General features: G+C 37.6%; 1 pseudogene; it reads right to left on the minus strand.

The window, feature by feature from the left end:
- Positions 1–40,918: 40,918 nt before the first annotated feature.
- LOC122096569 lies at positions 40,919–42,561 on the minus strand (annotated as a pseudogene).
- Positions 42,562–72,089: the final 29,528 nt, after the last annotated feature.

Genomic DNA, 72,089 nt, shown 5'->3' on the forward strand with positions numbered 1-72,089 from the left:
AGGAAAGTTATAATTTTGTTTTTGTTTTTGATTTTATGAAAGTTGATCTAATATTAAATTGTAATCAAGAATCATGGAAACAGGAGGTAGGAAGATTTTATTTTGAGGAAGCTTCACCTTGAATCCTACTGGGAACTTGTAGGAGAAACAAGTTGAGTTTTCAACTCGACTCTTGCATTATTTGGATTTATAATAAGGAACAATGGTATCTTTGCTCTTAAATGTTACTTGTCACCAAAATATACTTTGACTATTTTTACTAATTTATTTTTTTTTCAATAGTGGGGATTGCATTCAAGGCTTTGTGTTCTTCTTCAGCGCTTGCTTTCAAGGCTGGCACATTATTACTTGAGCGACAACTCCACTTCCTTCAGCTTTATTATTTTTTTTTTCAGGTTAAATAAAAAACCTGTTTTCTGGGTCCGTCTGATCCATATGGTTTGAATGGTGATCATCAGATCTTAGCTTCCTGAGTAACAAGTATTAAAGATATGACCTACTTGTGTCAAGTTCTGTAGGTGCTTTTAAATGAAAGAAAAAAAATCTTATATAGAATACAATTCCTCATTACTTGAGTAGGTCCAATATGTAAGCATTTAAGAGAAAAAACAAGGATTTTCACATCTGCAGTTTTTCTCAACTAGAAGCAGGTAAACCAAACTTACTGCCTGTGTTCTATCATTAGCAAACCATTTTATCATTGCATTTGTGGTAAACACAGTTTCACTAAGCAATATTGTAAATTCAATATATTTTTATTGTAAAGATAATGTACACAGAGGTTGCAGTTATATGAGTACATTTCCTATCAAGCATGGTTACATTCTCCTTTGTTTTTTTCCTACCATCGATTACCTCCCCATCTCCTCAACTCCCCACCAATGAATTTGTGAAGTTCATTTTAAACATAGTGTCTTGTACATCTCATTGTAACAATGGGTCATCCTGTATCCTTACTACAGCATTTTGTTATTTTCCTTCCCCTCCCCAAATTAGAAAATTGTAGATATAAGATGTGAGGCACCTGAATCAATTAGAGTGAAAACAGGGATTAAATAATGAATGAAGAAAATACAAAGAAGCAAAAAAAATCACATAGTACATTATGAGTAAATTAAAAACAACATCAAGAAAGATAAAACCTCTAATGGTTCTAACTGGGGTTCCTTTCTCTTAGCATCATCCTATATAATCATATGTACATAGCTTTTGACCATTTCAGCTTCTCCCTGACATATATTAGTTATTGTAAATAAGGAAAACCATGGGACCTACGGGACCTTTGAGCGTGACTTACTTCACTTAATATAATTTTTTTCCAAGTATTTCCATTTCCTAACAAATGGGGTGATGCCATTCTTTCTGATGGAGGCTTAGAATTACATTATATATGTATAGTGTAATTATATATAATTATATATATGAATATATGTGCATACGTATGTATTTATATATATACATACATATAAATGATATATATGAATACATATAGTATATATACAGTATACATCATATAGTGTCATATATGTTATATAGATCACATATATGATACATTCATCTACCGAGGGGCATCTCGATGAGTTCTATACCTTATCTCTGCTGAATAATGCTGTGATAAACATAGTTGTGCTAATAGCTTTAGTATGGCATTGTTTGTCATTCTTTAGGTAAAAAACCAAACCTGGGGTTGCTGGGTCATAGGAGATGTCTATGTGTAGTCTTTTGAGGAACCTCCATACAGCTGTCCATAGTTGAACAAGTGTACACTCCCACAAACAATTCAGTATAATTCCCTTTTGGCCACATCTCCTCCCACATTTGTCATTATTAGATATCTTGTTTATCTCCATTCTAATGGGGGTGATGTGGAATCTCAATTCTGTTTTGATTTGCATTTTTATTGTGAAAATAATGCGTACATTTCTTCTCAAGCATTGTTGCCTCCTCCTTTGTTTTGCTTTCCATCCCTTCCCATCTAACTCCTCACCCTGCTTCCTCCCTCCCCACGTCCCCCGACCAAAGTTGTAAAGTATATTTTTCGACATAACTTCTTGTACATCTCATTGTTGCATTTCTTTTATGGCTAGAGAAGTTGTGCATTTCATTATGTGTCTATTGGCCATTCTTACATCCTCTTCAGAGAATTCACTCCTTTGCCTACTTATTCTTTCTGTGGTTGTTTCTTTGAGGATTTGTTGTGGGAATTTACATTTTTTTAGTTCTTTGTATATCTTAGATATGAGTCCTTGTCTGTTATACAGTTAGTGGAGATCTTCTCACATTCCAAGGGCTTTCTATTGAAATTGCTACATCCTTTGTGATGTAGAAACTCTAAAGTCTCATGCATTCCCATTTGTCCAACCCTTCTTTGATTTTTTTGTGCTATTGGGTTTTTTAAAAAAATTTAGCCTCTACCAAAGAGTTCTAGAGTTTCTCCTATTCCTTCCTGTAATATTTTCAGGGTGTCTGCTTTGACTTCAGGTCTTTGATCCATTTGGAATTGATTCTGGTGCAGCATAATTCATAAGGATCTACATTTAATTTTGTACAGATGTTTAACTAATTTTGCTAGCACCATCGAATGAAGAGGCTGTCTTTCTTCTATTCTATTTTTTTTTTTAAGCTTGCTAATTGAAGATTAGATGACTATAGGTCTGTAGATACATTTCTGGGTATTCCATTGGCCCTCAAGTATGTTTTTGATGTTCCAAGTATATTCCAATACTAAGCTTTTTTGTTTACTATGGCTTTGTAGAGTTTGAAATTTAATGTTGATAGTCCTCCATCACTGTTCTTTCTGCTAAGGACTGTTTTTGCTATTCTGAGTCTTTTATCATTCCATATGAATTTTTGCATTGCTTGGACGATTTCATTGAAAATGAGGTTGGGATATTGACACATATTACATTGAATTTGTAGATAGCCTTTGGGAGTGTTTCCATTTTCATGATCTTAATCCTCCCAACCCAGGAGCATGGGAGATTTTCCCACATATTTTGTTCTGCTTTAATTTCTTTTTCAGGTTTTTAAACTTTCCATTATAGAGGTTTTTCACTTCTTTCGTTCACTGAACGCCTGGGTATTTTTTTTTTTTTGGTGTGATTATTACAAAAGTAATTGGTATCCTGCTTTCAGCCGTGCTCTTCTCAGTGTGGGCATACAGAAAAGGGACTGATATTTGAGTGTTAATTTTATATCTTGCTCCTTTGCCAAAGTTTCAGATGAGCTTAAGTAACTTGGGGGTGGAATCTATGGCATTGTTTAAATACAAGATATTGTCATCTGCAAAGAAAGAGTGTTTTACTTCATCTTTCCTTATTTGGATCCCTTTTATAATTCTACCTTGTCTTATTGCTCTTGCTAGGCATTCTAATACTAAATTGAAGAGAAGTGAAGTGACTGAACATGCTTGTCTCATTCCTGAGTTTAGAAGAAATGGCTTTATCTTTTCACAATTAAGTATAATGCTGGTTGTAGGTTTGTTATAGGCAGCCTTTATTATATTAAGAAATGTTCCATGGATTCCTAATTTTTCCAGAGCTTTCATCATAAAGGTATGTTGGATCTCGTAGAATGCTTCTTCAACATCTATTGAGATAATCATGTGGTTCTTATCCTTACTCTTGTTGATGTGATTAATTATTTTAATAGATTTGTGCAGATTGGACTATCTTTGCATCCCTGAAATGAATCTTGTTTGATCGTGTTGTATGATTTTCTTGATAAGTTGTTGAATTTGATTGGCCAAAATTTTGTAGAGAAGTTTTGCATTGATGTTTATCAAAGAAAGTTGTATAGTTCTTTTTCTTTGATGAGTCCCTGCCTTGTTTGGGGATGAGGGTTATGATGTTTCATAGAAAGTTTGGTAGCTATCTTTCATTTTTACTTTCCTTTAAAGGTTGGGGAGAGTATTGTTTTGAAGTCCTTGTAGAATTCAGCTGTAAATCCATCTCATCCTGGGCTTTGCTTAGGTGGAAAGTCTATTATTGCTGTGTCTAATTCGGTGCTTGATATGGGTCTGTTAAGTCGATTTAAAACATCTACACCAAGCATATTTATGTCATATAATGTAAACTTCTATACTAACAATAACAATATTCAGGTCATATAATTTATATCTCTACCTGAAAAACTCATTTCTAAATGTGAAACACAGTAGGTTAAATTTTCAGGTTGAATTTGGGCAAACCTCAAATTTTTCATTTTTTTATTTCCATTGCCTTGATAATCAATTGTTCTCTTCTCAGTGTTATTCAATCATTATTAATTTCGCTATTACAAATTAAGAATACAAGAAACCTAATAATGTTAATCTGGTACAAATCCTTTAATTTCTTTGTGTATATTGACATGCACATTGTTCAAAGGCAGTTGTGATACTGAATTTTTCTTACTCAGAATATGTTTGAATACTCCTGTGAATTCCTAAGTACAGAAAATTCATCTATATTTTTGTGTTCTATATTGTACTCAAATGTGTGAAGGTACATATTGTTTTATCAGTCTTGGCTTTATTATTCTCATGGGAAAAGCTTTGCTTCACAGTTATTATATTTGTATCAATTCAATATTTTTTTACTTTAAAATTCCTGATTTAGTTCCAGAAATGCGTATTTAAAAGTTCAGTAAATTTTGTTTCCCACCACCACCAAAAACATTGTATCATCTTATAAATTCTACCATGACCATGTATAAATGCTCTCCTCACCAACCTTCATTAACAGTATATAGGGAAGGAACATCATGATTTTAGATCTGTATAAAAACCATTGTCTCATATGCCCCTTTTCCACCCCTGACTCTGTTCAAATATTCACATCCATCTTCATGGATGGTCTTAGAAACCACGTATTTTTCCATCTGCTGATCTTATGTTTTCTTACTTCTGCCTTCCACAGTCATGTGGTTTCTGACATTTACATATTTTTTTCTTTTTGCCGGTCATGGGGACTGAACTCTGTGTTGGGCACTGTCCTTCAGCAATTCAGCTCAAGGCAAGTGCTCTACCACTTCAGTCACAGTGACACTTCCAGCTATTTCTGCTTATGTGGTCCTGAGGAATCAAACCCAGGACCTCATGCCTTCCTAGCCCCTAACAATTTCTTATTAATAGTTTTCATATTCATAGTTTTAATGTGAATATTGCTTTTCTTGTGGCAAAAGTGACTTGAGAATTTACTTAAATATTTTCTTGCCAGATAATTTTTGTTTTTGTTAAGACTCACACGATGCTGAAAGAATTCAATATAGGTAAGATAAAATTTGAATAAGATATCTTGCTTTTCACTGGGTAGAAACTTATTTTGGTAGATAGTTCATGGAAATGCCATTACCTTTATATAAGAATCATTATTATTGCTAACCCCACCATATTTTCCTTGCACATTGAGGATTACAGAAAGACCTCACTACATGGTACTTACTTATTTAGTAGGTTCTTGGCCAGGTGGCAAAATTAGGAATAATGATTGAGTTAATTGAAGGATGTTAAACTTTGTCTTCAAAGGTAAGTTCTAAAATGGATAAAAATAGATATCATTTTTATCTTAACATAAAGGTGTTTTATAAACTATGATTGAACTGAAAAAGATTTGATATCATGGTACTTTCCCCTCATCACTTGATTAGATTGACTATTTTTATCTTCAGTATAAATATAGAAGAACAATTATAGTATAATGGCAGCTGTTTAAACAACGTTTTTTCATAGTTTTCATTAACTTTTATGACCTATATGCAAGCTGGATGGTAGGATTATATAACTAGACTGGAATCCTTAAGGTTTGTAATATTAATATACTTCTTATAGCATGAAGAGTTATTTGTTACTTGAAACCGGTGGAAAGAGCAATGGTTCCTAATATTTTATTTGGAACTGCTATATAAAATACATACATGTGATATGAATATGAGTACATGAGATCTGTGTGCATGTATATAGTGTCTACATTTGTTTGATAATATTTGTACTCATATAAACAGAAACATAGGAATGAGAATATTTGTTGGAAACTGGGGGCTCATGCATATAATCCCCTACTCAAAAGATCTAAGAATCATGATTCAAAGCCGAGTTCAGCAAGAAATTCCATGAAACACTTATCTCCAATTAACAACTTCAAAACTGGAAGTAGTGCTGTGGTCCATGTGGTAAAGCAATCTCCTTGAGTTGAAGAATTAAGGGATAGGATCCAGAGTTCAAGCCCCATGAATTACCAATAAATAAATAAATAGGAGAAAAAGAAAGAAAAATATTTGAACATGTATTCAACAGTAATGAATGATTAGGATATTGATAAAGTCTAATCAAGCAACTGATTTTTGAAAGCTCTCCTATCTGAAGAGCAAATATTCTTCACAGACCACGTAAATTTATTTATTAAGAGCCTCCATCTTTCACAGTCATCAAACTAAATGACACACTGGCAGTTTTTTCCAGTCTTAGATGAATTCATTGATTGTACTCTGTATTTTATCTATAATAAGATGATTTTTACATAGGAATCCTTTATCTCTATATTGTCGTCTCTACCTATAAGGAAAATTGAAAAGTTGCTACGTTACATTTTAAAATCTGATTAGAGAATTAATTTTAGAAAATTTCATTTCATTCAGTCCTTGATTGCTTGTCCATTGTTCCTTTCATATGTTTGGTGGTCAATTAAGGTGATTATCATGAAGGTCACGTTTACTGTGGAGAATGAAATTTTTCAAAAACAATTCAGAGAACATTTCCATATGCTTTCATTACTTGGTAGCTTGTAGTTCTGATAGTGCCCCTCTCTACTATGACCATCTCTTTACTAAATTTTGTCGTGCAAAAAATATACATCAACACATTGTGATTCTTTGATAAAGATCAGAAAGTTTAAAGTCTGTCACTGCAAATATAGTGCCAGCTTCCTAGCTGAATAGAATGTCCACACAATAGAAGAAGGTTCTTTTACCAGCTACACATCAGACAAAGGCCCAACACCCAAAATATAGTTACAGCTTAAAAACATAACCTGCCAAAAGGAAATCTGCAAAGAAACAATAACCTGACTCATAAATGGGCTAAACTATTAAAAAGAGATTTTTCAGAGGTAAGTACAACTAATGAACAATTGAAATCTTTCAATAACTTAGGCCTTAAAGGAATTGTAAATTAAAACAACATTGAGAATCTAACTCACCCCATTTAGAATGGACAATATCATGGAAAATAATAATAACAAATGCTGACATGAATGTGGCCAAAAGAGAAATCTAGTACTCTATTGTTAGGAGTATAAGCTCATTCAGTTACTCTGCAAATCAATGCAGAGGCTCCTGTAAAATGGAATATAGAGCTTCACTCTGAATCAGAAATTCCACTTATGGTTATTTATCCAATATTAGCACAAATAAGCCTACAGTAAAGCTACCAACACAACCATATTCATTGCAGTATTACTTACCATAGCCAATACATAGAGTTAGACTAAATTCCCCCAAATGAACAAATTGATCAAGAAAATATAGTATATACTTATCCATCAGAAAATTATATTGTACCATGACCAGTCAAATACTTGAAAAATGTTATTTTAAATGAAGTAAACCAGATCCAGATAAATATAGTTTGCATGGTTTCCTTCATTTGTGGTACCCTGAATGTGCCCATAAAAATAAGGTAAAAACAACTTCCTGGTAAGCAAGGGGTTATGAAGAGTAACAGATACATGGAGAGCACAAATATTAAAGTTCTTCAAAAAGACAAAGACAAAGCCTAACGAAATACATATTATAAAATATGTTTTTGCAAGAAGGGAGAGTGGGGCTAAGGAGAGAGAGCCAGTAGAATGAAGGCTGATGAGGTGAGAATGTAGGCAAGAATTGATTGTATACACCAGAGAATTGAGAAATAAAAAGTAAAGGATGAATTGAAGGAGCGTGAAGATGTTAATGTAATGATATAGATCAAGATGCATTGTACACATAAACTGTATTGTTAAACGGTATAATAATCAATATATAATCTAAAATTAAGGTAAGTATGGCAAAGGGTATGTTAGTTGAGCAAGGTGAGAATGTTGAAAGGGGTGACATAAATCACAGTGCACTGTCTTCCTAAACTCCTTTAATGAACAGTAATTCTATGTACAATTACATAATGATGATAAAATATTCATAAAAAAGAGAAAGTTAAATAACACACAGAAGAAAATACTATATTGTTTTATCTATGTATGTATTTATCTATGTACCTATTTATGTATCTATGTATCTCTCTCTCTCTCTCTCTCTCTCTCTCTCTCTCTCTCTCTTTGTTCATGTGTAAGTGTGTATCTATGCATTGGTGCCTATACACCTATACTCCTAACTAGAGGAAACAGCCATCTCCCTCTTTTGAGTTACTCAAAACAGATCTCCATCCCATTGAACTAGCCTGGGAGGAGGATCAAAGAGTCCTGGGTAAGGCAGAGTTTTCTTCCTGCTCAAACACACTTACTTTAAAAACCTATCAAGCTACAGGAAAACCAAACACTACAAGCAAACCAGAGATTCCAAGAGACTGATCATAGACCCAAGGAAGATACAATATCCTCCCCTGCTAAAATAAAATTTAAAAGCCCCAAGTTTTGTACATAATTGTTTTTAAATTCTTTAAATGTTTTCTTTTTCTTTCAAAATTTTTACTTACGAGACTGGGGGATTTTGTTTTTGTCTTTGTTTTTCTTTAATATCTTTTAACCTTTTGGTTCTTTTTTCTTTTCTTTTTCTTTTGCAAATATTGATTGCAGCTCTGCTTATATATAGATATATACCCTTATCCCTCATTGTATGCATACTTAATTCAGAAGTAGATTATTCAATTCAAAACCTTTTATGTTTAACTCCTTTAATAATAGTTTTAGTTCTTTATACATACATAATTTTAAGTATTCCATTTTATGAATTTTTAGTCTTTATTTTTTTTCCTTTTTCCTTTTTATGTCTCTCCTCTCATTCTATCCTTTTCTCCTATCAGTATTATTTCTTTATACTAACATAATCTTTGTGTTTCAGTTTTTTAATTTTAATTTTTGTTTTTCATTTTTACTGTTTCTTTCTCTCTCTTCTGCTTTCACTCTGCTACATCCATTTCTTCTCTGAAATTAGGGCTTGGTAAAACTCATTCTGTCCTTTTACCCCTCCACATTCTTCTAATCCTATTTTTCCCCAACAGTTCTCCCTAAACCTATTAAATTCTGGTCTGCTGAATTCCACTTTGAAGTTCTTAGCCCAATAATCATAGTTGTTTGATGTTGAATTAGATTGTATATGTTGAAATAGATTTTATCTACAACCATTTGCAATGGGTCAATTAATCTGCAGTACTACAGGGCTCTGGTTGAGGCTTGCCTTAAAATGGTGTGCTAGCATGAAATTGGTGTTTTTTCCATAACAAATTGGCAGAACAACCTGGAGAAAAAATAGAAATGGCAAGTCCAGGTGTCTCAACTCCTACTCATGATAATCAAGTAACAAAACAGTTAATGAATGAATAATCCAGAGAATTGATCCCAAAAAGCTCTCAAAATACTACTGGTAAACATGGTGAATAAAAAGATTGAAAGCCTGCAAAAGACTCAGTGTGAGTGTGATAGGGACCAAGATGAGGTTAACAAAAGATTAAAACTCAGGAACTTCTCAAGAATAACAAGGCTGAAAAAATTTTCTATAGGATTCTCATGAGCCTGAGGAAGCTAATTAAAAATGAATACAGGAATTGCATGAGTCAGCTGAGAATAAACAAAGTTCAATGGAGGCATTCGTGGAATCCATAAACAGACAGTTGAAGGAATCCAGGGAGTCACAATGAGAATGCTTAATAGAGCCTGAAAGAAGGAAAGGGAATCCAATGAAACCATAACCAATAAACTAAGGGATTGTGAATAAACACTTAAAGCCAAATTAGTGATGAGAATAAACACTTAAAGCCAAATTAGCCAAATAAAGAATTCCATTCAAGATCTAAAACAATGCTCCAACAAAGAATTTGAAGCCATCAAAGGGGTCCAATAAAAGTAAAGTAAATGAACAACAAAAGAGAAGTCCTGACAGTAGATTAGACCGTGCACAGGATTTACTCTAGGATTGAAGACAGTGTAGTTAACATAGAGAAAGAACAAACAACTATCCAAGAGAAAAAGAAGATATATTATAGATCTATTCAACATTTAGAAAACACTATCAGAAGGCCTAATCTGAGGATAATGGGTGTAGAAGAGCACTTAGAGACAGAAGTTAATGGTCTAGGGAATTTATTTGATAGGCTCCTGGCAGAGAACTTCCCAAATATGCAAAAAGATAGGCCTATTCAGATACAAGACGCTTTTAGAACTCCAAATAGATCAGACCACAACAGAACCTCCCATTGTCACTTTATAATACAAAGGGGATCAATTAACACCAAGGAAAGGATCCTTAAAGCTGTCAAGGAGAAAAGGGATCACCTAAAAAGGGAAAACCGTTAATATGACCTAAGATTCCTTAGCAGAGGCAATCAAAGAAGGAGAGCCTGGAATGACATATGCCATGCCCTAAAGACAAACAACTATCAACCAAAATTACTGTACCCACCTAAATTTTCCTACATAACAATGCCAAATAAAAATCTTCCATACCAATGAAAAATTGACCCAATGTATCTCCAACACAGCAGACCTACAAAAGCTAAAGAGGTCGTACACATAGAAAACCAACAGGAACATAATAAAGGCCAAGAAACCACAACCAAACTGAGAATCCAAGATCCAGAGGAAGAAACCATTTGTCACAGCTCCCAAGAAAGTGGATAACATGGCAGGAACATCCAAATATGACTCAGTCCTAACTCTCAATTAGTGGACTTAACTCCAATTAAAGACATACACAGTGTACTTGGATTAAAAAGCAAGAATCTTCTAACTGCTGACTTCAAGAGTCACACTTTGCCCATAAAAAAAAGAAAGTATTCTGAAATTGAAAGACTGGAATAAAATGAACACGCAAATGGCACCATTAAAAGATAGGAGTTGAAATCTAATATCAGATGAAATAGACTTCAAGCTAAAATTAGTAAGAAGAGGTAAAGAAAGTCGCTACATACTACTTAAGGGAACTCTCAGGATAATATTGCAATCCTAATTAACTATTCATAGAACAACGAAGCACCCAAATTCATCTAAGAAACCCTACTTTCCCTCAAATACACATAGATCCAAAAACATTAATTGTTGGGGAATTTAACATCACCATTCCCAGGAGATAGATCAGTCCCACAAAAACAACAAAGAAAATGTAGATCTAAACAACTGCATAGATCAACAAGATTTAACAGACATCTACTGAATATTTCACTCAGCAGCATCAGAATACATGTTCTTCTAATTAGCACATGGACCGTTTTTGTGAATTAGACCACATTTTAGATCACAAAGCAAACTTGTCCAAATTCAGAATCATTGAACTTATGTGGTGCATTCTCTCAGAGTCCAGGAATGAAATTAGAACTCAACACCAAAAGCACCAAAGAAAATCTTGTACCACATGGATGCTGAACAACACAGTGTTGAGCCAACAGTGGGTCATGGAAGAGATTAGAAAGGAAATTCAAGTGTTCATGGTATTCAACAAAAATGAACACACAAATTACCAGCTCCTCTCGGACACAGAAAAAGCAGTACTCAGAGGCAAGTTTATAGCTCTGAGGTACTACATCAACAAATTGGAGAGAGCTGAAACCAACAATTTCACAAGATATCTGAAGCTCTTGATTTGGTTGTTCGATAAAATTAAGTAAATTGACAGAACTTAGTAAATCTTATCAGAAAAAAAGAGAACACAGCCAAATAAACAAATTCAGAGATGAGAATGGAAACATCACCACAGAAACAACCAAGATTCAGAACATTATGAGGGAATACTTCTCAAAACTTTATGCTAATAAGTTTGAGAATCTGGAAGAAATGGACGATTTCCTAGGAAAAATATACATGCTGAAATTAACCAAGATAATTTAAACCAACTTAACAGACCCATATTAAGCATCAAAATAAAAACAGCAACCAATATTATCTTCCATCTAAGAAAAGTCCAGAGGTAGATGGATTTACAGTGGAATGCTACAAGGCCTTCAAGCAGAACACACACCAACACTAGTCCAACGCTTCAATGAAATTGAAAGAGAAAATTCTCTACCTTACTCTTTCTATGAAGCCGTCATAACCCTAATTACAAAACCAGGCATGCACTCATCAAAGAAAGAGAATTATAGACCCATATCTTTGGTGAACATTGATGCAAAACATCTCAATGAAATCTTGGCCAATCACCTTCATACACGATGAACAAATAGGTTTTATTTCATCATATCAATAAGCACAAGGATAAGAACCACTTGATTATCTCAATAGATGCAGAAAAAGCATTTGACAAGATCCAACACCACTTTGTGATGTAGGGTCTGGAAAAAGTAGGAATTCATGGACCATTCCTTAATATAATAAAGGCTGTTTCTGACAAATTGACAGCCAGGATTTTACTTAATGTTGAAAAATTAAAGCCATTTCCCCTCAACTCAGGAATAGGAAAAGGATGTCAACTTCCTCCACTTCTCCTCAATTTACTAGGAGAATGCTTAGCTAGAGCAAAAAGGCAAGATGTAAATATAAAGTCATCCAAAGAGGGAAGATGAAGTAACACTCTCCCTCTTTTCAGATGACATGACCTTGTATCTTAAGAATCCCAATGACACCACTCCCAAGTTACGTAAACTGATCTGAAATTTTGGTAAAGGAACAAGCTATAAAATTAACCCTCAAAAATCAATGTGTTTCTTTTTATACAAACAATGAGAAAGAGTATGGTTGAAATTACCAAAAAACTACTTTTGATATAGCCCAACCAAAAAAAAAAATACCTTGGAGTTAAATGAAGAAGTGAAGGAGCTCTTCGATGAAAACTTAAATTACCTGAAAAAGGAAATCAATGCAGAATTTAGGAAGTTGGAAAACATCCCATACTCCTGGATTGGAAAGCTTTTAGCAAATGGAAAAACCTCCCATGCTCCTAGATTGGAAGCATTATCATCGTTAAAATGACAATACTTCCAAAAGATATCAACAAATTCAATGTTATACTTATAATATTCCAAACTTATTCTTCATTGAAAACGAAGATATCCAAAAATTCATATGGAACAATAAAAGATCCTGAATAGCAAAAGCAATCCTTAACAGAAAGAATAGTGCTGGAAGAATATCAATACCAAATATTAAACTCTACTGCAAACCTATAGTAATGAAAACACCTTGGTACTTGCATAAGAACTGACCTTAGGACCAATGGATTAGAATTGAAAGCCCAGAAATGAACCCACAGTTCTATAGCCACCAAATCTTAGATAAGGGAGTTAAAAACAGAATGGAAGAACGACAGCCTCTTCATTAAATGATGCTGGTAAAATTGTTAATCACTTGTAGAAAACTATAGCTAGATCCTTATATAAACTTGCTAAGTGAAGATTGAAAGCCTTCAAAGGACTCGGGATAAGCATGATAGGTATATGCATGAACATGATGAGACTAAACAAAGATTAATTCAAGAATTTCATGAGCACTAGAAAGCCAATCAAAGATTAATAGAGGTCTTGCCTGAGTGAGATGATAAAAAAACAAAGATTAATAGAGACAAACATGTAACACACAAACAGAAATCTGCAGGAATGTTTGGCATGGACAGATGGAATGCTGATTGAATCCGAACTGAAGGAAAGGGAGTCCAAAGAAACTATAACCAATCAGATAAGGGATTTGAGAATTAACTCTAAAAAGAAATTGAGTTAATGAACTCTAAGATACCTAAAACAAAGCTCCAACAAGGAATTTGAAGTCATCAAATTTGACCAATTAGAATGGAAGAAAAGAAAAATAATTAGAAAGACTTGCCTGTAGGTTAGACCATGAAGAAGATAAATCTCTGTGGTTAAACACACCCTAGACATTAGAGAAAGAACAGACAAGTATTCAAGACAAATCGAAGAAACAGGATCTATTCAACATTTAGAAGACACCATCAGAAAACCTAATTTAAAGCTAAGGGATATAGAAGAGGGACTAGAGACAGAAGTTAAAGGTCTGGAAAATTTAACAGGATCCTAGCCAACAACTTCCCAAACATATAAAAAGATAGGCCGATTGAGATACAAGAAGCCATTATCACTCCAAAGAGATCAGAGCAGACCATGACATCCCATCATCACATTTTAATCCCCAAAAGATCAATTGAGACCAAAGAAAGGATCCTTAAAGCTGTCGGGAGAAAAGATCAATAACTTATAAGGTCAATCACTTATAAACTTATCAGAAAAACTTCAGAATTCTCAGCAGAGACAATGAAAGCTAAAGAGTCTGGAAGGATGTATGTCATGACCTAAAGACAAGTATCAACCAGGAACACTGTACCCAGCTAACATAACAGATCAAATAAAAACCTACAGCAAAGAAAAATTGAAACAATATATCTCTACCAAAACAGCCCTACAAAAGTTTGTGAAATATGTCCACATTAAAAACTAACAAGAGCAAAATTAAGGTCTAGCAATGGCCCCCACACAGAGAACACAATAATTAAAGGAAGAACCTAGTTGGCAAAGCCCCCAAGAACATGAATAACATGACAGAATCTGCCGAGAACTTCTGTCTTTACTCTCAATATTAATGGATTTTACTCTTCAATTAAGGAGCATAGATTTTCTAGTTGGCTCAAAAAGTAAGATCCTTCTATCTGCTGCCTTCAAGAGACAGAGTTTGCCCCCTGCCCCAAACCAAGTACAGCCTGAAAGTTTGGAATAATTTCTATCAAGCAAACATTCCCTATAAACCAGTGAGAGTTGCAATTGTAATATCAGATAAAGTAGATGTCAAATTAAAATTAATGAGAAAAGATAAAGAACATCATTCATACTAATTAAGAGATCTAACATTCAGGAGGATATTACAAATTTAAATATCTATTCACTAAAAACGGAGCACACATATTTATACTAGAAACATTACTTCCCCTAAAATATAACATAGACCCAAACATAATGTGTTGGGGACTTTAATACACCATTACCCTTGCTAGGTCGATCAACCTAGGAATAGTTTGAGAAACCTCACACCTAAACAACTAAATAGATCAAGTAGGCTTGACATCTACTGAATATTTCACCCAGCAACGTCAGAATACACATTCTTCTCAGCAGCACACGGAATATTCTCCAAAATAGACCACGTGATGTTGGGTCTTCGTCCGTCCCACGAAAGACGGACGGGGTCCGAGGAAAGGTAAGTGCGGCGCTCGCCCGTTCCCCAGCCTCCCTCAGCCCAGGAGACAATCAGACACAGCGGGGAGCCAAATCCAGCAGGTAGAAAAACTCTTTTATTAACAGAGAGCAGCCCCTTTTAAAGACAACAAGGGTGGGTGGTATGGTAAGGGAGGAAGAGGAACCAATCACTGTCAAGGTCACACCCTATCATTCACCTGAGCCCTCACGGGCTGGTTAGGCACTGATCAGAAGATCAATTGGGGTCTGCCCACTCAACCCCTCCCAGAGCCATCTTGGCTGGCCATGTGCTCTCCAGTAAATTAGGCTCTGCCCACTCAACCCCCTCCCAGCGCCATCTTTGCTGCCCATGTGCTCCACAGATTCCCCCTTTTATTTTTGTTTTAATGGCAGACCCACCTAGCACAGTAATAAACATCAGTCCCACCACAGTTAGAAATGTCCGAAGCAGTTCAACTAATTCCTGGGCACCTGGTGTCTTTTAAGTACGCCAGTTCCTTGTATGTGCCTTTAAGCTAGCACAGGAGTCAAGATGACCTTTGAGCTTTACTGTCAGCTCCCAATTGCTCCCAACATCATCTCCCCCTGTCTTTGCTTAAAGAAGTGAACCCGCCTGTCTTAGGTTGGGTGGATCGCCTGGTCTGCCTTACCCGTCATCGGGAACTTCTTCAGAGCGAAGCTGAAGGCCCTGTCTTAGGTTGGTCAGACTGACACCCCCTCTTACCCGTCTCTGGCTGCGATTCCTCTCGTGGGGGAAATTCATTCATTTGGAGCTTGATAACTGGCTGGCTAAGCTCATAAGAGTTTTGCAGTGCACGTATAATGCAAGGAAGGCATAGAAAAACCATCAGCAAAAGCATTCCCAGGCCAGGAAATGTCACTACTACTCCTTTAACCTTAGTGAAGGATGGGATAGCAGTCTTTGCCACTTCAGAGTCCAGAGGTGGGGATTGTTCTAATCCAGCTATTTGCCTGTGGGGTTGGACAAAATCTAAACTGGAAGCATAACAAAAGGTGGTTGTTTAACAATAAGTATGGATTCAATGCTGCTATACAAGCAATTAGTAGAAGAACAATTAAAGCAGGTAACATTAAAATAATTAACTCCTACAAAAATATTAAACAGTCCATAGGGTGGTGATCAAAATGAAGGTCAGGCCACCAGCTCGAAGGGACAGCTTCTCTTGTGGTGCTCCTGACGATTTCTGCATTGCCAGCATTGATCACTGCCCAGGTCACCCGTTGAGGTTGATGCAGGTTCCGTAGGGATTCGGAGAGTCAGGACAGCCAACAGCTGAAGTATCACCATCTGCAATTGTTAGAGAACACAAGAGCTTCTCAAGGGCTGGTTGCCCTTGGGGATGGTTAATAATTGTCTTTCTGGCTTTTGTCTTTAAAACACAAGCCTCGGCCATGCTTTTTGTTGTTGTTGTTGTTGGTTAGCTTATTAACTAGGGGGTCAGGTAAAGGGTTTTTGAATGTCCTGAAGAGCCATAATTACGGCCAGCATTTCCTTATATTGTAATTGTAGGGACAGAAACCCATGGCAACAGCCAATTGATTTCCCCTAAAAGACTCTGAAGTTGGGTTAAGGTTAGAGAGGCTGGAATATCCAGCAAAGGCTTAAGGGGGCTGGCCTGAGTCAAGGTAAGGTGGGTCCCGAGCACCTTAAAAGGAGCTACCTTTTGAATTTTATTAAGGGCTATGGTAAAACCCCCCTTTTTTAGTATGTCGAGGACCTGGGCCAGAAGGCCCTCCAGGCAGCTTGGGTCTCGGTGCCCCAGAATTATATCATCCATGTAGGCATAGGCAAGGGAGGTATCTGAACCCAGCACAGGCCCTAAAAGTGTGGCCAAGTATTGTTGGCAGAAGGCAGGGCTATTGGCCATACCCTGTGGCAGTACCGTCCATTCAAACCTCCGGTCAGGCTGGGAGAAATTAAGAGAAGGTATAGAGAAAGCAAACTTCTCGCAGTCATCTGGATGCAGAGGGATAGAAAAAAAACAATCTTTAATGTCAATCACAACCAAAGTGTATTCTGAAGGTATAGCAGGAGTCCAGGGCATGCCTCTTAGGGGCGTTCCTACTAGCTTTCATTTACCTTCCATAGATCTTGGAGCATCTGCCAAGCCCCAGAGGCTTTTTGAATAACAAATACGGGTGTGTTCCAAGGACTTATACAAGGGCGGATATGCCCGAGGCTTATCTGTTCCTCCACCAGAAGGTGGAGGGCTTCAAGTTTAGGTTTGGTCAATGGCCACTGCTCCACCCAGATTGGGCTTAGGGCGGAGTCCGTCCACCAGGGGGACGGTCCAATGGGCCTGGGTCACCCTGCCACGAGGCTGCCTGGGCCTCACAGCAGGGGGGGGTTCCTCCTAGCGTTAAAGGGGCTAGAGGATGCCCCTCCCCAAGTTTAAAGACTTCCCATCTAAATCAAATTTGTATCCCTCCCTGCCCCTGGGGTAGGGTATAGGGGGGGGCGGTTTGCCCACGGGCCAGTTGGCAGGGGATTGTTGTAAACAATCCCTCTTAAAGTGCCCTTCCTGCCCCCATTTAAAACAAGTCCCTCTCCCCGATGACCTTGGGGTTCCTTGGCCCTGGGCTGCCAGCGCCTGAGTAATGGCCTCAGTCATTGTAGATGCCTGAGCCTGTAAAGCTAAAGCTAGTGATTGGGACTGGTGCTGTTGCGTTCCCACATCCTGTGAGGCCACCACCCATCTGCTAAGGGAACTCTCTCTCAATCCCGTGCAGGCCATGCGGCGGTCTGCATTCCCTTCCCAGACCAGCAGCTTTACAAACTGATCTCGGAGGTTCCCTGTCGGCAGCTTGAGGTGAACACTCTGTTGGACTCGGTCTTTGAAATCAGGTCGAGGCTCACCCAGTTTTTGTCTCACTTCTGCCATGGGGGACTCAGTAGGCCCATCATCTAGTTTGTACCACACGGCAAGTCCTGCCTGCCTCACCTGGTCATGGTACGGGCCAGGTATTGCGGCCTGTTGGATGCCGGTGGAGTACCCTTCCCCCTTCCCTGCTAGCATGGCATAAGTAATAGGTTTTGCTGGTTGAGCCTGCCGGTTACTCTCCGCTTGCACTCTGCATTCCTCCTTAAAGAAAGCACACCATTTAATAAACTGAGAACTAGTGGTCTGGGCCCAGGGAGAGTTTGGGCTATCCTCCGCCACCGCCTTGCGGAGCTCTTTAAGATCCTTAGCTTCCCATGGATACCATTCCAAGGGCCTGTTAGCCCCTGATGCCACATTGACCGGATACGCTTGGGGAAGCGAATCCTGTGGCCGAGAGTCTGGGCTCTTGGGTGGCCCTTCCTTTCCAGAGGAGGTCTCCGAGTAGGTTACTTCCTCAGCCCTTGGTCCCTCCATGTGGTAGGGGTCTGGGCTTTGCAAGTCCCTCTCGCAGGTCTCGTAGGGCGCCGTACCTCCCGTCCAATCAGGGGAATAGGGAGGGGGCCTAGGACCGTCCGGGGCACCTGAGTAGCTGCCTCCGCCCCTGCATGCACAGATAGTGCGTTCCCGGTTGAATTTGACCTTTTCCTTTTCCTTTTTACTTCCCAAGTTCTCCTGTACTCCTTCTAGGCCTAATGTTGCCTCCTCCTCCTTCTTCTGTGATATAGCATTACCCATATTTAGGGTTTCACTTACCCCGAGAGACCGCTTAGCCTCGGCCGGTATCTTTTCCTTTCGTGCCCCACGTTGGGCGCCAGATGTTGGGTCTTCGTCCGTCCCACGAAAGACGGACGGGGTCCGAGGAAAGGTAAGTGCGGCGCTCGCCCGTTCCCTAGCCTCCCTCAGCCCAGGAGACAATCAGACACAGCGGGGAGCCAAATCCAGCAGGTAGAAAAACTCTTTTATTAACAGAGAGCAGCCCCTTTTAAAGACAACAAGGGTGGGTGGTATGGTAAGGGAGGAAGAGGAACCAATCACTGTCAAGGTCACACCCTATCATTCACCTGAGCCCTCACGGGCTGGTTAGGCACTGATCAGAAGATCAATTGGGGTCTGCCCACTCAACCCCTCCCAGAGCCATCTTGGCTGGCCATGTGCTCTCCAGTAAATTAGGCTCTGCCCACTCAACCCCCTCCCAGCGCCATCTTTGCTGCCCATGTGCTCCACAACGTTTTAGGTCACAAACAAATTCGTGCAAATTCAAAAACATTGAAATTATCCCCTGCATAATGAAAGTCGAATTCAGCACCAAAAGCCACCAAAGAAATCCTGTGTCACACAGAACAGCACACAATTAAACCACTAGTGGGTTTTGGAATTCATTAGGAAGGAACTTCTGATGTTCATGATATTTAATAAAAATGAACACACAAATTACCAGCTCCTCTGGTGCCGCTGACAGGATCTGTCGGGACAACAGAGGACACCTAGTGGAGGAACTGGAATAGGTGGGGAGATGGCAAACAGACAACTCACACACAAGAGGAGTGGATGCTGAGTGAGATTTAATGCAGAGGATAACAAGCTTTTATAGCAAGAGTCTCCATGAGAAAGGGCAAAAGGTTACACAATCTTGCTCCAAGGCTTCGTTCTTGGGTGGTCACCAGCTGGTCGCCTGATCTTGTTTATTGGATGACGAGCTATGACGATAGGCACTTGTTTTTGGCTTTACCTCTATTTTTAAGAAATACAATGGGTTTCTATGTTTATCACCAATTAACCATTAACCAGAGCATATGGGCAAGATGCTGAACAGAAAGGCATGGACTCTAATACTTCATATTTACTTTTGTTTAGTTTTGTACTTTATATGTTTTAAATCTTTTCTAAGCAATTGTGCTTAGAGGGTTCTCAATTTGTGGCCAAAAATAATGATATTCAGTATACTTAGTTAAATCTGGCCATATATCAAATTTAAGCTCATAGTGTCTTTTTTGTAACCCTTTCACATAATCGTTTACTCTTTTCTATAGAGGCCTTAACTGTCTCATAAGATCTTTCTTGTTCCTTCTTTAATAGTAAGCACCAAGGAGGCCTAGATCTAGCAAATGAAAGAGAATAACAGGAAGTTCTTTCTCCTAAGTAGTTTTCCCAACGATTGCCATCCTTATCATACACACCTGTAAAAGGCTATGGATCTGGGGGAAGTCTTTGGGGTCCTCTAGCTAATAGAGGATCCCACCATTTTCCTCTGATAAGCCATTGCCACCTTTTATCTACCAACTTTTTTAGGAATCTTATTTAGCTTTTGGTCTAAATATCCCTCTACATCTTTCTTATCTACAGGATATCTCTATGAGTCTATTGTATATGTTATAGGATTAAAGGAAAGTCCCCAGTAGCCATACACTCTTTATGCTCTAACCGTGCCTACAGCTTGTTGTAAATTTCTTACAAACAATTCCTTCTGTTGAAGTGACATCATGAAACCCCCAATACTTTTATATTTACTTATGACTTGCCTACTAGCCTCCATAAGAGGGGCTTTCAGGGTAGCACTTAACTCTGGTGAGTTAGTCATATTCTCAGGGCACTCATTACATGTTGGAGTCATCAACAATTTTAAGAAAGAGCCTTGAATAAGGAAAAGTTGAGCATGAGTAAGTACAATGAGCAGCAGAAACAGTAAAAGATTAATAGGCACTCCTATACAGTGAAGAAAAGAAAAACAGGAACAGAAACACATCTTTCCCAGGAGCTTGCCAGCCTTTCCAGGAGGTAGGCCTCTTTGAAGCCCCATTCTCTGAGGTAGACTTGGTGAAGTCCCATTCTCAGAGATAGGCTTCTATGAAGCCCAATTCTCAGGTCTGAAAGCAGGTTTCCCATGCTAAGCAGACTCCACCGGAGTAGGCGTAGCACTCTGGGACACAGCAAAGGCAGTTTATAGCTGTGAGTTCCAACTACAACAAATTAGAGATATCTGAAACCAAAAATTTAATGAGGTACCTCACCTTCTTAAAAAAGGGCAATAACCTAAGCCCCAATCCAGTATACAGCAAAAAAATAATCAAAATTAAATCAGGATTATTGAATTAGGTTCGAAAATAAACGTAGAAAGAATCAACAAAACAAATAGTTGGTTCTAGGAAAAAATTAACAAAATTCACACTCTTAGCAAATCTTATAACATAAAGAGCACACACCCAAATAAACAAACTCAGATGGCAATGGAAACAACACGACAGGGGAAAAATACAAGATTCAGAACATTAAAAGGAAATACTTCTCAAATCTTTATGCTTATAAGTTCAAGAATCAGAAAGAAATGGACAAATTTCTAGCAAATTTTTCATGTCCAAACTAAACCAAGATGAGTTAAAGCAACTTAACAGACTCATATCAAGCACCAAAATAGAAAGAGCAAGAAGAGACCTCCAACCAAAGAAAAGTCCGGGAGCAGATGGACTTACATCTGGATTCTACAAGGCCTTCAAAGTGGAATTCACACCAATACTTCTCCAAATCTTCAATGAATTTGATAGTGAAAGTTAACTACCAAAGACAATTTGATAGTGAAAGTTAACTACCAAAGACTTTCTTTGAAGCTGTAATAACCCTCATTTCAAAACCATGGAGGACCTCATGAAAGAAAGAGACATATTTCTTTGATAAGAATCAATGCAAATTTTCTCAAAAAAGTTTGGACCAATTCACTTCAAAAACAGCAAAAAAGACATACACCATGATCAAACAGGATTCATATCAGGGATGCAAAGCTGGTTCAATATTTGCAAGTCAATCCATACAATTAATCAAATCAACAAATGCAAGGGTTAGAACCACATGATTATCTCAATAGATATAGAAAGCATTTACCCAGATCCAACATCCTTTTATTATGGAAGCTCTTGAAAATCTAGGAATACATGAAACATTCCTCAATATAATAAAGGCTGTGTATGAAAAACCTTCAGCTAGCATTATACTTAATGGTGAAAAGCTAAAGCCCTTTCATCTAAATTGAGGAATGAGAAATGGATGTCCACTCCCTCCACTTCTCTTCCATTTAAAATTAGAGTGCCTCACTAGAGCAATAAGACAAGATGCAAACAAAAGGAGATCCCAAAGGAAAGATGAAGTAAACCTCCTTTCTCTTTGCAGATGACATGATCTTGTATAGAGAGAAATCCATGGACTCCAATATCAAGTTACTGGAGCTGATCCGTAACTTTTGCAAAGTAGGAGGATATAAAATTAAACCTCAAAAAAGGAATTGCTTTTCTGTATGCCAATAACAAGAAAGAAAGGCTGAAATCAGGAAAGCAACTGCTTTTGTAATAGCCCAACAAAATTAAAATACATAGGAGTTAAAGAAGTGAAAGACGTCTGTGATAAAAAAAAAAAAACCTGAAAAAGGAAAGTAAATCAGAAATAAGGAAGTGGAAATATTTCCCATGTTCCTGGATTAGTAGGATTAACATAGTGAAAATGGCAAAAATGCCAGTCTATTTACAAATTCAATGCAATACCAATCAATACCCCAACCTCGTTCTAAAATGAAATAGAAGCAACCCAAAACCTTATATGAAACAAAAGACCCCAAATAACAAAAAGTAATCCTTAGCAGAAAGAAAAATGCTGGAATAATATCAAAACAAAACTTCACACTCTACTACAAAACCATAGTAATCAATACAGCTTGGTACTGGCCCAAGAATAGGCCTGAGGACCAATGTACTCAAACTGAAGTTCCATAAACGAACCCACAGTCCTAGACCTAATTCTCAATAACAGAGCAAAAAAAATATAGGATGGAAGAAAGGCAGCCTCTTCAGTAAATAGTGCTTGAAAAATTGGTAAATTACGTAGAAAAATAAAAATTGATCCATATATATAACCCTGCACCATAATCAACTGCAAATGGATCAAAGACCTCAATGTCATAGCAGTCAGACACCTAGGAAACATAACAGGAAGGAATCAGAGAAAATTTGGGCTCATAGGCACAGGCCGAAATTTTCTTCATAAAGACCCAGAAATGCAACAAATCAAAGATAGCTTGGGCTGGGAATGTGGCTCAGTGGTAGAGTGCTTGCCTTGCATGCATGAGGCCCTGGGTTTGATTCCTCAGCACCACATAAGCAAAAAGAAAAAAAGCCGGAAGTGGCATGGTGGCTCAAGTGGTAGAGCACTAGCCTTGAGTTAAAGAACTGAGGGACAGCGCCCAGGCCTAGAGTTCAAGCCCCACAACTGGACCGTCCCAAAAAAGATAGCTTGGACAAGTTGGATTGCATGACATTACAGGAAGGAATAACAGAAATTTTAGGGCTCCTTGGCATAGGCTGAAATTTTCTTAATGAACTCCCAGAAACACAACAAATCTAAGAATGGACAAATGGGATTGCATGAAATTGCAGTTTCTGCAGGGAAAAGGATATAGCTAGCAAAAAGGTGTGAAAGGACAATGTGATGTCACACTGGTAATGATGTCAAAAATATTTTGTGATGTTACAATGGCATGTCTGATCTCAATTGTAATTATTTCACAATGAGGATATCAGTTCAAAGAGTAACTGTGATGCTACAAAGGTCACATGGTTTTATAAAGATAATAATAGGCCATCATAGGATTGGGATGTCATAATGTAGTCCTGATGTCTCAATGGCAATATGATGTCACAATGGTTTGAGATGTCAACGTGGTAGTGAGGTCACAATGGGTTTGTGACTTCACAATGAGTTTGTAATATCACAATATCATGTCCATTTTCAATTGCTACTAGTTCATAATGATGATATGAATTCACAGAAAGAGTTTGAAGTCCCAAAGACAGTGAATGCTGCCAATGTGATATATGTCTCTTTGTGAGCTCATAGTCTGTTTTCCACCTCATAATATGTCAGGAATAATATCTGATTTCAGAAATCTACTGTTACATAATGATCACTGTGACATACTCTTAAAGACACCTGACCATTGTGTGACATTTTGACATCACAAATCTGTTAAAACTGCATCATATTTATGACAAAACATGCCTTTTGAGACATCAACGTCCCATTGTGAACTCTTATATTCATTGTGAGTTAATGGCAATTGAGATCCACCATGCGATTGTGACACCAGCAATCCATTGTGACATCATATACCTATTGTGTTTTCATCACCAGTATGGGATCACCAACTCATTGTGAAATCAAAATATTATTATGACATGATGTAACATCACATTTCCACCATGATTTCACTATACCATTGTGTTTTCACAAACATATTTTGACCTGATAACATTTTACAAAATTCATGGTCTTTTGGACTTTATACTCCACTGATCTTGTATCCTCATAGTGAACTAGTAGAAATTCCAATGTGATTGCCATATTACAAACTCACTGTAACATCACACACCCATTGCCACCTCATGACCACCATAATGACAAACTAATTGTGATATTAAATTGCTGTTCTGACATCAAGATCACATTTTGACATTCCAAAACTAATGAACTTTTAGCACCTTTGTAAAAACACATTGATTTTCTGGCATCACAGACCCTGTGTGTACCCATATCCTTATTGTGAGCTAATATCAAACGAGATCAGACATACCATTGTGACATCACTAATCCTTTGCCACATCATCTCTAATATGTCATCACAGTATTTTTATGACACCATCTGCTAATTGTGACCTTACCAAATTACAATAACATCATAGCATTATGACTTCATATTGTCATTGAGACGTCTTTGCCAAAGGGCCATAGTGATTCTCAGGCCCCATCAATTATTGGGTCCCCACAGGTTATTACAATCTCCACTGGTTTTCATGTCCAAACAAATCCTTGAATCATACTGGACCAAAACCTAAGCGACCCTTGTCTCCGACATTGAACAGGCTTGAAATGCAAATTTAACAGATAAAATGGAGGAAACCATAGAAAAACACTAACAATAATTAACACTTGATAAGTGTTATCCATAACAGATTCTCTGAGTGTCTCTGAAGTTCCATCTTGCAGTCTTCTCTGGATATTGGTCCACTCCCCATTTCACTTGAGAGTGATGGATCCACTGCTGTTTTCATGCAAATTTAAGGTTTTAGTTACCACAATCCAGTAAGGTCCTTGCCACGTGGGTTCCAGTTCAATAGCTTAATATCTTTTTACCCACACCAGCTGTCCAGGCAAAAAGTGTTGGTGGAGTTTTACTAATGATGCCGGTGTGCCTTAGCTACCAAAGTAAAAGAATTTGTTGCAAAACCTGCAGGGACTATACAAGATTGTGGTTAGGCATTTATGTTACTATAGCTTCCCCAAATTTAGGAGCCAAAGGCCATTAACTACCATAAACTATTTCAAAGGGAGCAAATTCTTTAAAAATGGGATGATTCTTGCTCAAAGCAGAGCCAATGGTAGCAGGCTTACCCAGTATAACCAGTCTCTGTAATTAATTTAAAGTTTCCTTTAAGTTTCTACCTGTCATGAACTCTGAGGACTATAAATACAATGTAATTTCCAATTTATTCCTAGGGCCTTAGCTAATTGAACAACTTGGGCTCTGAAGTCCTGCCCATTGTAGGACCCCACTTCTGTTGGTAAGCCAAATTGGGGAAATATTTCATGGAATAAATTTTTGGCTGTTACCTGAGCGATTTCAATTTTTGTCAGCAATGCCTCAGCCCAGCTTGGAAAAGTTGTCCACTACTACTAACAGATACTTAGAACCATACATTCCAGACTTTCTCTCTGTGAAGTCCACTTCCCAAAATTCATCAGGTGAGGTTCCTCACATGAACACCCTCACTGTATCTTAAGCTCTCCAGCATTTACCAGTTGACAACTTACTATATGCATCCTGAGGGCCCACTGGTTTTCAAGACAATTTTAGTCAGTGACACAGGACAATTTACCAGGGTGCCAAATAATGAGCTATAAACAGATAGAAGGCTTGTAAACATTTTTTCACAAGTTCAGTCACCACATTTGGCTTCTTCCTTTAATCTTAATTACTAGTATCTCTAGAGACCTCACTGGTTTTCGAGTGGTCTCCTGAGCTACCTGATCAGCTCAGTTGTTGCCATGAGCCTCAGGGTCTCTAGTTTCTTTAACTTCTATGTAGTACTCTGAACCTCAGTCTGTAGGTGGAGACATCTTTTGTTTTATTTTTCTCCCTGCCTTCATGATTCCAACCTCCTCAAAGTCTTCCTTAAACTGAAAGTGTTCTGCCAGGGTCACAGCAGACTTCCCCTACTGTCCAACAACTGTTCCTTCTCACTGCAACTTTGTTTGCTCTGCAGCTGCTCCTTAAAGTTCTCAGTGGTGTTATGAGAGGATTTGTTTCCCACCTCCACCTGTTCCATTGTTGCACAATGCTTCTGCTTACATTTATGGTGAGGATCTTGTTGTTCTCTTTGTCCTTTTCCTCTAGTAGCTTCTCTTTCTTGTTTTTCACTTCAGTGTGTTTTTGTGACAGATCTTTGAACTGTTTAGCTCTACTGTTTTTCTGCCTAATTCTCTTTCCCTTTCACACTCATTTCCCATCATAGTACGAGTGTTCTTTAACTCTTTCTGAAGAGTAGCAATCTCTTTTCTGATCCTGATATTTTTCTATTCACTTTTTTGGCCTCCTATTCTATGATGGCACTTCTTTTTTTTTAATTTAATTTAATTTTATTTGTGAACATACTGTACAGAGAGGTTACAATTACATGGACAGGAAATGCGTACATTTCTTACCAAGCATTGCAGCCTCCTCCTTTGTTTACCCTTCACCTCTCCCCTTCCCTCCCCCCCCCCCCTGTCGCACTGACATTGTAAAGCTCATTTTGGACATGACAACTTGTACTTCCCATTGTTGCAACAGGTCGACCTGTATTCTTAAACGACTTGTTTTTCCCCATCTCCTCCACAAGTTATACTGACATCAAATATAATGAAAGCAAGGGTTATACTGTGGGGGATGGACATAAAAAGCAACAAAGAAATAATCTTATAAATGCGTTAGAAACACATGCATGAAAGAAAAAAACATTAAAATACATATCTAAGGGTTCATTTTCCTAACATCACATTATCTGTCCTTTTCCGCTTGACTCATATATATACTAGATATTGCAAATAAGGGAAACCATGGGGCCTATGGTTTTTGGGCCAGGCTTACTTCACTTAATATAAGTTTTTCCATTTCCTAACAAATAGGGCAATGTCATTCTTTCTGATGGAGGCATAGAATTCCATTGTGTATATATACCACATTTTCTTGATCCATTCATCTACTGAGGGGCATCTGGGTTAGTTCCATATATTAGCTATGGTAAATAATGCTGCAATAAATATAGTTGTGCTGGTAGCTTTAGTGTGGTCTTGTTTGTAAACATTTGGGTAAATGCCCAAAAGTGGGATTGCTGGGTCATAGGGGAGCTCTATGTGAAGTCTTCTGAGGAACCTCCATACTGCTTTCCAAAGTGGTTGAACAAGCTTATATTCCCACCAACAATGAAGTAACGTTCCCTTCTGTCCACATCCCCTCCAGAATCTATTGTTGTTAGATTGTTCTTGATTTTGCCATTCTACCTGGAGTGAGGTGGTATCTCAATGTTGTTTTGATTTGCATATCTTTTATGGCTAGGGAGTTTGAGCATTTCTTCATGTGTCTATTGGCCATCCTTCTTTCTTCTTCAGAGAAGTTTCTCTTTAAGTCTTTTGCCCACTTATTTATTGGGCAGTTGTTTCTTTGAGGATTTGTTGTTGGGGGATTTAATTTTTTGAGTTCCAAGTATATTTTAGATATGAGACCCTTGTCCATTGTATGGCTAGTAAAGATCTTCTCCCAATCCGTGGGCTTTCTATTGAACTTGTCAGCTATGTCCTTTGCCATGCAGAAGCTCTGAAACTTTATGCAATCCCATTTGTCAAACCTTTCTTTGATTTGTTGTGTTTCCGGGTCTCTATTCAGAAAATTTCGGCTTGAGCCAAGGAGACCTAGGGTTTCTCCTATTCCATCCTGTAATGTTTTCAGAGTGTCTGCTTTGACTTCGAGGTCTGATCCATTTGGAGTTGATTCTGGTGCAGGGTGATATTTAAGGATCTAGCTTTAGTTTTCTACAAGTAGTTAACCAATTTTGCCAGCACCATTTACTGAAGAGGCTGTCTTTCTTCCATTCTATTGTTTTAGCTCCCTTATTGAAGATTAGATGGCTATAGGTCTGTAGGTTCATTTCTGGGTTTTCAATTCTATTCCATTGGTCCTGAGGTCTGTTCTTATGCCAATATCAAGCTGTTTTGATTACTATGGGTTTATAGTAGAGTTTGAAATTTGGTATTGATATTCCTCCAGCAGTGTTCTTTCCGTTGAGGAGCGTTTTTTCTATTCGGGGTCTTTTATTGTTCCATATGAATTTTTGGATTGCCTCTTCTATTACCTTGAAGAATGAGGTTGGAATTTTGATAGGTATGACATTGAATTTGTAGATAGCCTTGGGAAGTATTGCCATTTTCACAATGCTAATCTTTCCAATCCAGGAGCATGGGAGGTTTTGCCATTTTTTAAGTTCTGTGTTGATTTCCTTTTCCAAGATTTTAAAGTTTTCATCATAGAGGTCCTTCACTTATTTGGTTAAGTTAATTCCTAGATATTTTATTTTTTTATGGAGCTATTACAAATGGAGTTGCTTTCCTAATTTCAGCCAAATTTTTCTCATTGTTGGCATACAGAAAAGCCATTGATTTTGGGGGGTTAATTTTATACCTTGCTACTTTGTCAAAGTTTTGAATCAGCTTGAGTAATTTGGGAGTGGAATCTATGGGATTCTTTAAATACAAGATCATGTCGTCTGCAAAGAGGGAGAGTTTTATTTCTTCTTTCCCTATTTGGATCCCCTTTATGTCTGCATCTTGTCTTATTGTTATAGCTAGGCATTCTAATACTAGATTGAATAGAAGTGCAGAGAGTGGACATCCTTGTCTTGTTCCTGAGTTAAGAGGAAATGGCTTTAGTTTTTCACCATTAAGTATAATGCTGGCTGTAGGTTTGTCATATACAGCCTTTATTGTATTGAGGAATATTCCATGGATTCCTAATTTTTCCAAAACCTTCATCATAAAGGTATGTCAGATCTTGTCGAATGCTTTTTCTGCATCTATTGAGATAACCATGTGGTTCTTATCCTTGATCCTGTTGAGGTGATGAATAATATTAATTGATTTGCGTATATTGAACCAGCTTTGCATCCCTTAAATGAATCCTATTTGATCATGGTGTATGATTTTTTGGATGAATTGTTGATGTCGGTTGCCAAAATTTTGTTGAGAAGCTTGCATCAATGTTCATCAAAGAAATGGGTCTATAGTTCTCTTTCTTTGATGAGTCCCTGCCTGGTTTTGAGATGAGGGTTATGATGGCTTCATAGAATGTGTTCGGTAGTGAACTTTCTCTTTCAATTTCATTGAACATTTGGAGGATTATTGGTGTGAGCTCTGCTTTGAAGGCCTTGTAGAATTCTGCTGTAAAACCATCTGGTCCTGGACTTTTCTTAGCTGGAAGGTCTCATTGCTGTTTCTATTTCAATATTTGATATGGGCCTGTTAAGCTGGCTTAACTCATCTTGGTTTAGTTTTGGCATGTCAATATTTGCTAGGAAAAGGTCCATTTCTGTGAAGTTCTCAAACTTATTATGATGGCACTTCTGTGTCTGCTTTGCTAACTGCACTTTTTCTTTTTCTGTTGCTTTGAATTTCCACTCACACACATCAAAACTTATCATCGGTGTGTACTTCAGCCTAATACATTCTTATATCATGTTTATATCCTTTAAATCGGATTTGATTTCCACATACAACATTGGGATCTCCTGCTGGGCTGGCTTGTATTCAGTAAGGATGGTAACATTAGTGTCCAGTTCATCTTTCAGTCTCAGACATGTCGTCTCCAAATTTGCCTCATGAACACCCAGACTAGTGTATCTTGGATTTCATTTCAAACTGAATGTTTTCTAGGTTCATTTTGAGCATTATTTCCCTCATTTTTTACTTTTACATGTTCCTGTTTTATGTCTTGAAATCTATCTTCATGTCTGATAATAATCTCTTTGATTTCGCCTGTGTGCTCTTCAATGTGCTTTAACCTCTTGGTGTATGTTGATTCCACTTATTGGAGATTCAGAGCCTTTTTTAAGCCTGTGTTTTCAGAGAGAAGTGGAACTGTCATTTCACATATGTGACTTGGTTTTCCCAAGGTGCTAAGAGGTCACAATAGGTTTGGGATGTAACAATGTGATCATGATGTCACAAACAGCAATGTGATGTCAGGAAGAGCTTCTTATGTCACCTTGGTGATACGGTCACAATGGTTCGGGATGTCACAACTAGTTCGTAATATCGCAAGCACATGCCATTTTCAATTGATAGTAGTTCACAATCAGGATACAAGTTCACAAAGGAGCTTGAAGTCCCAAAGTCTCTGAATTTTCTAAAAAGTTATGAGGTCACAATAGGCTTATGGAAACACAATGGGATTCTATTATGAGGGCAATGCGATTTCACAATATCATAGGTTGTTTAAAATAAATTGGTGATGCCATCTTGGTTATGAGGTCATTATAAATTTGCGATGTCACTATCAGTTGTTGATGTCACAATGGCATTCTGGATCCCAGTTGTCATTAACTCATAATGAGTACATGAGTTCCCATAGGGACTGTGATTCTCAAAAGGCATGTGTTCACAATTGTGATGAAATCCTCACAATTTTGTGATGTCACAATGGGACACAGTAAACATGATCTGTCATTGTGATGTCACAATAATCATGATGTCACAATGGATTCCTGATAACACATCATACCTATATTTCAATTACTACTAGTTCACAATGAGGTTATGAGTTCATAGAAGGAAATTAATATCCAAAAGGACATGAATTTTCTAAAATGTTATGTGGTCATTATAGGTTTTTGAAAGCCCAATGGGACAGTGATATCACACTTGCAATGTGATGTCACAATATCATGTCATAATAAAATTTTATGTCAAAATTAGTTGATGATAACATTTATGAGGTCACAGTTGGTTTCTGATACCAACCCTCCTGCCACATTTGAAATAGAATGAAATGTCAGAATAGGCATTCAAAATGTGTTTAAGATATAACTGATAATGGAATATCATAATTATCTGATGTCATTGTCATTTTGTGATGTCACAAGGAACTGATGGTGTCATAACTACAATGCGATGTCACAGTGGTGATGATGTCACAAAGTTTTTGGGATGTTACAATGGCAGTTCTGATCTCGATTGTCATTAATTTACAATGAGGATATGGATACAGAATGAGACTGTGATGTCACAGATGCCACAGTGAGGTCAAAATAAGTTTGTGGTGACACAATGAGTTTGTAATATCACAAACACATGTCCAAACTCAATTGCTACTAATTCATATTATTTATATGAGTTCACAGAAGGAGCTTGAAGCCACAAAATCCATAAATTTTCTGAAATGTTACATGGTCTTTCTAGGTTTGTGAAAACACAGTATGTCAGTGATATCACAATGGCAATGTGATGTCACTACTTCATGTCATAATGTTGCACTTATGTTACAATTATTTGGTGAGACCATACTGGTGATGACATCCAAATGAATTTTGTTGGTGATTCATAATATTATGCCAGTTCTTATTAGTCATTATATTACCATCAGTATATGAGCTGACAAAGGGACTGTGTTCTCTACAGTCATGTGTTGTAAAAATGGAGATGAAGTCATAACGAATTTGTGAAGTCACAATGTGACACAATATTCATGATGTTTGGTACTGTGATGTTACCATGGTCATGAGGTCACACAGGATTTTTGATATCAAATATCATTCCTAAAATTTTTGTGGTCAAAAACAGATTATGAGCTCACTAAGGTCCTAAGAGGTCACAATGTCAGAATGTCACAAGAGTTCTGAAACAGGATATACTTGTGATATCACAGTGGCTTAGTGCTATCAGATGGCAATGTAATGTCACAAAGAGAGTTTGATGTCTCAATGGTTATGTGGTCACAATGGGTTGGTGATATCAAGCCCCATGCCAGATTTGAAATAAAATGAAATCACAGAATAGGCATCCATAATGTGTCTATGACATCATAATGAGAAAGTGATGCCATAATATTATGATTTTATTGTAGTTTTTGTGTGTCACAATATGCTGATAATTTCATAAATACAATATAATGTCTCACTGGTGATGGTGTCACAAAGAGTTTGAAATGTTAAAATGTCTGATCTCAATTGTCCTTTGGTTGCAATGAGGATAGGCATATACAAGATACTGTGACATCACAAAAGCCATTGTTTTCTTTCAAAGTTGCAATGAACTCATGATTGGTTTGGGATTTCAGAATGTGATCATATTGTCACATAAGTATTAGGATAACACAACTGGTTTGTGATGTCAGAGCGGTGATGAGGTCATAATGGGTGAGTGAGATCACGAGTATGGAATAGCCCAATGTCCTGTCCAATTTCAATTGCTATTAGTTCAGAAAGAGGATAGGAGTTCGCAGAAGGAGCCTGAAGTCCTAAAGACCATGAATTGTCTAAAATGTTATATCATAATAAGTTTGTGAAAAACTAATGGCAATGTGATGCCAAAATATTGTGACATAGTAATTGTATGATGTCACTATTAATTGATGATGTCATGCTGGTGATGAGATCACAATATGTTTGTGATATCAAATGGCATACTGGATCTCAATTACCATTAGTTCATAATGAGTTTAACCAGGTAAATGAAAGGCCTCTGATGTCACAAAGGCAATGTTATTTTCAAAGGTGTTAAGAGTTTGTAACATATCCGATTTCAATTGCTACTAGTACACACACATTTTGATGTTGATGTCACAATGGCAATGTGATATCTTAATAGATTTGTGAAGTCACAGTTGATGCCCTAGTGTGATTGGCAGTCAAAATGAGTTTGTAATAACACCATGACATGTACAATTTCAATTGTACATTGTACTAGATCACAATGAGGATTCAAGTTTAGAAAATGTTCATGCATTTTCTAAAACATTATAATATAATAGGTTTCTGAAACCACAATTGGCAATATGATGTCACAATGGCAATGTGGGGTCAGAATGCTATGTCATCATACTGTTTTGTTGTCATAATTGGTTATGCCAAACTGGTGTGGAGTTCACAATAACTTTCTAATATCAAAATAGGGTGGGGATATCAATTTTCATTCTCACAATGAATATGTGTTAACCAAGGAACTGTGATGAATCCAAAGGCATGTGTTGTCACAAAGGTGGTGAAGTCCTAACAGGATTTTGATGTCAAAAATTGACACAATGATCATAATATCTGGCAGTTTGATGTCACAATGATCATTGTACCACAGTGGATTTCCCATATCTCATGTTATACCTGAAATATTATGAGGTTGAAAACAGACCTCACAAAAGGGCTAAGATATCAAAAAAGCAGCATGTCACAAAAGTTAGGAGGATAGGACAGGTATATGATGTCACAATGGGTTAGTGTTACTACCATGGCAATATGATTTCACCATGTTTATGATGTCCTAGTGGGTTTCTGCCATCCACATGCCACATTTGAAAAGGAATGAAATCACAGAACAGGCATTCAAAATATGTTCACAATACACAATGACAATGTAATGTCATAATGCAATGATATAATTGTAGTTTGGTGATGTAACAGTAAGTTAATGATGTCATAATAACAATGTGATGTCACATTAGTCAAGCAGTCACAAAGGTTGTGTGATGTTAAAATGGCAAATCTGACCTCAACTATCCTTAGTTCACAATGATGATATGGTTACCCAAAGGAACTGTGATGTTACAATGGCTTTGCATTCTTACAAGGGTGCTGAGGACATAGCAAAAGTTGGATGTCATAATGTGATCATGATGTCACAAAAGCAATGTGATGTCACAATGTGTTTTTGATGTCATTGTAGTGACAAGTTCACCATGGGATAGTGATATCACAAGTTCTACATATGACATTCACATATCCGATTTCAATTGCTACTAGTACACAAAGAGGAGATAAGTTTACAGAAGGCGCTTGAATTCCCAAATGATCAATTTTCTAAGGTCATTAGTTAAAACACAATGGGACTGTGATATCATAGTGGCAATGTGATAAAATATCATGTAATATTAATGTTTTGATGTCACAATTAGTTGGTGATGCCATAATGGTGATGAGGTCACAGTAGTTTGTGATGAAGTGATGGTTTGTCACAAAACAGGAGCAGCCAGTGGCTCCTGCCTCTAATCCTAGATAGGATGCTGAGTGCTTAGGATTGTGGTTCAAAGCCAGCATGGGCAGGAAAGTCTGTGAGACTTTTATTTCCAATAAACCACCAAAACATGGAAGTAGTCCTTTTGTTCAAGTGGTAGAATGCTAGCTTTGAGCTGAAGTTCTGAGGGACAGCACCGACGCCCAGCATTCCAACACCATGACTGAAACACAAAAAGTTATGAGAACAGAACAGGTTTGTGATGTTACAGTGAGTTAATGATACCATAATGGCAATATGATGTCACAATGGGATTGTGCTGTCACAGGGGTTAGGAGGTCCCAATGTGTTTATGATATCAACTCAGATACCACAATTTACATAGAAATAAATCATAGAATAGGTTTTCACAATGTGACTATGATGTAACAATGACCATGTGATGTCATAATGCTATGATAATCTCTCTTTATAATGTCACAATGGGCTGATTGTGTCAGAAGGTCAATATGCATCACACTGGTGATATTGTGACAAAGGGTTTGTGGTGTTATAATGGCATATCTGATCCCATTGTCATTAGATTACAATGAGGATATGTGTACAGAAAGGGACTGTGAGGTAATAAAGGCTATGTGTTTTTTCAAAGGACCTAAGAATTCATTGGGATGTCCCAATGTGATTGTGATGTCACAATGGAATACGATGCAACAATGTGCCAATAATGTGACGAGTTTATAATATCACAATCACATATTTAAAAACAATGGCTAATAGTTATCAATGAGGCTATGAGTTCACAGAAGGACCTTGAAGTCCCGAAGGCCATGAATTTTCTAATATGTTATCAGGTCATAATAGGATTGGGAAAAATAATGGGAGTGATATCATAACACAAATGTGATTTCCAATATCATATTATAATACTATTTTGATACCACAAAGAGATGTTTCAGTGATGATGAATAGTTATGAGGTCACAATAGGTTTTTGAGAACACATGCCACATTTGAAATAGAATGAAATTGCATAATAAGCATTCACAATGTGTCTGTGACATATCAATGACAATGTGAAGTCATAATGCTATTCTGTCATTGTGGTTTTTGATGTCATAATGAGCTGATGGTGTCATAATGACAGTGTGATGTCATGCTGGTGATGATGTCGCAAAAAGGGTTGTGATGGTACAGCAGCATGCATGAAATTTTCATTAGTTTACAATATTGGCACACAAATGTACTGTGATGTCAAAGAAGCCATATGCTTTTTCAAGGTGCTAAGAGGACATATTAGGCTTGGGATGTCACAATGTGGTGGAACAATGGAATGTGATGTCACAATGAAGTTGTTTCAGTACGAAACAGCTCATTGTGACATAACAAAACTACAATGACATAACATTATGACATCAGTTTATCTTTGAGACATCATAATCACATTGATAATTCCTATTCTGTGATTTCATGCTATTTCAAAATGGCATGTAGGTTGATATTATAAACCTTATGGTGACATCACAATTTCTTTGAGACATCACTTTTCGTTGTGATATAACTAACCCAAGGTGACATCACAGGCCTGATATCTTAGGATTTCAAAACATTTGTGACATCACATACCTTTGTATGCTTCACAGTCCTTTGTGAACTCATATACTCATTGTGAGTTAATGACTATTGATATGCCGCATATCATTGTGACATAACAAAACCATTGTGGCATCACATACTTATTGAGACCTCAACACTAATATGGCATCACCACCAAATTCTGACGTCTTTCCATTTTCTAACAAAGGGGTTAGTCTCATTCTTACTGATGGGACATAGAATTATATTGTTAATATATACCACATTTTGTTGATCTATTCATCTAATGAAGGGCATCTGGGTTGGTTCTATATCACAAACTTATCCTCTACTCACAAATTATGTCACATGCTTTCACTGTGATATCTTAGGCCCTTTGTGAGATAGTCTGTTTTCCATCTTAGAACATTTCGGGTACTACATGTGATATCAGAAATCTACTATGACTTCAGGATCATTGTGATATTACACTGCTAGATGTCATGACAATTGTTTCATATTGTGACATCACAAACCTGTTAGGATTTCATCACATTTCTGACAAGACATTCCTTTGGTGACATCACAGTCCTTTTGTGAACTCATATACTTATGGTGAATTAGTGAAAATTTAAATCTAGAATGCCATTCCAATATCACACACCCATTATGGAATCATAAACCTATTATGACCTCATTACCAGTTTGGTATCACCACCTAATTGTGACATAAAAACATTATTATCATGATATTGTGACATCATATTGCAATTTTGATGTCACTGTGACATTATGTTTTCATAAAACTAGAATGATCTCATAACAGTTTAGGAAATTCATGGACTGGAACTTGAAGCTATTTCTGTGAACTTGCATCCTCATTGTGAACAAGTAACAACTGAGATAGGAAATGTGATTATGATATTATCACAAACCCATTGTTACCTCATCAAAACTATGACATTACAAAACAACTGTGACAGCATATTGCCATTTTGACACCATGATCACATGGTGACAATCCAAACCTATTCTGCGTCTTAGCACCTTTGAAAAAACACATGGCTTTTCTGACATCTCAATCCCTCTTTACTGTCACATTGTGACAGTGTAAACCTGTTAGGACTTCATTACAATTGTGGCCACACACTGCTTTAGAGACATAACAGTACCTTTGTGAACTCATATACTCCTTATAAATTAATGACAATTGAGGCCATTGTGAGATCACCAACCCATTGTGACATTACTAATCTATTGTGACCTCATCATCCTTATGGGCATTACCAAGTAACTATGATATTAAAAACTTTTTATGACCTGATATTTTGACAATTCATTGCCATTGTGATATCTCTGTTCCATTGTGTATTCAAAACCTACGATAAACACCTGACATGTTAGAAAATGCCTAGGATTTGGAACTTCCATATAATCTCATTGTAAATTAATAGAAATTCAAATTGGACATGTCATTGTGATATTACAAATTCATTGTGACATCACAAAACCATTGTGAATGTATCAACCCATGTGAACTCATCGTCATTGTGGTATCATCAATGCATTGTGACATAACATGGCCAATGTGGCTTCATGATCGTACTACCATTTATTATCACTGTCCAATCATGTTTTCACAAACCTAGTAAGATCTCATGACATGTTAGACAATTCATGCAATTCTGTGAACTCATATCCGTATTTAGAATTAGTAGCAATTGAAATTAGACATCATGGTGATATTAAAACATGCTCTGATATTGGTAACACATTGTGATATCACAAACATATTGTGACCACCTCATCAGTTTGGCATCACCAACTAATTTTAACTCAGAAGTCCTAAAAGTATTAGGACCTCTGAGTTGCTTTGAAGAAACACATGGCCTTTGTGACATCACAGTTATTTGTGTACCGTGTACTTGTTTTAATGGCAATTGAGTTCAGACATGCCATTGTAACATCACAAACCCTTTAAGACATCACCAGTGTGACATTGCTATGTCCTTATGACATCATCAGCTCATTGTGAAATCATAAAAATGGTATTTCATTAGGGCATCACATTATCATTGTGACTTCATATATACATTGTGAATTCATAGTCTGTGATTACATTCTATTTCATATGGGGCATGGATTTTGATATCACAAACCATGGTGACCTCATAATCATTGTGATATCACATTGTTATGGTGATATTTCTAACCTACTATGAAATTACATACCTGTTCTCTTCTCATTACTTTTGTGACATGCTCCCATTGTGATATTTTAGACCCTTTGTGAGATGGTAATCTGTTTTCAAACTCATAATGTTTCAGATATGACAAGTCATATCACAAATTTACTGTGACATCATGGACATTGGGACATCACATTGCGAGATGTCATGACCACTGGGTCACATTGTAATATCACCTACAGGTTAGGATGTCATGACATTTGGGACACCACAGGTTTTAGAATCATTACAGTCCCTGTTGAACTGATACACTGATTATGATTTAATAACAATTAAGTTGTGGCATGCCATTGTGACATCACGAATCTACTGTGACATCACAAACCTATTGTGACCTCATCCCAAGTATGGCATTCACCAGCAAATCGTGACACCAAAACATTATGACATGATATTGCAACATCACTTTGATATTTTGATAACATTGTCCCATTTTGTTTTCACAAACCTATGGTGACCTCATAATATTTAAGAAAATTCATCCCCTTTGGGACTTCAAGCTCCTTCTTTGAAATTCTATCATCATCTTGATTTATCAGCAATTCAAATTCTACATGTCATTGTGATATTACAAACATATTGTGACATCACAAACCTATTCTGACATCATAACCATGATACATCACAAATTGTGAAAACATATTGCTATTGTGATGACACAATCACATTGTGACACCCCAGATCTATTATGATATCTTAGCTCCTTTGAAAAAACACATCCTTTGCCAAATCACATTCCCTTTGTGTACCTATATCCTCATTGAAAACTACTGAAAATTGAGATCAGATATATCTATTTAACATCACGAACCTTTATGATATCATCACCAGTGTGACATCACATTGTCTTTAACACACTGTAAATTCATTGTCATTACCAAACTACAAAAGTATTATAGCATTATGACATTACATTGTAACTGTGGTGTCATAGACACATAAATACCTATTCTGTGATTTTATTCTATTTCAAATGTGGCATGAGGGTTACCAGAAAACCATTTTGATCTCATAACCTCTGTGACCTCACAATCCCTTTGTGATATCACATTGCCATAGTGAATTCACTAACCCACTATAACAACATAAACTTATCCTGTAATCAATTTTGTGACATGCAGCCATTGGGATATCTTAAGTGCTTTATGAGCTCATCAGTATTCATTCTCATATTTCAGGTATGATATAGGCTACTAGAAATCCACTGTGACACCATGATCATTCTGGCAGCACACTGCCAGATGTCATGACATTGTGTCACATTGTGACATCCAATAGTTGTTAAGACTTCATCATATTTGTGACAAATGCCTTTAGAAACATCATAGTCACTTTTTGAATACATATATTATTTGTGATTTAATTAAAATTGAGATCCAGAATATCATTGTGACATGACCAACCCATTGTATCATCACAAACCTATTGTGATTTCATACTAATTATGACATCACCAACTAATTGTGCCATCAAAATATTATTATGACATGATACTTTGACATCACATTACTAATGTGATATCACTATCCCATAAGTTTTCAAAAATATTATAACCTTATAATATTTTGGAAAATTCAAGGCCAATGGGATATAAACCTACTTCTATGAACTCATATACTTATCAAAGCACAAGACAATATTTTGAGGCACAAGTAAGACAATAAGCAAGTTTATTTACACCAGAAATAGGCCTGTAAGTACCGTGTCCTGCATTGGATATCCAGAGCCATGCTCAGTCTCTGCAACCAAAACTCAGACCTCCAATGGGCAGCCTCACCCTTTGTCAATTGGTTTGCAAACTACCAGTCACCAAAATTATGTTCTTCAAATCTCCAAACTTCACATGTTAAGGCTTTTTCTTTTTCCCTTCCTCCCTCCTTTGCCAGAGACCGGCCTTCCTTGCATGTCTTTCCCAGTTTTCCCTTCCATCACTTCCTTCTTTTGTTCTGGCCACTCTACTCCACAGGCTTGTCCTGCTCTGACCCAGTGGCAAGTTGCTATCCTTCCCCTCCTGCTTTCTCTCTCTCAACCTCCTTTCTTTCCAAAATTTTCCTCTCCTAGTGTCTCACCAGTTCCTTCCTTTCAGGTCTTTTCCATCTTTCGCTACTTTCTGTTACTTTGAACGTGCTGCCTGTACATAGGCTATACCCCTCCCCAACTCCAAAGGGTCTCCTAGCCTACCTTATTTAGCTATCATTTCCCAATCAGTTTATAACAGCTCATCCTGGGGGTTTGACACCACACCTCTTCCAGCAGTATAACTTCCCCATTCAGTGGCCATCTCTGCCCTGTCCAGCAGACCAGATCATTGGTTAATGATGATTATCAGGCCTCGCTGATTATTTGGGCACTGTTGGATATTAGCGTGTGCCCATGGTGAACTACTAAATCCATTGTAACCCCAGAACCATTATGACATCACATTGCCTTTGTGAAATAAATATCCCATAATTTTTAAAATTTTAGCATTCAATAGTATTTAAATATCCTCCAGTGAGTAGAGTGGACCAATTACTATCACTTCCTTTTACACCAATACATCAAGACTGGGAGGGTGAGTAGACCCACAGCAGCCTGCCAGCAAAGGAGGGATGGCTCTTAATGGAAGCAGCCCCTGCCCCAAACAGCCGCTGGAGGAGTGTCCACAATAAAGCGGGAATTCTTGATGGTCTCATCGACAGACACAATAAGGGATGCAGCTTCAGAGTCTGATGTCAGGACATTGATCTGCACCATAGCTGGCTCACCCACGAAGGCCTGGAAGTTGTCTGCAATGTCCACATTGTTGACATCCACCCCATACTCCTTGCCCCCCAGGGAACGCCGAGCCCACAGCTTGTTGAGAATGTTTGTGGCATCAAAACCAGCATTGTCACACAACTGGCATGGGGTAATTGCCAAAGTTTTGGCATAGGCCCCAATCAACAGCTGCTGCTTTCCTGGAATATTCCTTGAGTAATCTCGAAGGTACTTGGAAAGCTCCATCTGAATGGCCACACCACCTGTCACCACTGAATCATTCTTGATGGCTCTTCTGAGGATCATGATGGCATCATGAAAGGATTGCTCTGTCTCCACCACGGAGGATGGCATCATGAAAGGATTGCTCTGTCTCCACCACGGAGGATGAAGGTGAAAGTTTTGGCCTTGGGGCAGAAATTGTACCTCTCCTCTCTAATCGATGTCTCTTCAAACACCTGGCAATGACCCAACATATCTGCACTCAGAATATTCACAGTGTTATGGATTGAGCCCCCACAAGCATCATTGTCCTCTTCAGATCCTCCTCAGGCATGCAGCCTGCACAGAACATGTCCCTATCAGCAAAGTACTGCGTGGCCACATCTCCAAAGGGGAGTTTAGACAAAATAACTTTGGTAAATCTTCTCTAATTTGTCATAGAGAATGTTCAATTTGGCATCAAAAATTGCCTGATAAAATTCCATTGTGTGGACTCTGATTTCAGCATTAAACTTCTCAGCTTTCAGCGCCAGCTCAACATTTAAAAGGGCAATCATGGGGTTTTTGTACTTCTTAGGTTGCATTTCAAAACAAGCATAAGAGAAAGGTTTCTTAAATGCAACACCAGCCACTAGCTGAATTTCCTCTAACACTCCACTCTGGACCTTCTTGATTCCAATCATTTTAAGCTGTAGCAATTCATCAAGCATCATTACAGCATCAACCACCATTTTGGCGAAGAAGGCATTCGGCTAGGAAATGAGCTTGGAGCTCAGAGCCGTCATGGCACACTTCTCTAGCATCTTCCTCTGCTATATTTTATCTTCCTTCTTCACAGTCACAGAAATTTCATTGATCTTGTTAATTTCCAACTGTGGGGCTGTTTGGAAAGCTGGGATGATCATCTGAGGGTTCAGACCTTCCTCCACATATCGTTTCACTTGTTTCACAATCTCTGAAGCCAGTAGGGTCATGGAGGTAGTGTCATCACCAAAATCAGTATCTTGGGATTTGGTAATGTGCACTAAAGTTTTTGCTGCCGGATGGACAACATCAAGAAGGTCCTGAATAGTCACAACATCATTAGAAATTGTTGCTTTGCCTTGGCCATCCACAATAAACTTCTCCATGCCATGGGGACCCAAAGTCATTCTTACAGCCTCAGCAATCACCTGGCAGGCACTGATATTATTCTCAAGCTGAGGGATGCCTTGGGAGCTATCGGTCCCCTCTTTTAGCAGGATAACTGGTGTGGGCATCATTTTGGAAGATTATTCATTGGCCCGCCCCTTCTCTGCTATCAGTGTCTGGCTGCCCAGAAACCCACAATGCCCCTTGCCGAAGAGCCAATGTCGCATATATTTTTAGAAATTACTATGACCTCAGCCCAGTTGGAACAAGTAGCCACTAGTACTAACACATACCAAGACTATGCATTCCAGACTTTACCTCTGTGAAGTCTACTTCCCAAAATTCATCAGGTGAGGTTTCTTGTATAAACGCCCTCTCCATATGTTACAGCTTTCCCACATTTACCTGATGGCATCTTTCTACATTCATCACATAGGCTTGTAAGGCTCATTGCCCACTGATTTTCGACAGTTTTAAGCAGTGACATGGGGGAATTTACAGGGGTGCCCAAAAACCAGATATAAAGAGACAGAAGAATGGTTACAATTTTTCATAAGTTCAGTTACCACAGTTACAATCTTGTTACCACTCTTTTGGCTTCTTTCTTTAATCTTTATGACTAGTATCTCTAGAGACATCACTGGTTTTAGAGTGGCTTGCTGATCTATCTGATCAGCTCAGTTGTTTCCTTGAGCCTCAGGGTCTCTAGTTTCTTTAAATTCTGTCAGCATTGCATCATATTGTCATTGTGACATCACAGATACTTTGTGAATGCCTATTCTAGGATTTCATTCGATTTCAAATGTAGCATGAGGGTTGATAATAGACCCCCCATTTTCACCTCACAAATTTTGTGACATCAAAATCCCTTTTGGGAAACACACTGCCTTTGAGATATCACTAACCCACTGTGATATCACAAAACCTTCCTGCTATAACTTTTCTGACATATTACTATTGAGATATCTTAGGACAATTGTGAGCTCATAATCTGCTTTGATTCTGGTATGACATGTGATATCAGAAATTCACTGTGACATCATGACCAATGTGACATCACACTGCCTGAAGTCATGACCTTTGTTTCACATGGTTACATCAAAAACTATTAGGACTTCAAAAGAATTGTGACAAAATGCCTTTTCTAAACATCACATTTCACTTGTGAAGTCACATACTCATTGGGAATTAATGGCAATTAAGATACAGCATGGCATTTTGACATCACCAACCCATTGTGAAATCAAAAACCTATTGTGACATCATCACCATTATGGCATGACCCACCAATTGTGACATCAAAACACTATTATAGCATAATATTGTGACATCACATTGCCATTGTGATATCAATACCTTATTGTGTTTTCAAAACACTACTATGACCTCATAACATTTTAGAAAATTCATGGCCTTGGGACTTTAAATTCCTTTTATGAATTAGTATCCTCATTGGGAACAAGTAGGAATTGATATTATACTTGTCATTGTGATATTACAAACTCATTGTAATATGACAAACCCATTGTGATCTCATCACAGTGACATCAAAACCCATTGTGACATAACATTGCATAATGCATCGTAGCATCATAGCATCATAGCATTATGAAATCTCATTGTCATTATGTAGTCATAGATACATTGTGAATATGTTTTGCATTTTTGATTTCAAATGTGGCATGTGTGTTGATATCAGAAACCCATTGTGATCTTATATCCATAGTAACATCACAAATACTTGGTGACATCATAACCATCATGGCATTACAAACCAATTATGACATCAAAACTATATTATTACATAATATTGTCACATCATATTTCCATTGTGATATAATTGTTCATTGTGTTTTATCAAACCTATTATGACCTCATAATATTTTAGAAAATTCATGGCATGTGGGACTTCAAGCTTCTGTGAACTCCTATCCTCATGGAGTACTAGTAGCAATTGAATTTGAACTTGTGATTGTGATATTAGAAACTTGTTTTGACATAACTATATCATGAGATCTCAACACCATTGTGATATCAAAAACCTATTTTAACATCACATTGCCTTTGTGACACCATGATCATATTCTATAATTCCAAACCTATTATGATCTCTTAGCTCCTTTGATAAATCACATAGCCTTTGTGACATCACAGTCCTCATTGTGAAGTAATAATTGAGATCAGACTTGCCATTGAGAAATTACAAACACTTTGTTACAATTCAACTATTGTGACATCACATTGTTGTTATGAAACCATTGGCTCATTGTGATATCACCATGCTACTACGATATCATTGCAATTTGATGAAATAGACACATTGTGAATGCCTATTCTGTGATTTAATTGCATGTCAAATGTGGCAAATGGGTTGTTATCCAAAACACATGTGAACTCCTAACCATTGTGACATCATATTGCTATGTTAGACCATTAGCCCACTGTTATATCCTAATCCTGTCTTGTGCTCAAATCTTTTGTGCAATGCTGCCATTGTTATATCATAAGCCTTTTATGAGATCATAACTTGTTTTCATTCTCATAATTTTTCATCACCAGTGTGATATCACATTGTTGTTATGACAACATCAGCTGTTATAACATCATAGCATTATGATGTCACATTGTCATGAATATATCATGAATGCCTATTGGGTAATTTCATTCTATTTCAAATGTGGCCTATGTTGATATCAGAATCCCATCTGACCTCATAACATTTATGACATCACTTTGCCATGTTCGTAATGACACCATCTGCTATTTGGGATATCACCAAACTATGATATAATAGCATTTTGACATCATATTGTCATTGATAAAATATACACTCATTGTGAATGCCTACTTTGTGATTTAATTCTATGTCAAATGTTCCATGTGTGTTCATATCAGAAACTCATTGTGACCTCATAACTATTATGACATCACAATCTCTTTGTGAGTTCACATTGCCATTGTGATATTACTAACCCACTGTAACATCACAAACCAGTCCTGTCATGTTTGTGACATGCTACTTTTGTGATACCTTAGGCACTGTGTGAGCTCAGAATCTCTTTTCAACCTCATGATGTTTCAGCTATGATATGTGATAGCAGAAATCCACGTGACATCATAACCATTATGATATTACACTGATAGATGTCAAAACCACTGTGTCACATAGCTACATCACAAACCTGTTCGTACATCACAAGAATGACAACACATACCTTTTGGAATATCACAGTCCTTGCGTACATATACTCCTCATAAATTAAAGAAAACTGAGACCTGACATGCAAGTCTGACTTTACAAACCCATTGTGACATCATGAATGTCTTGTGACCTCATTATGAGTTGTAACATCAATATATTATTGTGACATAATATTGTGACATCATATTGCCATTGGGATAATACCATCCCATTGTGCTATTAGAACAAATAACCGAGAAAATTTATCGGAAATTCAGTTCCTTCTGTGAACTCTTATCCTCATTGGGGAATAATAGCAATTGAAATAGGATATGCCATTGTGATATTACAAACTAGTAGAGACATCATAAATCCTTTGTTACAAACCCATTGTGACATCACATTGTCATTTTGAAATCAGGATCATTTTTTGATACTCAAACTTAACATGAACTCATCACCTTTGAATAAACACATGGCCTTTGTGACATCATAGTCAGTTTGTGAATCCATATGCTCAGTGTGAACTAATGACAATTGAGATCAGAATTTCCATTCTGAAATCATCACCAGTTTGACATCATATTGTGATATTATACCACCAGATTATTGTGATATCACTAAACTAAAATGATGTCATTGCACTATGACATCACATTGTAATTGTGATTGCTTATTCTGTGATTTAATTCTATTTCACATGTGGCATGTGGATTGATATCAGAAACCCATTGGGACCTAATAAACTGTGACATCAAAGTCCCTTTGTGACATCATATCACCATTGTGATATCAACAACCCACTCTTACATCACAAATCTGTCCTGTCCTCATAACTTTTGTGACATGCTGTCATTGTGATATGTTTGGCTCTTTATGAGATCATAATATGTTTTTGAACTAATATTTCTGATATGTGATAACAGAAATCCTTTGTGATATCATGACCATATGACATAACACTGCCAGACGTCATGACCAATGTGTCACATTGTAACATCAAAAACCTATTCATTTTGAATTACATTTCTTTTATGGCTACAGAGGTTGAGAATTTCTTCATGTGTATATTGACCATGTTTCTTTCCTCTTCAGAGAATTTTAACTTTAAGGCTTTAGCCAACTTAATTATTGGGCAGTTGTTTCTTTGAAGATTTGTTTTGGTGGATTTAACTTTTTGATTTCCAGGTATATTTTAGACATAAGACTCTTGTCTGTTGTATGGCTAGTGAAGATCTTCTCCCAATCTGTGGGTTTTCTATTGATCTCATTAGCTATGTCTTTTGCCATGCAGAAGCTCTGCAATTTCATGCAATCACATTTGGCCAACCTTTCTTTGATTTGTTGTGTTTTTGGATCTCTAATGGCTATAATTAAGAACTCTAACAACAACAGATGCTGGAGGGGGTGTGGACAGAAAGGAACATTACTACATTGTTGCTGGGAGAGTAAACTTGTTCAACCACTTTGGAAAGCAGTATGGCGGTTCCTCAAAAGACTCCACATAGAGCTCTCCTATAACCTAGTAATCCCACTTTTGGGCATTTACCCAAATGATCACAAACAATACCATACTAAAGCTAACTATGTTTTTTGCAGGATTATTTACCATAGCTGAGATATGGAACCAACACAAATGCCCCTCAGTAGATGAATGAATCAAGAAAATGTGGTATATATACAGAATGGAATTCTATGCCTCCATCAGAAAGAATGACATTGCCCCATTTGTTAGGAAATGGAAACTAGGAAAATATTATATGAATTGAAGTAAGCCAGGCCCAAAGAACCCTAGGTCCCATGGTTTCCCTTATTTGCAATAACTACTATATGTGTCACAAAGGGATTTAGATGTCACAATGGTTATGAGGTGATAATGGGTTTCCAATGTCAACTGGCATGTCACATTTGAAATAGAATGAAATAGAATAGGCATTCACAATGTTTCTATGATATCACAATGCCAATGTAATGTCATCATGCTCTGATGCCATTGTCCTTTTGTGATGTCTCATGCGCTGATGATTTCATAAGGATAAATAGATGTCCCAGAGGAGATGATATCACAAAGGGTTTGTGAGGTTATAATGGCATATCTAATCTAAATTTGCCTTCATTCACAATGATATGGGTGCACCAAAGTACAGTGATATTCCAAAGGCCATGTGTATTTTCAATGTTGGTAAGGTGTCATAGAAGGATTGGGATGTCATAATGTGATCATAACGTCACAATGGCCATGTGATGTTACAAATGGATTGGTATGTTACAGTGGTGATGGTGCCACAATGGGTTTGATATGTCACAGTTTGTAAAATCACAATGACTTGTCCAATTCCAAATGTTACCCGTACAGAGGTTAAAAGTTCACCATGGAGATTTAACGTCCTAAGGCCATGATTTTTAAAAGTGTTAGAAGGTCATCATAGGTTTGTGAAAACACAATGAGACAGTGATATAATAATGGCAATGTGATGTCACAATATCATGTCATAATAATGTTTTGATATCACAATTACTTGGTGATACCATACTGGTCCAGGTTGTACTTGGCTCTGGGTATCCATCCCAGGACAGGCCCCTTTATACTATAAATATTTTGGTTTATCTTAAATGTGCCTCGATGTTTTAGAGGTCATAATTTTTGGATGTCCCAGTGAAGTAATCCATCTGCATAGCATTGGGCCTTGGACCCTTAGAAAAAAAAACCCTCATAGGTGAGTGTCTTATCCCTCAGGGGTGAGAGTCTCCTGAGAGGGGTGATTGTTTCCTGAGGACCAATGCAGAAAAGAGTAATTGAGGAACTCCATTGGGGTGAGTCTGGATGAGCTTGACATCCTGTATTTGGGACCTCCTCAAGAGGTCACCTAAGGCTTTCTTTGGAAGCGATCTGGGATCTCTTTCTGAGGTCATCTGGGGATGTTTTGAGAAGCCATTTTGGACCTCTGGAGGTCATGCAGAGCTTGCATAAGAAGCTCTTTGGGAGCTCTTGAAAAGTCTTTTGGATCTAATGTGGAGGTCATCTGGGGACTCTTTCAGGGGTCATCTGTGGGCTCCTCAGGACGCCATTTGGAACTTTCTCTGGAGGTCATCTTGGGCCTCTTTCAGAAGGTATTTGGAACCTACTATGGAAGTGATCTGGGTCTTCCTGGCGAGGCCATCTGGTTCTCCTTGATAGGTCATCTGGGCCCTTCTCTAGAGGTCATTTGGGATGTTCTATGGAAACTGTATGAGACCTACTCTGGAGGTCATCTGGGGCCACCTCAAGAGGCCATCTAGGACCTCCTCCAGAGGTCATCTGGGGGCTCCCTTAAGAGGCCATATGGGACTGCCTCAAGTCAAGTCAGGCCTCGTCAAGAGGCCATCTGGGGTCATTTCCAGAGGTCATTTGGTGCCTCCTCTAGAGGCCATCTCAGACCTTTCTCTGAGGTCATCTGGGTCCTCCTAGAGAGATCACCTGGGGGTTCCTCAATCGGCTATCTGGTAGCTACACTGGAGGTTATCTGGAGCTTCTTGAGAAGCTATCTGGGACATTCTCCTGAGGTCATGAGGGGTGTCCTCGAGCAGCCATCTGAAACCTCCTCCAGAGGTCTTCTGGACCTTCCTCGAGAGGCCATCTGAGACTCCTCAGGTGGTCAGTTGGGGATTCTTTGAAAAGCCATCTGGACCACATTGAGACGTCATCAGAGGCTTCATTGAGAAGCTATCTCATTCCCGCTCTAGAGGTTATCTGGGAACTCCAGAGGTCATCTTTGAGAGATTTGGGACATATGGGTTTTGTGGCTCTTTTTCTGTGTGTTTGCTGATAGTTCTTTATGCTATATACACCCCTGTTTATTCCTTTTTTCTAGGATTGGAGAACAATATCCTAAATTTCTCTTACTGAAAAATCTTCTCCCCCTGTAATACAGGATCCCCTAGAGTAAGACCAACAGGTGTACTCTCCCTCCAGTTCTGATCAATGCATCAGCACCTCCAATGTTGATACTCCCAAACCAGCAGTGGTTCCTTGTACTATCCTTAGGTGCTACAAGATGGTACAGTTCCCTTATTATCTTTGAGACAGGTGCATGGGGGAGATGGTGGGGAGGCACAATTTTTAATATATATTCCCTTTACAACAAGTGAGCTCTATAACAGGAAACAACAAAATGCTCCTTTTCTGAAAAATCCCAGTGATCATCTCCTTATTAGAGATTATTTTTCACACAAAAGCCCACCTGGGATGATTGTCAGCAAATTTTACAGGTGCTTTTTTGCCTGGGAGGAAAAGGAAAGATTCTGGCACAGTGCCTTGAAGGCAGTCCTTGGATTAGATGATTCCCCCACTGATGACCTAGTCCATTTGGAATAAGTCTTTCCCTTGACTAACCGAAGCTGGGACTACAACAGCAATCGAGGTAAGGAGTGCTTACCAATTAGCACCAGATTTTGTTATCAGGATATTAGCAGTGACTAGGCACTCTCAAGGGTGCCATTCGAGGAGATTGCAGATGACCTGTGGAGGAGCTTTCAAATGAATAACTGAGGAGGCCCAAGATGACCCCTGATGGCCTCTTGAGGAGACCTGAGATGACACCTTGAAGACGTAGCAGATAACCTATGGAGGAAGTTCCAGATGACCTCTGGAAGAGGTCCCAGATGGCCTCATGATGAGGCCCCATATACTCCAGAAAATGTCCCAAATGACCTCCAGAGGTGGTCTCAGATGACCTTTCAAGTCGGACCCAGAGGCCTTCTCAAAAAATCTACGTGGCTTCTCAAGGAAGCACCAGATTACCTCCCAAGGAAATCCCATATGGCTTGCCAAGGAAACCCCAGAAGAACTCCAGGGGGGTTCCCCAAAACAATCTGACAAGTTTGCCCTAGACACACCCCAAGAATCCTAGATGATTATTTTTTACAATCGTCCTCAGGAAAAAGATATGAAGGAGGCTGTGAACCCTTAGCGTTGAGACACTCACCTACGAGAGGGTTTTCCCGGGGCCAAGTCAGGATGACATTCACATGGATATCTTGCTGGGGAATCCAAAAATTTTTACCTCTGAAGCACGAGATAATCCATCGAGGTATATTTAAGTTAATAAATAAAATTATTTCCACTACAGAAGGGCCTGCACCTACTTTGTCCTGGGTTGGATACCCAGAGCCAAGAGCAGCCTGGACCACCAAACCTCAGACCTCCAATGGGCAGCCTCTCTTTGTTAACTGGTCTGCAAACCACTCACCTCCAAAATTATGGTAACGAAAGCAACAAACTTTTTCCTTTACCCTTCCTCCCTTCTTTTCTACAGACTTGTCCTTTCGAGGTCGTTCCCTTTTTCTCTTCCACCACTTCCTTAATTGCTTCAGGACTGTCCACTCTCCACAGACCTAGCCTGCTCTACCCCGGTGTAAAGTTGCTGTACTTCCCTCTGGATGATCCTCATCTTTCCCTCCTCCCAGGACTTACCCCTCCTGTTTTGTCACCACTTTCCTCCTTTCAGGTCTTTTTTTTTTAACCTTCAATCTTTTTTTTTTTTGTTTTTTAATTGTGCAAATGCCATACAGAGGGCAGAGTGGTTACAATTACATGGGCAAGGTAATGATTAAATTTCTTATCAAGCCTTATTGCTTCCTCCTTTGTTTTCTTTTACCATCCCTTCCCAATGCCCCCCCCCACGCCGATCACTCCTCCACCCCCACCCCCCGCCAAAGTTGTAAAGTTTGTTTTTCTACATAAAGACTTGTACATTTCATTGTTACAAGGGTCCACTTGTATCCCTATTAAAACCATTTGTTTTTTTCCTTCCCCTCCACAAATTAAACCAACATCAAATATTTCTAAAATATTTTTAAGATGATTGCTTTGTTGCTTTGTATATCCCATCCCCATAGTATAACCCCCGTTTTCATTGTATTTGAATTTGGCATAATTTGTGGAGGGGAAGGGCAAAAATAAATTGTTTAAATAGGGATACAGATGTACCCATAACAACAATGAGCTGTATAAGTCATTATGTAGAAAAATGAACTTTAAAACTTTGGCCAGGGGTGGGAGGAGAGGTTAAAGTAGGGAGTAGGGAGTGGGGAGTGGGAGATGGGAAGGGATGGGAAGGGGCAACAAAGGAGGAGGCAACAATGCTTGATAAGAAATGTACTCATTACCATGGCATGTAATTGTTACCCCTCTCTCGTTATTTTCACAATAAAAAAATTAAAAATCCAGTGAAAGCATGGGTTATACCATAGGGGTGGGACATACAAAGCAACGAGAAAATCATCTTATAAATATGTTAGAGGGGCTGGGAAGGTGGCTCAGTGGTAAAGCGCTTGCCTTGCATGCATTAGGCCCTGGGTTCGATTCCTCAGCACCATATAAACAAAAATAAAAAAAGCTGGAAGTGGAGCTCTGATGCAAGTGGTAGAGCACTAGCTTTGCACTGAAGATCTGAGGGACAGCACCCAGGCCCAGAGTTCAGGCCCATGATGGGACCCAAAATAAATAAATAAAGATATAAATAAATAAATGAATGAATAAATAAATAAATACGTTAGAAATAATCGCAAGAAAGAAATAAGGGCAATTAAACTTAGACATGCCATGATAATGCTTGATAAGGAATATACATATTACCTTGCTTATGTAATTGTAACCACTGTGTACTGTATATTCACTATAAAAAAAACTAAACAGAAAATAATCAACACACTGACATCATCTCCACTGTGTCATCATCAAATTTTCAATATAACATCAGTTCATTCTGACATAACCCAATTTCAATGACATTATTACATTATCATTGCCTTGTCTTTGGGATGTCATAGACACATTACAAATGACTATTCTATGATTTCATTCTATTTAAATATGGCTTGTAGGTTTGTAGCCAAAACACATGGTGACCACATAACGATTGTGAAATAACAATCCCTTTGTGACATCACATTGACATTGTGATATCACTAACCCACTGTGACATCACCAGCATGTCCTCTTACAAATTGTGACATGCTGCCATTGTGATATCTTATGAATCTTGTGAGATGATTGTCTGTTTTTGACCTCAGTATATAACAGGTATGACATGCAATATCAGAAATCCACCTTAACCTCAAGATCCCTGTGCATAACCCTGCTAGATTTCATGATTATTGTGTCACATTGTGACATCAAAAACCTGCTATGACTTCATCACATTTGTGACCACACGTGCCTTTGGAGACAACACAGTCGCTTGTGAGCTCATATACTCATTGTGGGGCAATGAGAATTGAGATCTGGAATGCCATTGCGACATAATCAACCCACTGTTATATCACAAAACTATAATATCCTTATCACCTGTATGGCATAACCAACTCTGGCTTCAAAATTGTATCATGAGGTGATAGTGTGACATCATATTGACATTGTGATATCACTGTCCCATTGTTTTTTCACAAACCTATTACACATTACAACATTTTAGAAAAGTCATGGCCTTTGGATTTACACTGCTTCTCTGAACTCCTAGCCTCATTTTGAACTAGAAGCCAGTGCAATTGTACATGTTATTGTGATATTACAAAATTTTTATGACATCACAAACCCAAAGAGACATCATTACTGTTGTGTGGTAGCACAAACCCATTATGATATCACATTGCTGTTATGATATCATGATCACATTGAGACATCACCAAACTATTTTTAACTTCTAGCTTTTTTCAGAAAAACAAATGGCCTTTCTTTTTTTTAAGTTTAATTTTTATTTTTTGTGAACATACTGTACAGAGGGGTTACAATTACATGGGCAAGATAATGAGTACATTTTTATCAAGCATTGCAGCCTCCTCCTTTGTTTACCCTTCACATCCCTTCCCAGCCTCCCCCCGCATCCCCCAATACCCTCCCCCCCCAGCACCAAAGTTGTAAAGTTTGTTTTTGACATGACAACTTGTACTTCTCATAGTTGCATCGGGTCCACCTGTATCCTTAAACGACTTGTTTTTCCCCATCTCCTCCACAAATTATACCGACATCAAATAAAGTGAGAGCAGGGGTTATACTGTGGGGGAGGGACATACAAAGCTACAACGAAATAATCTTATAAATGAGTTAGAAACAAATGCATGAAAGAAAAAAAAACCATTTAAATACATATCTAAGGGTTCATTTAACAAATGGCCTTTCTAATATCACAGTCCTTTTGTTTCCCATATCTTCATTGTGACCTCATGACAATTGAGATCAGACATGTCATAGTAACATCACAAACGATTTTTGACATTATCACTAGTATATCACCACATTGTCCTCATTATACCATCAACTTATTTGTGACATTACAAAACTATATTTGCTTCATAGGATTGTGACATCTCATTGATATTGTGACTACATAGATGCATTGTGCATGCCTATTCTGTGATTTCATTCGACCATATATGTCATGGGAGTTGCTGTCAAATGCCATTACGGCATTTGGGTTGATGCCAGAAGCCCATTTTGATCTCATTATCATTGTGAAGTCACAATCCCTTTGTGACATTACATTGCCATGGTGATATCATAACCGGGGACATCACAAACCTGTCCTCATAACTTTTGTGACATGCAGCCATTGTGATATCTTAGGCCCTTTGTGAACTCATCATCAGTTTTGGACCTCATAATATTTCAGATATATGTCATATCAGAAATACACTGACATCATGAAAACGGTGTCATCGAACTTCCAGACATCAAGACCCTTGTGACTTCATAATCCTGTGAGGACATCATCACATTTGTGACATCACAAGACTTTGGAGATATCACACTCCTTTTGTGAATTCATATACTCATTGTGAGTAAATGAAAATTGAGGCCCAGAATGCCATTGTGACATTAAAACCCATTTTGACATAACAAAATATTGTGACCTGATCTCCATTATGGCATCACCAATTATGGCATCAAAACAAGATTATGATGTGATTCTCTGACATGACATTGCTGTTATGACACTATCACATTGTCACTTCCCAAACTATTATGACCTGTTAGCACCTTTGAAAAAAACACATGGATCTTTGTGACATCACAGTCTCTTTGTGTACCCATATCTTCATTTTGACCTGATGACAATTGTGATCAGACATGCCACTGTAATATCACTAAAATTTTGTGGCATCATAAACATGTGACATCAAATTGTCTTTGTGACACCATCCATTCATGAGACACCAGCAAAGTACAATGATATGAAAGCATTAGGTTTTCACATTGTCATTGTGGTATCATACACACATTATAAATGCCTATGCATTAGTTTTATTTTATATCAAATTTGGCATGTGGGTTGACATCAGAGACCCATGTGACATCATAATCATTGTGACCTTACAATCACTCTGAAATCACATGGATATTGCAATATCACTAACTCAGTGTGACATCACTGTGAGCTCATAATCCGTTTTTGACTTCATAATATATCAGATATGACATGTGATATCAGAAATACACTGTGATATCATGACCATTGTGACATCACAATGCCAGCCATCATGAACCTTGTGTCACATTATGACATCAGCACATTGTTAGGAATTCATTGCATTTGTGACAACACATCTCCAAGGAAACGTTTTGGTCTCTGTGTGAATTCATATACTTATTGTGAATTTATGATCTTTGATATCAGTAATGCCATTCTGACAAACCCAACAATGTGACATCAGAAGTTCATTTTGACCTTATCAACGTCATCACCAACTAACTGTAACATAAATACATTACTATAATGTGATGTTTTGAAATCATAATGACATTGTGATACCTCTGTACCATTGTGTTTTCACAAACTTATTATGACCTCATAATAATTTAGAATAATCATGGACTTTGAGACCTCGCATCCACATTGTGAACTAGTAAAATTGAAAGTGAACATGTAGTTGTTAGTTTACAAACTTGTTGTGAGGTCACTATACCAATGGCATCTCATCACCACTGTGACATCACAAACCCTTTTGATATCATTGTCATTATGATATCATGATCACTTTGGGACATTCAAAACTTATTAGGACTTCTAAACACCTTTAAAATATGCATGGACTTTGTGATATCAAAATCCCTTTGTGAACCCATCCGGACATTGTGAATGAATAGCAATTGAGATCAGACATGTCTTTTTAACATCACCAACATTTGTGATGTCATAAATAGTATGGCATTCTATTGTCATTATGACAGCATCAGCTCATTGTGACATCCCAAAATACAATAATATCATAGCATTATAACATCATAGAGTCATTATGAAGTCAAAACAGTGTGAATTCATAGACTGTATTTTCATTCTATTTCTCATAGGACATATGAGTTAATATCAGAAACCTATTCTAACCACACAACCATAGTGACATCACAAACTCTTTGTGATATCACATTTCCATTGTGATATCATAAACCCACTGTGACATGACAACCCTGTCCTGTCCTCATAACTTTAGTGGCATGCTGCCATTGCTAAATCTTAGCACCTTTGTGAGCTCATAATCTGTTCTGGACCTCTTAATATTTCAGATATGACAGATGATATCATAAATAAACTGATTTTTATGAGCTCTATGACATCCCACTGCCAGATTTCATGACCATTGTGTAACATTATGATATTGTATCACAGTTTTGTGATGTTACAATAAGTTGGTGGTGCCACAAGGGCATGCTGAAACATAAAAATCATTAACTCACAATGAGTATATTAGTTCACAAAGAGACAAAGATATATACAGAGATGTAACAAATTTAATGAAGTCCTAACTATTTTCTGATGTTGTTATGTGATGTTCTTATTATTTTGTGATGTTATTATGACCTCTTCACCGTTATGGCATCACAAACTAGTTGTGACATTAAAACATTATTATCACTTGATAATCGTGAATCACCACAGCTCTCTCCAAGTTCCAACTTATTCCACAAAAAACCAACCTCTGCAAAATGATAAAAACAGGAGGTGTCAAAAACAAAAGGGTTATCGTTCAGAACAAAAAAGCATGAAGACCTTCCCCAACCAATTGAGGGTGGCGTAACTTCATGACAAAATGTAGCCTGACCCAGTCTGGGGCTGCCAGAGACCCCAAAGCCACCATGGATCATGTGTAGAATGCCAGTGCAACAGACTTCCAAGGTGCTAGACACAATGATTTTAAATAGAGAATCATTGGAATGTGGAACCTGAACAAAGACCCTTCCCACACCCATCATCAGCAGGGCAGCTCCACACCATCCCACTAAAGCCAACTGGCATGACAGCCAGGGTCGGGGGAACCACCAAAAACAGGGATCTGTGCACACAACGCCAGTGCAGAGGACTCCCACGGTGCCAGTGCTAACACAGAGAGTACGAAGACAAAAATCATCAGATCTCAGAACCTGTAAAAAAGACCCTTCCCCCACCCCTTGCTGGTGGCACAACTCCATGCCATTCTGGATTTGCCAGGGACCCCAGAGACACACTGGGTTGTCTGCAGAATGCCAGTATAGCTGATTCCCAGGATGCCTGTGCTGGACCTGGTGATTGTAATGAGAGCAATATTGGAGCTTGGAACCTGCACAAAGACCTTTCCCACACACCTCATTTGTGGAGCAGTCCTGCACCATCCCACTAAAGCCATTGGGCCCCACAGCTGTAGGAGGAAACCTCAGGAATACAAAAATCTATCCACAGAGCAGAAGACTCCCAAGATGCCAGTGCTAACCAAGACAGTGCAGAGAAAGAAAATTTGGAGTTCAGAATCTGCATGAAGCCCCTACCCCACTCCTTCACAGCAGATGATTTTAGCTTCCCACCAAAGCCCACCCACCCCCAGAACGAGTGTTCCATGCCATTGCAAAACAGTGCTGTCCTGGACAGCATAAACAGAGGCAGAGATGGTGTGAAACACAGACCCTGAACCACCTCCACCATCAGGCCTAGTTCACTATTATCTCAATGTAACTCAGAATACTGTGGCAACCAGTGTCCTACAGCACACAGAAACAAATGTGCCACAGCACATGAAGTGCACCCAACCTGCTAAGTGACAGGGACAACCTTTCCCCCAAGGGCAGTGCTGGTGGTAACCCCCAAACTCTGTAAGGGAGGAAAACTTATCAGAAATGGTTGAAATTTTACAGAAATAAAAATTGCCCATACTGAACATAGAAGAAATACATCAATGAAAATAATCCAATAACTTACAATGAGATAGAGGAAACAATCAGAAGTCTTCCAACAAGGGAAAGCCCAGGACCAAAGGAATATGATAAGACCTTTAAACAGGAACTAATACCCACACTCTTCAAACTCTTGAGAAAAATAGAAACAGAGAGAGCTATCCCAAACTCAATATATGAAACCAATATCACATTGATCCCCAAACCAAGCAAAGACCCAACAAAAAATGGGAATTATAGAAAAATCTCCTTGATGAACCCAGATGCAAAGTGCTTCAAAAAAATTAGCCAACAGAATTTAGAAACATAAAAACAAATCATAACATTATGTTCAAGTAGGCTTCATCCCAGAAATGATGGTTTTTTTTTTAATTTTTATTTACTTTTTATTGTAAAAATTCTGTACACAGGGGTTACAATTACATGGGCAAGATAATGAGTACATTTCTTAGCAAGCATTGTAGCCTCCTCCTTTGTTTCCCTTCCCATCCCTTCCCATCCTCCCACCTCCCCCCGTCCCCCACCTAATCTTCCCTGCCACCCCTTCACTAAAATTGTAAAGTTCTTTTTCGACATAACAATTTGTACTTCTCATTGTTGCAACGGGTCCAACTGTATCCTTATGTAAACGACTTATTTTTCCCCTTCCCCTCCACATATTATACCAACATCAAATACTGTGAAAGCAGGGGTTATACTGTGGGGGAGGGACATATAAAGCAACAAAGAAATAATTATTGCAGTATTATTTACTATAGGTAAGATATGGAACCAACCCAGATGACCCTCAGTAGATGAATGGATCAAGAAAATGTGGTATATATACCCAATGGAATTCTATGCCTCCATCAGAAATAATGACATTGCCCCATTTGTTAGGAAATGGAAAGACTTGGAAAAAATTATATTAAGTGAAGTAAGCCAAGCCCAAAGAAACATTGGTCCCATGGTTTCCCTTATTTGAAATATCTAGTATATGTCTGAGTCAAGCAAAAAAGGTCAGACAGAAATGATATTATGTTGGAACATAAGTAACTCAATTAAATGTAGTCTATCACACCAACAGATCCAAGCTCAAGTACGATATAATTATCTCCATTGACATGGAAAAGGCTTTAGATAAAATACAATATTCATTCACGTTAAAAGATCTTGAGAATATAGGTATAGAAGAAACATTCTTTAAAACAATAAAGTCTCTCGATGATAGACGAATAGCCAATATATACTTAATGGGAAAAACAACAATGACTCAATTCTGCTGGTCAAATATATGGCATACATGTGCAATTCTGAAGGAAACTAGGAGGAATACACAGAATCAGAGGTAATCTGGGAAAATCATACAGCAGAAGGGTCCATCAGCTGCACTGGACACTGTTGAAAATGAACTAAGCAATTCAAGGGCAGCAATGGGAGTGAGGGAATGAGAGGGATAGAGAGAATAGCTAAAACCAAGCAAATGCAAAGAAATGAACGTATCACCCGATATGGAAGAAATAGCCCAGAGAATTCACAAACTTTATAAACCATGATTATGTTAATGCCAATTGTCATGAAAGTTAAAATTCTTTTGGACGTTAGGTAACATTAACTCAAAATACCATAATACGTGTGAAATTTATGTAAGTACTTAATCACAATAAAAAATTAAACAACCTGTTAAATTGTCATGATATTGTGGCATCACATTGTCATTGTGATATTACTGTCCCATTGTCTTGTCATAACCATGGTATTACCTTATAATATTTTAGAAAATTCATGGCCTTTGGGATTCCAAGTTCTATCAGTGGAGTTGTGTCCTCATTGTAAACTATCAGCAACAAAAACTGGACATGTCATCGTGATATCACAAAATTGTAGTGACATTACAAACCATTGTAACCTCATTACCACTGTGTCAAAACCATTGTGAAATTGCATTGCTCTTCTGATATCATGATCACATTGTCACATCACAATCCTACTATGACCTCTTAGGAACATTGAAAAACCACATGGATACCCATGTCCTCATTGTTAACAAAAGACAAATGAGATGACATGCTATTATAACATCACAAATCCCTTGTGACATCATCACCACAGTAAAATCACATTGCCATTATGACACAATCAGTTCATTGTGATATCACAAAAATACAATGACATCGAAGAATTATGATATCAAAATGTCATTGTGAGGCCATACACACATTATGAATGCCGATTCTGCAATTCCATTCTATTTCAAATGTGCCATGTTTATTCAAACGTGAAACTCATTGGGATCTCATAAACATTGTGACATCACAATCCCTCTGACATCACATTTCAATTGCGAAATCACTAACTCACGGAGACATAAAAAATCTGTCCTATCCTAAAAAGTCTCTGATATGCTGCCATTGTGATATCTCAGGATCTTTGTGTTCTGTTCTCGACGTCATATTGCAGGTATGACAAATGACATGAGAAATCCTTTGTGACATCATGACCATTGTGATATCACACTGCCAGAAATTGTGACCATTTTGTCATGTTACGACATTGCAATTTTGTTAGAATTTCACATTTGTAACAACACATGTGTTTCCACATTTATACTCATGTTACCACTGTTTTTGCTTCTCCTTTCAAAGTTATCTACTAGTTTTAGTGTGGTCTACAGACCTACCTAAACAGCTCAGTGGTTTCCCTGAACATCAGGGGACTCTAGTTCCTTTAAATCCTGCTTAGTATACTTTTCTTTGTGGGGGGAGTCCAGTTGTGGGTCCTGAACTCTGGGCCTGGGCGCTGTCACTCAGCTCTTCAGCTCAAGGCTAGCACTCTACCACTTGAGCCACAGAGCCACTTCTGCCTTTTTTCTTTTTGCTTATGTGATGCTGAGGATTCAATCCCAGGGCCTCATGCATGCAAGGCAAGCGCTCTACCACTGAGCCACCTTCCTAGCCCCTGCTTAGTATTCTTAACCTCAGTCCGGAACTTGGAGACGTCTCCCTTATTATCCTCCTCCTTTTCTTTCATGAAAGCTCCCTTTCATGATCCCAATCTCCTTCTCAAACTCCTCCTTAACTTGCAAGTGTTCTTCCAGAATCACAGGAGAGTTATTTTGGCTGTCTAACTGCTGCTTCCTCTCACAGCACCTTTGGTTTTCATTTTCTCCTTGAAATTCTCAATGCTGATATTGAAAGTTTTTTCATACCTTCACATTTTGCACTGGGACATGCTACGTCTGCATTACCTTTCAGGTGAGGATCTCAATAGTCTGTTAAGACTTTTCCTTTACTAGTTTTCTTTCTTGTTTTTCACTTCAGGGTATTTTTTTGTGACAGATCTTTCAACTGTGTGTTTAGCTGTAAGGTTTTGCTGTCTAATGCTCTTTCCATTTCCCAGGCATTCACCATCAGAGCATGTGTATCCTTTAGCTCTTTCTGAAGAGTAACAATCTTTCTTTTTTATTTTAAATATATATTTCAATTTATATTGCTCTCATCCTATTTTCCCCCATGATTCTCCCTTAATCTATTAATTTCTAGTCTGCTGAATACCTGATGTTTTTTAGTCCAGTAATCCATAGTAGTTTGATGTTGAATTAGATAGATTGTATGTGTTGAAATAGAATGTATCTGCAGCCATTTTGATTGCCTCAATCAATCTGTACAACTAAACGGCTCTGGTTGATGCTTGCCTTAAAATAGTTCTATTGCTAAATTGGTGTTACATTGATAATAAATTGGCAGAACAAGCCAGAGAAACACAAGGAAAATCGCAAATCCAGGTGTCTCAACTCCTAATCTTGATATCTGATGACAGAACAGTTAATGAATAATCCAGAGGAGAATTGCCCAGAAGCTCTAGAAACACTACTGGGAAACACGGCGAATAATAAGATTGAAACCCTGAAAAGAAGTCAGTGTAACGTGATAGGGAGCAAGAAGAGTCTAAACAAAAAATAAAACAGTAATTTTGTGAGCATAATGAAGCTGACAAAAATTAATACAGGGATATCCTGATGTTCAGGAATTGCCTGTACAACCAGAGAATAGCCAAAGAAGAAGACAAGAATTCCATGAGCATGAGGAAGAGAATCAAAGAGTGATACAGGAATGGTGCAACCTGGACGAGAATAAACAAAGATCAATGGAGGCATACATGAAATCCAAATTAAGGAAGTAATGAATCCATTCAAGATCGAAAACAAAGCTCCAGCAAAAAATTTGAAGTCCTCAAAGCAGACCAATTAGAAGGAAAGGAAATAAAACACAAAATAGAAAGTCTTGACAGTAGGTTAACCATGCAGAAGACTGAACCTCTAGGAGTAAAGAAAACCTAGGTAACACAGAGAAAGAACATACAACTGTACAGGACAAATCCAAGACATAGGATAGATCTATTCCATATTTTGAAAACACATTCTGAAGGCCTAAGCGGAGGAAAATGTATGTAGAATAGCACCTAGAGAAGTAGTTAATGGTCTACGAAATTTATTTAACAGGATTCTGGCAGACGACTAACCAAACATGCAAAAACCTTGGCCTATTCATCTACAAGAAGCTTTTAGAACCCCAAATAGACAAGAACAGGACCACCCACCAACAGGATCAATTCAGACGAAACAAAGAATTCTTAAAGGTGTCAAGGAGAAATATCAATCATTTATAAAGGAAAACCAATTAGAATAACCTCAGATTTCTAAGCAGAGTCAAGCAAAGCAAAAAGAGCTTGGAATGTTGTATGGCTTGATCTAAAAATAAACAACTATCAACCAAGAATACTGTACCGACATAAACTCTCCTTTATAATAAAATAATAAAAAAAATTCCATAGCAAAGAAAAAAAACTCAAACAATATATTGCAACCAAACCAGCCCTACAAAAGATACTTAAGATGTCCTTCACATACAAAACCAACAAGAGTATAATAAAGAACAAGAAACCACACCGAAACTGAGAATGAAAGAACCACAGGAAGAACCCAGCTGTCACATCCAAGAATGTGAGTTACATGGCAGAAACTACCAAACATCTATCAATTCAAACTCTCAATATTAATGGACTTAACTCTCCAATTAAACAACGTAGCTTGTCTGGATGTATTAAAAACAAGATCCTTCTATCTGCTGCTTTCATATGTCACAATTTATCCATAAAAACAAACATATTCTGAAATTGAAAGGCTCGAATAAAATCTAGCAAGTAAACAGTCCCCATAATCCGGTTGCAATCAGAATATCAGATAAAAAAGACTTAAAATTAAAATTAGCGAGAAGATCCCTACATATTAATTATGGGACATCTCCTTCAGTTACACAATAAAATTCTAAATATATATTAACCAAACAGCAGAACACCCAAATTTATCCTTGCATAAACCTTACTTTCCTTCAAATCTTACATAGATCCAAAGACATTAATTGTTGGGGAATTTAATCACTATGCTCACTACATAGATCAACTTGGCAAAAACTGAACAGAGAAACTGCAGATCTAAACAACTGTTAACAATATTTCACCCAGCATCATCAGAATACACATTCTTCTCAGCAGGACATGAACATTTTCCAAAATAGAGCACATTTTAGCTCACAAAGCAAACATCCAATTTCACAAACATTGAAACGATGCCCCGCATTCTCTCATACCAAGGGGAGTAAAATTAGAATTCAATACCAAAACCCAGCATAAATGGTCTCTTGTCAAACATGGAGGCTGGACAACACACTGGTGAGTCACTGGTGGCCCATGTAAGTGATTAGAAAGGAAACTCAAATGTTCATGATATTCAACAAAAATGAACACACAAACTACCAGCTCCTCTTTGACACAGCAAAGGCAGTATTCAGAGGCAAGTTGATAGCTCTGAGTTCCTACATCAAAAAATTGGAGTGATCTGAAACCAACAATTTAATGGGACATCTGGTCTCCTTGAAAAAGAACAGCAAACTAAAGTCCAATCTAGTAGATGGAAACAAATAATTAAAATCGCATAAAATTGAATGAATTAGAATACAAAAAGCATAGAAACAATCAACAACACAAAGAGTTCTTGGATAAAATTAACAAAATTGATAGATTTATCAAATCTTATCACAAAAGAAAGGGAACACAGCCAAATCAACAAATTCACAGCTGAGAATGAAAATATCAACACAGAAACAACCAAGATTCAGAATATTTTAAGGAAATACTTCTCAAACCTTTATGCTAATAAATTTGAGAACCTGGAAGAAATGGACCTTTTGATACTAAATATCAACACACCAAAACTACACCCAGATGAGTTAAATCAACAGACCTACATCAAGGAATGAAAGAGGAATAGAAATAAGAGACCTCTCATCTAAGAAAAGTCCAGGACCAGATGCCTTACAAGGCCTTCAAAGCAGAGCTCACACCAATATCCTCCAACTGTTCAATCAAATTGAAAGAGAAACTTCACTACTGACCTCTTTTAATGAAGCAATCGTAACCCTCATCCCCAAACCAGGCATGCACTCATCAAAGAAAGAGAATTATAGAACTATTTATTTGATGAACATTGATGCAAAACTTCTCAATACAATTTGGGCTAATCGACTTCAACAACCCATCAAACAAATCACAATCAAACAGGATTATCTTCATGGATGCAAAGCTGGTTCAATATAGGCAAATCAAATAATATAATTCATCAAATCAACAAGATCAAGGATAAGAATCACATGGTTATCTGAATAGATGCAGAAAAAGCATTTACAAGCCTACAGCGAACATTATACTTATTGGTGTAAAACTAAAGTCATTGCCTCTAAAATTAGGATTGAGTCAAGTATATCCACTCTCTCTACTTTAATTTAGTATTGGATTGCATTGCTACAGCAATAAAACAAGATGCACATTTAAAGGGGAACCAAACAGAGAAAGATGAAGTACAACTCTCCCTCTTTGTGGAAGACATGATCTTGTATTTTAGAACCCCACAGACTCTACTCACAGGTTATTTAAGCTAATCAGAAACTTTGGCAAAGTAGCAGTGCATAAAATTAACCATCAAAAATCAATGGCTTTTCTGTATGCCATCAATGAGAAGAATGCAGCTGAAATCAGTAAAGCAACTCCTTTTGTAATACCATCACAAAAATAAGATACTTAGGAGTTAACTAAAGAAGTAAAGGATCTGTATGATGAAAACTTAAATTATCTGAAAAAGTAAATCAAAGGAGAACTTAGGAAGTTGAAGACCGCCCATACTCCTGGATTTGAAGGATCAACATCGTGAAAATGACAATATTTTCCATGGCTATCTATAAATTCATTGTGATACTTATCAATATTCCAACTTCATTCTTCAATGAAATAGAATAAGTAATCCAAAAATTTATATGGAGCAATAAAAGACTCTGAATAGCGAAAACAATTCTTAAAAGAAAGAAATGTGCTAAAGAAATATCAATACCAAATTTTAAACTCCACTACAAACACACAGTAATCAAAATAGCTTGGTACTTGCACAAGAACAGACAGGAGGACCAATGGAATAAAATTGAAATCCCAGAAAAGAACCCAAAGATCTACAGCAGCTAATCTTCAATAAGGGAGCTAAAAGAATAGAATGGAAGGGAAGAAAGACAGCATCTTCAGTAAATGACTGGCAAATTGTTTAATCACCAGAATCACCTCCAAGTGGATCAAAGACCTCAAAGTCAAAGCAGACATCCTAATAAACATTACAGCAAGCAATTGGAGAAATGCTACGTCTCCTTGACACAGACTGACATTTTAATAGAGACCCAGAAAAACAACAAATCAAAGAATATATGGACAAGTGGAATTTCATGAAGCTACAGAGCTTGTGCATGACAAAGGACATAGCTAGCAAGATCAGAAGAAAGCCCACTGATTGAGAGAAGAGCTTCACTAGCTATACAACGGACAATGGCCTGATATAAAAAATATATTTGGAACTGGAAAACATCAATTCTATAAGAACAAATCCTCAAAGAAACAACTGCCTAGGAGAGAGAGGAAGATAGTGGAGGAGCAGCTGTAGGCTAAACAAGCTCTTGCATAGAAAGCAGTTTTAGTGTTCCAGTGAATAGTCCTAGGCTAGATATCAAGTGTGTCATCATAGGACAGAGTTTGGACAGAGAGGGAAAATCCAGGCAAGGAGACAGATCAGAGAACTTGCTGGTAGCCCTGGCTGTGGCAGCTGCATTGGCAGCAGTGGCGGCTGTAGCCTCCATACCAACAATAGAGAGAGTTTGGGACAAAGGTGCTAAACACAGCAGGGGAGTGGATTCTACTCAATACCATCAAGAACTGATAAGTAGATATTTTCATCCTGCAGATCACAGTCCAGAGATGTCCAGGAATCCAGAATCTGGAGTGAGTAGAACCCTGACATCCTCACTGCTTCTCAGGGAGCAGACAAGGGAAGGCCATCCCTCCCCCATCACCAGAGAATTCCATCATTGATACTGACAAAGGCCTAGCTGAGCATCTGACTCCAACTCAGACCTTGGAAGAAAACAAGAGTCATTTAGATCACAAGGACCTGACCTGACCTGGGAGGCTAATCTCCCAGGGGAAAGTGACCCCACCAAGGAATGTAATAGCTCAGCCAGAGGCTGCCCCTCTCTACAGCAGGCTAGAAAAACAATTGAAATTCACTAAACATAAACCCTAAGATTTTTTCCAGGCTGGCCTCCGTGAGTGTCTCAGGAGCTAGCCCCTCAGGAAAATGCTGTTTGCTGAACGGCCTCAAACCCAGACAAACATAGCCTCTTCACAGCATCCCCAAACTAGAGGAAACAGCTTCTCCCTCTTTTGTGATACTCAAAGCAAATCTCCCTACTACTGAACTAGCCTGGGAGGAGGATCACAAAATCCTAGGTAAAGTACAGCCTTTTTCTGTGTGCTCAAACTGACTTAAGAAACCAATGACTCCACAGGAAAACCAAACACCACAAGCAGACCAGAGACTCTACCAAGAGACTGGTTATGGACCCAGGGGAGATACATGATCTTCCCATCCCCCCTCCCCCCCAAAAAAATAAAATAACTCTTTTTTGCACCTTTTTAATATAAAATTTAAAAACATTTTTCTCTTAATCTTTCTTTCTCTCACAACTTTTATTTTAGGTGTATATGGGTGTGTGCATATTTCTTCTTTAAATCTTTTTTGACGTTTGGGTCCTTCTTTTCATGCTTTTCAGTTTTTTCTCTTTCTTTCTTTTTGTGTGACTTAATTACTCTTTTGCTCATTGCCAGATATATACCTGTCATCAAACATTAGACTCTATCACCCATTGTGTTCATATTTAATCAAGAAATTTATTACTCCATTCACAAGTACTTAGGCTTCAATACTTTAATAGCAGTATTATCAGCTTATGTAATTCACAGAAATATAATTAACTAATTTTCAGAAATTTTAGTTTTTAATTTTTCATGTCCCCTTAATATCCCTCCCCTTCTCTCATCCTATACTTTTCTTCTCAACATAATTTCTTTAGTCTTACATAATTTTTGTGTTTCACTTTTTAAATTTAAATTTTTGTTTCTCCATATTTTCTTTTTTTATAAAAATCTTTCTCTTATCATTCTGTCCAATCCATTCCCCTCTCTGACATTAGGACTTGGTTAAATTCACTCTCCTTTTACTTCTCCACATCCTTCTAATCCTCATTAGAGGGTGAGGGTCAGGATTAGGGGTTAGGGTTAGGGTTAGGGTTAGAGGGTTAGGGTTAGGGTTACTGCATTGTTGATGGGAATGTAAACTTGTTCAAACACTTTGGAAAGTAGTATGGAGTTTCCTCATAAGACGCCACATAGACCTCACCTATGACCCAGCAATCCCACTTTGGGGCATTTATCCAAATGATCACAAAGAATACCATACTAAAGCTACATGCACAATTATGTTTATTGCAACATTATTTATCACAGTTAAGATACGGAACCAACTCAGATGTCCCTCAGTAGGTGAATGCATCAAGAAAATGTATATATGCACAATGGAATTCTATGCCTCCATCAGAAAGAATGGCATGGCCCCATTTGTTATGAAATGGAAAGACTTGGAAAAAAATTATATTAAATGAAGTAAGCCAGGTCAAAGAAACATAGGTCCCATGGTTTTCCTTATTTGCATTAACTAGTATATGTCGGAGACCAGCAGAAACGGTCAGGTAAGTTGATTTTAGACGAAATGACACCAAGGTAAGGACTCAAATTTTTTTTTCTTACTTGCTATTGTTTGTAACATATTCATAAGATGAATTTTGCATTTCCCCTTTTGCTTTATGTATACCCTGTTTTCACTGGTATAATTTGTGGAAATGAAGAGAAAAAACAAATTATTTAAATAGGGATACTGGTGGAGCCATTGCAACAATGAGATGTACAAGGTATTAAGTCTAAAATTGAACTTTCAAACTTTGCCCCAGGGGGAGTGTACGTGCGGGGAAGGTAGATGGGAAAGAAAAGGAAAGGGGAACAAAGGAGCAGGACACAATGCTTGATAAGAAATGTTCTCATTACCTTTCTCATGTAAATGTAACCTGTCCATATGGTAATTTTCACAATTAAAAAAAAATAGAATCAATTGTTTATGTCCAAATGAAAAGTGTTTGACATCCATTCACATTATTCCTTCACTGAACACTCACACATTTCTATTCTCCTGAATTATCTTCCACAATGCTAACTAAAATGAAGTGGATCTTTGTCTTCCGGGGTTAGTCCAGAAGTGAGCACTTCCTTTGGCATATTGTGTCTGTTCCTTTACTTTACAAAATGGAAGTCGGACTTATGGGCTACATCATAACAACGGTGGCTAACCCAGGGAAGCCACTATACAGGAGTAGCTGTTGCCATGGAAGACCTACACAGCTGTTGCTGTGGGGAGGAAGAGATCCTGAATTGTTTGGTGAATACAGTCAACCCAAAGAAACAGGTAAGAGTCCTTTACCCTCTTTTACACTTTCTGTCTTATTCAGGTAAATTATCTCTTTGGTTATTGTGACTGGAACATTTCTCACTTTCTATTCGACATCCTTCTTATAATTTTCTCCAACTAGGCTGTATTGTTCTATGGGTAAAAGAATGCAAATTACTTCCTCCGAGTTCAAAAAATAACTCTTTTCATTCTGGAGAACTTGAAATTAACTTCTCTTCCCGTCACTCTTAAGTCGGTCAAAGCAATCATATACTTAATATCTTATAGCTGTTTCATAGACACTAGACACTACTGAAATTTACTACCCATTGAACCACAGCCCCAATCTCGAACTTCGATTCTCAAAAGTCTCAATGATTCCTTTCCTCGGCAATGCACAACTTCTCTAAGAATCAGTTTCCTGAATAATAATCCTTGCTCACCTTATAATCTGAAGAGAATAAACACATATATGTAAGAGTGGCAAATTCTCCTTCAGATCACTATATATTTTCAATCTGTATTGCATATTTGTAAAAAGGATTTGAAATTTGTTAATTCAGACACCCATATTAAAAAAATAAAAAAACTGCTCCTATTCGCTCAAAAATTGTCATGACGGGTCATCCTCTGTTTTAAGATGAAGAAATTAATGCCTAAACATATGCAATTTGTTGAGTTCAAAAGTTATTTATTTCTACTGTTATAAGTGACCCTAATCTGTGAAGTACACAGAGATATCAATGTTTTTCATTTCACGTGTGTCTAGCATCAAAAAGTATTAGAGATGTATCAGTTCTACCAGGTTGTTTGTCATATAACTGAGGAAATCACAATATATAAGTCGTGATTTTGAAGTATTTAGTTATGTTTTCCCTGAGAGAATTTTTCCAACTGCAGAACTTGTTGATATTTACCTGCCTAGCACAATGGAGGAAGGGAAACCTGTATCCATTTCTTTTGGGAAATTATTTTAAAAGGTCTAGTTCACGTCATTTTGGGGAATCACAGAAGATATAGTCACAGGAACAGAGAAAAAAGGATAGTGGGATTTGTCCTGATTTTGTCTCAAGTTTTAGACGTGCTGGTAATTATAACTGGAACTTCTCATATGGTAGATTGAAAGGTTTTAAAAAAGTATGTAAATTATGGACACTTTCTACATTGAAATGTCAGAATGCAAATAAATCAGCGCCCCTCAATGGAACTGTACTCTCAGAAGATAACTCAAGCTAACAGTTCCATTTGATTCAAAACAATAATTATTTAAATAGAAAGAATATTTTTCATAATACTAAAAGTAAGTACTACCTAATAGGATCTGGGAGTATATCATAAGTTAAATTCCAGAGTACTAATCTATACTCTCCAAATAGGGATTTCTGAGTTATAGTATAATTCATAATTCAAATAGCAGTGAAGATTTGTATTTCCCCAGCATATTGAATTTACCTAAGGTATTTTTCATTTTCAGAGGAATCTGTGTATCCAGAGAGGGTATTGCAGTGTCCCTATAATGAAAATCACAAAATCAGTTCATGCAGTTTCTCATACCATCCCATACCACCTAGAAAGATAATGTTTCATTGGAACATGTAGATATTACAAAACTTGTTTAGTTCATGAATAAATTTGATTATTTTTAAGATAAATTGTTGCAAATATATGTGAAACATGTGAGAGAATATGTGTGGCAGAAATGTCATGGAGAGATATTTGTATTCCTTTTCAAATCTCCGAGGCAGCACGTAATGGAAAGTAAGAGAATGGAAGTCCAAATCTGTACTTCTCCAGTTATATTTCTAGATCTGCATTCAAAGCTGAACATAGGCAAAATATTTTGTTTGGGCAATTACATCAAACTGTCTATGCCATGTTTCACAAACATTAAAGGTGGTTTCCTTTTCCTTCCCAATGCCTAATGGCCAAAACGTAAAGTAATGTCATACTTTAACACTAAATTGTTTTGTTAAGACATGCAATGTATTATCATATGGCCTAGAATTCAGTTTGGATACTTTAGTTTTCAGACTGTGCTCAACAGCAGTTAACATGGGAGAGATATATTGTGTCTCTTTTCTATATTTCTATATTTGCTATTTTATTTTGATCAAAAATTTCACAATACTTGAAATTTGACAAAATAGTGTTTTTTTCTGAATTTAACACTACTACAGTAAGTTCCGGAGCTGCAGGGGAAACACAACTTCTGCGTTGAGTTTGTAAAGAAGACTTATTACATGTGAAGAACATCCATTCTGGATATTTTCAAATATATTTTCATTCACTCATTCTATGTGTTTATAAGTTGTGCATAAGTAATCCGTATTTGAGTAAATAAAGGCCAAAATTGAGTAAATGTACATTTCTGAAGTTTGTAATAAAATTTTATGGAGCCTGGCACCGATTCCTCCTATTAAAATCATATGAATCTGAGAATTTGAGATCTCTGTATTATTTTTTGATGCTAGCACAGGTAGGGGAATCATGGAGAATCTTATCTCCACTATCAAATGACAACAGAGAGAAGAGGTGCTATGGCTAAAATGCAGAAATCTATCCCCCTGTAAAAGGATGCACTAGCATAGCTACCAAATCGTGGTGTCAAGCCCCATGATAGGCATTATGCCCAAAGAAATCTAAAAAGAGAAAAATTGAGTGTTTTTTTCACATTTGAACTTTTGTTACACAGAATATTTCTGATATTGCTGCCATATTTGCTACTTGTCCCTTCAATGCTCACCACCTAATTCTGCTAGATCAACTCAGTAAATATATTACAACTTGTATGGACAAAACTTCCCTTGAAGATGATGTAGGCAAGCCTGATATCTAAACCACAATCTAAATCAGTGTAGGCTAATTGCACCAGAATCCTACTCTGATGGTAGATTTCTCTTTGCTTGTAGTCAACATAACTTGGAACCAGAAACAAGACAAGAGTTCTGAAAATACATGGCAGTATGTTTCCTCAGAGGAAGGTTAACAGTTTGTTATTGTTTTTCTGAATTTTCCATGATTGAATCTCAACTTACATGGTGTTTATGTATGATTTGTTCCTTTAAGCGTGAAATTAAAATTCTTTGTTCAACTTGGTTTCTCTCATATGCTAAATATCAATAACATATATGAAGATTTGCAGTCTTAAATGATCAAAAACCATGTCAAACACAAATGTTTTTTTCTTTCTTGATATTGCTTCTAACATATTTCTAAAATAATTTGTTCGTTTAAATGTTTATTGTCCACCTAAGTTTTTCTGGTAAGGCTTGGAAGCCTGTCAACTTTGTTATTGTTCTTTATATTGATAAGGTTAAAGGAAATTTAGTCTAGCTCGTGAACCAAGTATGTATTTCTCTCGTTGGCAGAATCATTAGAAGATCCTATCCCAAGTTTTGTTTGGGGAGCAATTAAG

This window comes from Dipodomys spectabilis, unplaced genomic scaffold, assembly GCF_019054845.1.
Source record: "Dipodomys spectabilis isolate Male_0828 unplaced genomic scaffold, ASM1905484v1 ptg000377l, whole genome shotgun sequence".
Lineage (NCBI taxonomy): Eukaryota > Metazoa > Chordata > Mammalia > Rodentia > Heteromyidae > Dipodomys > Dipodomys spectabilis.